This window comes from Elaeis guineensis, chromosome 11, assembly GCF_000442705.2.
Source record: "Elaeis guineensis isolate ETL-2024a chromosome 11, EG11, whole genome shotgun sequence".
Taxonomy (NCBI): domain Eukaryota; kingdom Viridiplantae; phylum Streptophyta; class Magnoliopsida; order Arecales; family Arecaceae; genus Elaeis; species Elaeis guineensis.
This window is the reverse complement of record NC_026003.2, coordinates 1579672-1651760: the sequence shown is the minus strand read 5'-3', so window position 1 is coordinate 1651760 and position 72089 is coordinate 1579672. Positions and strand designations below refer to the sequence as shown.

The 72089-nt window shown below is 36.6% G+C and overlaps 1 protein-coding gene across 5 annotated transcripts; it reads right to left on the bottom strand.

Annotated features, from left to right (window-relative positions):
* Positions 1-11697: 11697 nt before the first annotated feature.
* LOC105053738 (katanin p80 WD40 repeat-containing subunit B1 homolog KTN80.3) lies at positions 11698-53835 on the bottom strand. Of its 5 annotated transcripts, none has more exons than XM_010935006.3 (18): positions 53193-53835; positions 52759-52889; positions 52522-52639; positions 52188-52414; positions 51810-51912; positions 47869-47939; positions 40004-40078; positions 39785-39928; positions 39432-39660; positions 38649-39257; positions 37416-37472; positions 37217-37335; positions 31373-31498; positions 28505-28579; positions 28317-28429; positions 12783-12899; positions 12615-12683; positions 11698-12462 (listed from the first exon to the last, which is right to left on the bottom strand). In XM_010935006.3, exons 1-18 carry the CDS (start codon positions 53221-53223, stop codon positions 12399-12401), a joined length of 2478 nt encoding a protein of 825 aa, XP_010933308.2. In that variant the 5' UTR covers positions 53224-53835; the 3' UTR covers positions 11698-12398. The 5 variants fall into 5 exon arrangements, with proteins under 5 accessions (XP_010933308.2, XP_010933307.2, XP_010933310.2 ...); XM_010935005.3 differs by having other exon boundaries at positions 38649-39323; positions 53193-53834; XM_010935008.3 differs by lacking the exons at positions 39785-39928; positions 40004-40078 and having other exon boundaries at positions 38649-39323; positions 53193-53834.
* Between the last annotated feature and the right edge of the window lie 18254 nt (positions 53836-72089).

Sequence of the window (72089 nt, the reverse complement as noted above, 5' to 3'; positions counted from 1 at the left end):
TAATTTACATAAATATCCTTCAGAAACTTTTGTTTCTTCAGAGGTTTATAGCCAAGTCCAGCCTTATCATATATAGCTTTCTGATTTTCAAGGATCATATTTAGTTTGTTTGAACTTAAGGTGAACTTATCTACTATAGATTTCAGCTTGTTAATTTCATCCTTTAAGTTTTGATTTTCTTGACTCAAGGTGAGTTTTTCAATTGAAAGAATTTCAGCTTGTTTCACTAAGGACTGATTTTCCAATTTCAGTTCTTTGTTTTTCTTCCCTAGTTTCTTTAATTCATCAATTGAGTCATAGAATGCTTCATGCAATTCTTCAAATGTGAATTCACTAGTGGATTCAGAAGTTACCTCATTTTCATGTGCCATCAGGCACAGATTGGCTTGTTCTGTTGAGGTTTCCTCGTCGGAGCTTGAGTCATCACTCGCACTCCAAGTCGCCATCATTGCCTTCTTTTTGAACTTTTTGGGACCTTTCTTCAGTTGTGGACATTCGGATCTGAAATGTCCCGGCTTCTTGCACTCGTAGCATGTAAGGGGTTGATCTTTCTCTTTTTCTTTGCTTTGTTCCCCTTTTGTGAATTTCTTTCTCATCCCCTGTTTCCTTTTTCTTAGAAACTTCTTAAATTTTCGGGTGATGAGTGCCATCTCTTCATCCTGTTCTTCATCTTCAGATTCATCCGTTTCATAATCAGGCGAAGTTGTGGATTTGAGGGCAATGGTTCTTTTCTTTTTGACTTCATCCTCTTGATGTTGCTTCATGCTAAGTTCATGAGTCATCAAGGATCCAAGAAGCTCTTCTAGAGGTAGAGTGTTCAAGTCCTTTGCTTCTTGGATGGCAGTCACCTTGGCTTCCCAAGTTCTTGGCAGTGACCTGAGAATCTTCCTTACTAGTTCACTGTTAGTATAAGATTTGCCAAGACTCTTCAAACCATTAATTATATCAGTAAAATGAGTAAACATGGCAGTTATGGACTCATCATGCTCTATTTTGAACAATTCATATTTATGTACAAGCATGTTTATTTTAGACTCTTTTACTTGATTTGTTCCCTCATGGGTTACTTCTAACCTATCCCATATTTCTTTAGCAGATGCACAAGTAGAAATGCGATTGAATTCACTAGCATCTAGTGCACAATAAAGAACATTCATGGCTTTGGCATTTAATTGTGCCAATTTCTTGTCAACCTCATCCCATTCTTTCTCGGGTTTGGTTGACTCCTCACCATCTATAATCTTGGTGGGTGTGTGAGGACCATTCACTATGATACTCCACATATCATAGTCGAGTGCTTGTATGAAAATCTTCATCCGAGCTTTCCAATAGGTGTAATTAGACCCATTGAAAAGTGGAGGTCGGTTTGTTGATTGCCCCTCGGCTAGAGAAGTACCAACATGGGTTGCCATAGATCTTTGACTCTTTGATTGTTAGATCAAAGAAGGGCTAGAGCACCGGGCTCTGATACCACTTGTTGCCCAGCTATGCAACCCAAGAGGGGGGGTGAATTGGGTTTCTAAAAATTTAGACTTAATTTATAACTTATGATGAACAAGACAAAGATTTTAATTCAATATTAAATACCTAAAACAGAATGCAAGGATATAATAAAGAAATAAAGTGAAGCGATAAAGCACACCACAAACACAAGGATTTATAGTGGTTCGGTGCCAACCCTGCACCTACATCCACTCCCCAAGCTCCTACTTGGGAATTTCAATCCACTATGCTTGTATTCAACCTGAATACAAAACGTCGGAAACTCCGACACTAGCTATCCCAAGCTAGATCACTTATTTCCCGGGTACAAGTAAACCCAAAACACTCCGATTTCAGGTTCGGATCAACCTTTCCTTGTTTTGGAAATCTTCCAAAAACAAGAACAAAAACTTACAAGAGTAAGATAATTTAGAGCACAGATTAATACAATAACAGCTCCTTAAATGAGCGAATATAACAATAAAAACTTTACTCAAATGAAGAAACCCTTTTTGAATTTTCTCAAGGTGGATGAACGCTTGAATGAACACTTGAGAAGAGGATGATCGTTGATTGAAGATCTCTTGAAAGCTTTGAACGATCTCTAGATCAAAGTTGAAACAATAGGCGTGAAAGATCCTCTCTTTGAATGCTCTTGAATCTCTTTCACAATCTCTCGTGTGGATTTTGGATCCTCTTTTCTTTTTCTCTCAAATATCTCGTTGATCTCAGGCTTTTTCGTGCAGATTTCGGATCCTCTCTCTTCTGTTTGATCTCACGTTTGATCTGCTATTTAATCTGCAATTTCTTTCACCATTTGAAGCATTTTATTGCATTAGAAGCAAGAGAAAATAATTTAGGCAGATAAAGAGCCGTTAGAGGATTTTTAGGAAGCATAAAAGGCAATTAAAACGGGCAAAAAAATAGCCGTTGCTGACATTTTCCGTCGCAGGGTTGACTCATGAGTCGACTCATGCTTCAGGGGTCGACTCATGAGTCGACCTCTGTTGCAAAAACCAGAGAATGCGTTTCTGAAAATTCTTGGCTCAAATCAGCAGGGGTCGACTCATGAGTCGACTCATGCCTTGTGGGTCGACTCATGAGTCGACTCACAGGTCATGCCAAGCCAGAAAACTAGCGTGCCAAAGGGAATTTTTGCGTGCCAATCAGCTCATAGTGCCATGAGTTGACTCATGAGTCGACTCATGCACTTCAAACCTTCATAACTTCAAAAATATAAGTCCAAACACAATGAAATTTTCACCAATAGATTTCAAATCATTTGTTCTACCAAATGGTACTATCAAATCAGGATTTTAGTGAAAGTATGATTTTGTCCTTGAAGAGCATAAGGACTTTTTCATTTTAAAATTATTTGTATCCCTTCAATCTGCTTTGTAATCATCAAAATTAATCTAGGAGCAACACATAATTTTTTATTGGATGCTTCTCGAGATCTTTTATGAAAAATTTATTTAGACAACTAAATTTAAACCAATGTCAGCATAGGAACAACTTTCCTAATCTAGAGGATGTTATCCACGTGCAATACGGGGATTGTGATAATACTCCCACTGATCTTCTTACAAATACATGTTTCTCTCAAGGAAGATTTGATCACATCAAATAATTTGATCACGTCAAATTTATGTTCTTTATCTCCCACAAAAAATACTTCCTCTATGTCCTCTGTCAAAATACTTAAGTATCTTTGAGTAGGATCGGAGATTATAAGATGAAAGAGAGACTATATGTATTGGCTCAATATGAATAGGTTCTATGACTCATTGCTCTTAAAAGATTTTTTCTTTGAGCTCAATTTTCCTCCCAGTATCCTATCTTAGACAAACTATTTCTTCAAGAACATAGCATATCAGGCCACAATCACATTGTGATCCTCTAAAAAAAATATAGTATTTCTAAAACTTTTTAGGATACCTTGAAATGAGTCTCATAGATCAACCTCTAATTTGGTCCACATGTCAACACTTGATATAGGTCGAACATCCTAAACATGCCACATCTCATGCGGCGTGATAGGAAAGACTTAGAAGAAACTCTATTCATTAAGTGAAGCATATTTCTAAAGAAAATAAGAGAAGATCAGTGATGCTCATCATGGATCGAACTATATCAAATAGAGTCTAACTCTTCCTCACCGACACCCCATCGAGTTGAGGTGCACCAAGAAGAGTCCATTATGAGACTATGTCATTTCCTTGAGATAGATTAGAAACTCCCATTAAGGCATATACCTCTTCAATCTCATCGAAGAATCTTAAGGATCTTTTTAATTTGTTTCTTTATTTCATATCTAAATTTTTGAACTTTTCAAAACTTTCAGATTTATGTCTCACACATATATCCATAGTCACCAATATGAGTAATAAAGTAAAGAGAATTAACCCTAACCAACTCATCAAATGGGCTGCATGCATCAGAATATATTAGGATAAGTATATTAGTGGTCTTCACCCCATGTCCTACATTGGGTGATTTGGCCATCTATCTTTGGAGGCAGAATCCATAAATCGAAAACAACTTGAGAGTCGATGAGCCTAGGGGCTCATACCTTTCTAATTTATTTATTCTGTCCTCTCTAATATGGTCAAGCCTGAGATGCCACATATACTTTAGGTCTATCTCATATTTAGATCTCTTAGATCCTACGGCACTCACTATTTACTCATACCTTCTAAAAGTATGTCCCTTATCCTTTTCTCTAAGTTCTCCAGGTGTACAAGAATCCTTCTTCTTGAACTCTTCAAGATCCCATCGGTAGTCACCAACTCAACCAAGATGCAATCAATTTTATTCATGTGGTAGCTTACTATAAACTGTCCATATAAACTAATAAAAAATTACAGGATCAAATCCATTCATAATTCCTTATGTTTGGACATATTGAGCTTTTCAAGCTCATCCACGTCCTCAATCATTATCAGACAATGATCATGAACTAATTACTCTTTGGTCAATGTCGAACGGTTTGATGACTTAGGGATATCCTGGTTAGCTCAACTTCTCGAAACTTAAAACCATTTTAGGTTCCTGAGTCGGTCTTTATAACTTGATCGGTTAGTCAATTAGTTCTAAGTTTGTGAGGATTAAAAGTCAATTTTTAATTCTATCAGAAAGTAGAGATTCTAATTAAATATTTATACTTAATCTTACATTTGCTCTAAGAACTTTTAAAACAAATATGCTCCCATGAATTTTTCAGATTCCAACACTCCTTAGGTTGGGAAGCGAAAACCCCTTTGTGAGTTAAGATTTTTAGTGGATACTACGGTCCCACCAATTGCCACACTACCTCACGTGATAGATCTTGATGAATATGTCAACCAATGAGTTGACAACTCTTATCCAATGCTTCTCAAGCAAATTACAACAGATCTGATCTCTAAATCCTGAGATCTCTCCTGACAGATCTTAGCCTCACTCCTTATTTAAGTCAGACCCACCATTGAGCCTGAGTGAAGCTGTCATCGAATCCTCACCTGACAGATCTTCGGCCCAACCCCATCTCTACCCCATATATAGAGTGGTTGCTTCTCTCCTGATGCAACTGAATCATTGTATCCAGCCAAAAATAATCAACATCGAAAGGGCATGACACTCTACAATGATAAAAGATCTCTCGACTTAATATTATTGAGGTTTTAATTTAGGTCTCTTTAATCCTTTAATTGCTAATTAACATCTCATATAAATACACAATTACAATGGATCTAATCCTAAGTAGTCATAACTATTATCACTAATCCTAAGGGCATGGGCTAGCTTGAATCACCAAGCAACCACATCAAGACTAATCAACTAAATTGGTCAGAAAAGTATAAGATCGATGGGGATCCTCCGTTGCTTTTCTTAGATACCAATAAATTGGCTAGATCAGTGAATGGAATCAATTAAATAATCACCTCTCTTTAAACTATTTTTCTTAGACACCAATAGGTCAATCAATTTCGAATAAGTTAGCTTGTGTAACTCAAGCTTGAGCTACTGAGCCAAATCAGATCTTTGAGTTAATCGATCCAATATGAGGCTGTTAATTGATGTGACTAATTTACAACTATTGGGTTGATCTCGAGCACTCTTGACCTAATCCTAATCAGCTCTTGATCGGATTAGGTCAACCGCTCATCTCGATTGAGTCCTACCATGTATAAATTGATTATCCAAAAATAATCAAATTACTATCGAATTGAACTACGCAAGTCCAAATCTTCATATTTTATACTTAAGATTAAGATCTTAAATTTTTAATTTCAGATTCTTAATTAAGTGCATTATGAACATGAGGTAGTTTAGATATCAAAACTACTTTCATATTTAAATATTTAATTATGTATCTCATATATGAATCTAGGATTTTAAATTAAAAGGTCTCATCTCAAATTATCCTAGGATAACCATTCAACATAATCTCCATTATGTCAGGACAACCTTATGTCAGAATGATTTCGATTAACCCAACCAATTTAGATCTAATCTAAAATAGATTTTATTATTTATACATCTTATATATATTTAGATCTAATAACATGCATCTCATGTAATATCAAATCAGATTATGTATCACATGCATAACTACATCTACACATATCACATATGCATATCAATTATACATCTTATGTATAAACAAAATATAATATATCACATATATTTAAATTAGATCTAATCTAATTTACTAAATCTGATTTTTAGATCTAAAGATTTAATTTTCAGATCTACACATATCATATATGTATATACATCTCATGTATAATCTAGATCTAATACATCTCATGTATATTTAAATTAGATCAAATCTAATTTATTAGATCTAAAGATCTGATTTTCAAATCTTAATAATATGCATATGAAACAAATCTGGGCTTTGATACCACTTGAAGAAAGTTTGACTTTTGAGATATGCATACGAAGATCAGAATATATAAATTTTTAACTTTTAAAAATCATGAACGCAGTAGAAATTAAAACTGATCTAGTTTTAAAACTATTTTAAATCTAACATGCATAAAAATTATCGATCTAATCTACACATATCAAGAAAGTTCACATGCTAAAATTAAAATGTAAAAAAATAAAAATCAGATTTAGACCTTTACCTTTGCGTGGATAAATCTTCACCATGATCCGATGGTCGTGATAATCTAGTGAGATTCCTGCAGAGGCTGCATATGTGTCCAACCTTTATGGGTATCCACCAAGACTGATCTTATTAGGAGGACTCAATGTCACCAAGGTGCTAGCTCCCTTGCAAAGATTGCTTCCTGATTATCGAATCGGGTTGATCTTTTGATCCTCTTCTCAAGAGAATCAATCAGATCAATAGAAGGATAATGAAATCAGATCACATCTGATTTTTTTTTCACTTTTTCTTCTCAAGAGAAAATCAAAGATCAATTGAAAAAGATAAGAGATCTAATCTTTTTTTCTTCCATCTTGTCTAACTCTTTGACTAAATCTAAGAAAAGGTAGAGGAGAACTTTTGTCCATCTCATGGATCAATAGGAAGAGGCAAAAATCAGATCAAATCTGATTTTAATCATATTCAACTCTTGAACATGTATAGAGGAGAACCACCTATCTCATGGACTCAAATAAATCAGATCAAATCTGATTTTAATCATATCCAACTCTTGAACATGTATGGAGGACAAGATGATGGAGACATGTCCAACTCTTTGGACAAGAAAAGAAAGAGGGGAGATGTTCAACTCTTGAACATAAGATAAGGGAGAAAGAAAGAGATTTTACTTTCAACAATTAACCTTTGGTTGTAAGAAAGAAGAGAAACAACCCTCACATGCCAACCCAAAGAGCCATGACATCATCTCTCCTTTTTCCATGCTTGCTGCCTTGGGATGCATGACCTAGGCCGAGACTTGCAACCCAGGTTCTACTACCTTGGGACGCGCATCCCACGGCAGGATGCATGACCTAGGCTCCACCTCCTATAGATTTTTTAGTAGGTGTCCCTCTTATCCCTATTTAAAGGGAGTTAGTTAAGGTTTTAGTTGGAGTCTAAATCCAAGTGGAAGTTGGAATCCAATTTAGATTGGGTTAAGGCTAATCCCATTAGACTTATGAAATCCAATCTAAGTCAAATTAAAATCAGATCTAATCAAATTAAATCTGATTTAAATTGACTAAAACCCTATCCAAATCAAATATAGCTATAGATTGGGTCAAATCTAATCTAGATAGATTTGAGTCAAGTGTTCATTAGATCTAATCCTATTAGATTAATGAAACCTAATTTGAGTCAAACTCACTTCAAAACTAATCAAATTAAATATGATTTAATTTGATAGGATCCAATCCTAATATTTGATCAAATCAAATAATATACAATAATTATAATTTGGTCTTCCTATAACTTACTAACTCTTCGTAAGTCCTCAATGTAACTTTTATATTTTAGTCCAATCATCAATCAAATTGATAATTAAGATCACTTACGATTTATGATTTGAAATCGCGATTCGACAGTCTGATTAGTAAAGATCTCTTTATATGTGACCCCATAGGTTATATTCTGTCTGGTAGTGAGTAATATTTTGATCTCCATCAAAGTATTATTGAAACTCCTTTCAATGGATTGAAATAATTACAACTCTCCGATCGAGAATTATTGACCATCAAAATAATTCTCATTGATCCCACAATCCATCAGTGACGTCTAGCAGTATGTAGTGACAATCCAGTAGAACAGAAAGATGAACCTCTAGATGTAGTTATCGTATGATTCAGTTGCTCTATTATGAGTTTTGATAAGATCGAGGTCATGAAAAACTCGTCAAACCCCATCATTTGTCATATGTAAGATTTATTTAACTTGAGTTTATTTATGAAACTTGATGAAAAATTTTTTCATCATTCACACTATCCTGGCCAAAGTTTTTGGAACTCCATCTCATAAATCACATAGAACTACTCATTTCCTACTAAGATTGATAGATCCCATCTTAGTGTATATCCTATTCTACAATAAACTTACTGCAGCTAACATATACCTTAGGATTTTGTATGGCTAGAAGACCAAGTTATGGTGCAATCAAACTACAGCAACCTCATTGTAAACAGCTGAGACATCACAGATCTAAGAACCAGTCACACAATTACAGTATCGAGAATGTCACTGATGAGTGAGTAGACATCCAAGTCACTTTTTGTATTGGTTATATTCGGTATTTTTGTTCTCTAACAAATACCTGCACTCTCACTTCAGTGTCCCAACATTATAGACTCGAGACTCATCTATCCTAAGAGAAGTGATCCGTGCATCAATCTTATCGAATCATTCACCATCTCCATGATGATCCTTTGATCGAAAGCAATTTGAGAATTAACCATCAATGACACATACCTCAAATTCTCAACTCTTGAGAATATGTGTCATCATCTTATTAATTCTCTGAATGATTCATGAACACATACACTACATGAATAGAATTAACTATCCTAATTAATTAGATCAAGTATAAAATTATGTCCTAAAAAGAATTAATATGTCAGTCTGATTGGCTTTCAAGGCATACATCCAACATACTGGCATGGCCCATTTATTACCGTTACGGGCTAGGCCTGGCCCGTGAAGGCTAAATCTCTTTTTTTTAGTTTTTTTGGGTTATAACAACTATTTTTGAAAAAATAACCATTTTAACCCTTCCAACAACCATAAAATGGCTAATTTGAGGGATGTTTTGAAAAAAAATATATTAGATTTCTATAAATATTCTTTTTCTTTTTTATTTTCACCACACTAAATTAACTCTCCTCTCCTTCTCTACTACTACTTCTCTTCTAGCAATATTTAGCAAGTGTTCAATTAGTAATTAGCAAGTGTTCAAGTGCTATACAAGAGGAGGATTAGTCTATCTATTGAAGCCTTAGAGGTCTTTGTTGAGGTCCTGAGGAGGAGCACAAGAGGAGCTCACAAGTCTCTGCCTATTGCCTATCTTTTCTTAGTTTCTTTGTTTGGTAATTTTTTTTTATTTATATAACTCATATTTAGATATGGCATTTTATGATGAGAGTCATTTTGGCATTCCCTCGATTTCAGAGAGAGAAGAAACTACCATTCCTCTTCTCTCCAAAATCAATATTAAAGGTCAAAGCTCTGCCTCTTTTTTCTGTAAGAGGATTAGTGCCATATGAAATAACTTTAAAAGAGTTATGATAGATAGAGTTTTAATGCAAAACTTAAAAAATATGCTAAATTGTATAATTATGCTGTAGTGAGAGAACTGGTCATTTGAAAAGACATCAAAAGAGCCATATTATAAGTGATGCTCGTCTTCAAGGCACCCTTAATATACAAAGAGGTAGTCTTGTAGATAGTTTTATATATAATCATGAAAATCAAAGAAAAGTATTGATCAAATAGATAGTTAAGGATAAATTATCTTTTAGTTTATGTGAGTCTCTTAATTTTGAAGAGTGTGTTCAGTTAGCTCTACAACTCATTTACAAAAGAACTAGTAGATATACATTTAAAAGAGTAGCTATGACTAATTTTTTAGTAATGAAACAAAATTTGATCCAATCTCTCTCTCTATCCTAAATTCAAAAATATCATTAACCTCTGATATTTGGACAGCATATGTTAGTAGTTATTATTTTATTACTGTTACTGCTCATTATATTAATAATGATTGACTATTAAATAAATGTATTCTTGCATTTCATGCTTTTAATTTTTCACATTCTGGGCAATAAATTTCTAACGCTATTTATCAAATTACATGTACATATGATATTAATGATAAAATTATATTTATCACTTTTGATAATGCATCTAATAATAATTTTGCTGTTGGATTATTGAAAGACTTTTTACATCCCATTCTAAATAAAAATTTATTATATATTAGATATGCATGTCATATTTTAAATCTTTCTATTCAATCTGGTATGGATATGGCTCAAGATATTATTATAAAAATTAAAAATACAGTTTACAAGACTTCAAAAATTTAAGCACATGTGTATAGATCATGGTAAATATTTTAAAAAATTTAAACTTGATATAGTTACTCATTGAAACTCGATATATACAATAATACATGATGCATATCCATATAAAAATTTATTAAGTACATATATTAATGATCGTGGATTAGATTTTACATTAACTAAAAATGATTAGAATAAATATAAAATTTTAGAAAAATTTTTAGTTAGTTTTTATAATGTCACTGAAGTTCTTTCTGGTATTTATTATCTAACCTCTTGTTCATTTTTACAATAAGCATATTTTATTAGTAAAAAATTTGCACAACATAGATACGATGATATTTTAGAGCCTATTATTTATGAAATAAAATCTAAATAAAATGAGTATTAGGATAGGATATGTCCTATATATAACTTAGCTGTCGTATTTGATCCACATGTTAAATTAAGTGATGTTTTGATTTTACTTGATGCATATTATGAAAACATAAATCTAGATCCTGAACCCACTAAAACTGAAGTAAACCAATTTCTTCGTGATATTTATGCTTTAGATGATGATAAGATTCATGGATCTAGTGCTTTTCATTCACAAATCTCCATCTTTTCTTCAAATACTTCTCGTTCATCATCTATTTTTTTATTCATTGCACATAAAAGATATACACATGCTTCTTCAAATTCATCTTCATCTTTAAATAGCAAACTTAAATTTTATTCATGAAATGATCTTCAATCTACATATGATGAAAATCAAATAAAAAATTTTAATGTGTTAGCAGATGAAAAAGTATCAAAAATCAATATCCTATAATGTCCACCATTACACGTGATATCTTAACTGTACCGATGTCCACAGTGACATCAAAATCTGCTTTTAATGCTGACCAATGAATTTTAGATGAAAAAAAAAATAAGATGATCAGCAAAATAATTGAGATGCTACTCTATTTCAAAGATTGATTGGATACCGAGATGAAGCTTCAAGATAAAGATAGATATAATACAAGTTTTGACGACGACGACAACACAAACACTACTGACGATGCATGACGACCAGTAAGATTTTCAATTATTAATTTCTCATATTTATAATTTTTTTAATTTTATTTTTTGATTATTGATGTGAGCCATCTCAATTTCTTCTTTCTTCCTCATTATTTTTAAAAGTCAGACCTAGCTCCCTCCCTTATACTATTTTAATTAATATTAATAAACCGATAGGGATCCACGCCAAACTCTTCACCATTACAAAATAATTTTTTGTTTTTACAAAAAAATCTCACATATATTTTTACAAAAAAAATCTCAAAAAAAATTCTACACGGACCGGAATGGACCTGGACTGAGCCTGGACCGAACCGTGTCTGACCCACGGGCTGTGCCAATCTAGGCCCTTATGGGCGCCGGACCTTCTAGCCTTTATGGGCCATGCCGAGTCTACACCGCAAGTCATAAATCTTCAATCCAGTCTGATCCTTTCTAATGGGCCATGTCTGTCATGATCTGTTACTGTAACTAATGAATCATGCCAGGCACGATCTGTTTTTTGCCGGACCGTATAATGGACGGTCCAACGACCAAACACATGCTCTAACGCAAACAAATAGTTATAAACCTCTATACAACAAATGCTTTAAATATCAAATCGTAAGCCACTAGCAGGAAGCATTTTACAAGTTAGATCAAACAAATCCTTTCGTGGCTGTGATGTGCCCTTCCAAGGTTTGTCCTTCTAGCTGTGCTGCTACCATTAATAGGTAGGACATCCTCAACTTCCATGGCCTTCTGTTCTTGGATTCGTAGCTGAAGGTTGTCAGCTGACACATCGGGAAATGTACCCCTGTTGCAAGTAAAAGGCCTCGCAAATGGTGGTAATCTTTACAGTGTGGTGGTCGAGGGAGCAAAAGAATGTGCATCATATCCATCTATCTATCCACATATATACGTCAGTCAGAGCCCTTTAAGAGAAGGTTCAGCTCCTGTGCAGATCTTGCAATAGACCCTCCTCTCCTGTGGAAAGGAAGAAGAAAATCCTGTAATTTATTGACCATAAAATGTTCTAAACGGAAAGATTGATTTTCTGTAGGAATACATATTCTCAAGGCTGTGATTGAAAAAGAATCTCAACATCAGGAGTATTTACAGCAACAATGAATGCGCACCTTGTGAGAGAAGGGAGAATCCGTTTGACCTTTTCAAACTCAATAAAACATGTTTTGCACTTTTCCAGCCTGGCATGGAGCAAAAATTGGATCAGACACATGAATTAGCAGCAGATTAATTGCAACAAGTTAAAAAAAAAAAAAAAAAAAAATCAGTTTGAGAAGTACCTTTCCTCTACTTGAAGATCAACACCAACAGATGGAACAGCTGATAGAGCTGAGTGGATTACAGGACCGAAGATTTTGATAAGCTTTAGCAGCATCTCCAAAGAAATGCTTGTGTGTCTGAGAATTTAAGACGGTAAGCATGCAGGACATGTTTCATTTGAAATGGGCATGACTTGCCAAACCACATTACTACATTGAAATATGATCAACATAGCGATCAGTTTATACGAAGCTGAAATGGTAAAAAATAAAAAATAAAAGAGCAAATATGGAAGTTCAAGTAGCAGATATATGGCAAGCAGAAACAAGAAAAATGAAAATGGAAATAGGAAGAATATGTTGTTATCAAGGCTTGCCATCCCGGTGCTGAACCCATATTGGTACTGTTGACCAGTATATTTTTGGTAAGCTATGTTAAAATCTGCAATGTTGTAATTAGGAAATGCTTGACCAATATATTTTTGATAAGCTGTGCTTAGGAAGAAAATCTGTAATGATATAATTATGGAGTGGTTGACCAATATACTTGGTAAGCTATGTTTAGGAACAAAATCTGCAATGCTGTAATTGGAGAATAAAATCAGCAATTGCAATGTAAGCATTTATGTAATAACATCGATATAAAAAAAAAGTTGTAAGTCAGAAGAAAATCAAGATTTGAGGCCTATCACTCTTTCTCATATTATTCTCTCTACTCCCTTACTTTCTCTTTACTATCTCTTCGCATTTTTAACTTGATATCAGAGCATGGTTCTAATCTAAACTCTTGTCAAGACTGACCCCCGTGAGCATTCTTTTTTTTTCTTGATTGTTCCCATGATATTTGGGACATGTCAGAAGTTAGTACCAATGGTGATTCCAACCGCACAGTTGGTGAGGGCAGTTGAAGTAGGGCTGTAGCCCTTGATGACAACCCCTCTCTCCAAATCAGTCCTGTAAAGTTAGATGGGAACAATTACCTCATGTGGTTTAGATCTTGTTTGTTGTTTATCAAGGCCCAAGGTATGTGTGGGTTCCTTTCTGGGGAGAAAAAGAGACCTGCAGCTGATGACTCTTCTTTTGGCCAATGGAAATCTAAGAATTCCTTGATTATGTCTTGGCTTATCAATTCAATGCAGCCTCACATCGCTCATGGGTACTTTTAGATTCTGCATGGAAAACCTGAAATGCCGTTGCCCAAACATACAATTGGGTAATGATGTTGAAGTCTATGAACTAAGGAAAAAGATTCATGAGACTAGATAAGGAGAGATGACTGTGGCTCACTATTTTGCTGAACTTAGCATCCTATGGCAAAAATTGGATTTTTTTCAAGATTTTCAAGCTGATTGCCCTAATGATGCTACCAAATTTCAGAAAATGATTGATAAGGAGCGTATTTATGATTTCTTGGCTAGGCTCAATGTGGAGTATGACTAAATAAGAGTTTAGATACTTAGAAAAGATCTTTTTCTTTCATTGAGACAATCCTATGCTCTTGTACAGCAACAGGAGAGTAGAAGATCTGCCATGTTGAACACTACTATCCATGAAAGATTTGCAATGGTAGTAAATTCAAGTCAGAAGAAAATTAGGGGCAAAATTATAGTGACCAAGCAACTACTAATAAAGATAGGTTGAAATGTAATTATTGTGGACGAACAAGACATACTAAAGAGACTTGTTGGAAACTACATGGCCTTCCTGCTAGGGGACGTGGTGGTAAATGAGCTGGATTTGCTCGACCACAGGGTCATATACTTGAGATGAAAGAGAATATATATGAAGACTCAGACACTAATAATCTCACAAAGGAGTTGCAATTATTCAGACGTTTGATGGCTAAGCTTGATTCAAATATATCATCTTCTACTTCTAATTTTGCTCACATAGATGTAGGGTTCGATGAGCACAGCGGAAGTATAAATTTCAAAAAATTTTCATAATGAATTTCAAACTATCAAATCCTAATCCAAGACTTCCTTGATGATTAACAATCATATACACAAATATTCATAACTTTATGGAAGGTGTAGAAGAATACCCGTATTGCTAAATCCAAAATTTCGGCAAGAGTTTCTACTAGGCGCCCAAATATTCACCCTCCAATGGTGATCTGCACAGGAATTGGCTCAAAGATCGCTCCTTCTGAACCCGATCGTCGGACCCAAATTGTTCCGAACTTGATCGATTTGGTCGAACCACTTCCTGAGTCAGACTTGGACCACTTCTTGACTTTTAGGCAACTTGGCTAGACCTCTTAAGACCTTCTAGAGCCTTATCCTAAACCTATTTAGGCTTAGATTAGGCTAGCTAGGTTTGTCCTAAGAGAACTAGGGGTGTAAGAGAGAGGAGGAGAGAATTCTTGTCTTAACCAAGATAAGATGAGATATAGGAATTAAATGATCTCCTCTCGATGCCGTCCTCTATTTATAATTACTGAGAGGGCATGAGAAGCATCTCCCAATGATTTCCAACCACCTAAAAACAAAGACTTATCACACCAAAAGTTTTATTAGAAAAGAACTCTTGAAAATAAAACATCGGTCCACTCTTTCCCTCATGCACGCGCTCACGGAAAGGTACAGAAGACATTCAATTTTTAAATCATATAATCTCTGATTTTACCACGTGTAAAAGAAGGATTTTCAGAGTCTATCTAAATACAAATGGATGCCCAAAATTCATTTGAGATGAGCCTCCTTCTGCCTTAAAGCAGGACTCTTCTTATGTCCCTTCATGAGAAACAGAATTTCTACACGTGCATTGAGTTTCTCTCCTCTTTCACGTCCCATCATACCACTTCATGCACTAAAATATGTGCTAGACTGACAGAAGACTGGATAAGCTTTCATAAAAGCCAAGAACTCATTTAAGATGAACTCTATAGAATCCTCCACGCCAAGATAAGCTAATGCCTATCATATTGTGCGCCAAGTCTTGGATAAAGTCCAATCCCCTTTAGACTCTATCATTCTAATGCCCAAAGGGGCCATGTGGCACCCTCTAATGGCTGCTCACATCAGAGATTAATCCAAATTAATGCCCAATTAATTTGATTCATAAATTAAATCAGATTTGAACCGAATTCGATCCATAAGTAGGAGCTAGGGTTAGCCACATGTGCTAGCATGCTCACTGGCTAACCAATTGGATTAATTGGTCCAATCAATCTTGTCAAAACAACTTCTTGACTAATTTTTTTATGTGTGTGATCCATTGGGTTCCATATCTAGCCAGCAGTAGGTCTAAATGCATGTTGACCTGATTAGATTAGACTCCATCTAATCAGTTTAGATCAAACCCATGTCAACCTCAGTTGTCAAATTAGAACTCTTTCTAATTGACTCATAAATTAATCACTTTAATTCATGAAAACCTACAAGACATGATTGACATCTAGCAACATGTCATGCCTATCCAGAAGATATAGGATTTGGTGAAAATATCAAATATATCCTTTAGTGGCAAATTACCATGCAATTCAGTCTTTCGAACATCCTGCATCCTGAATATGTTTATGAGTATGGAATCATATCAAACTCAACACATATTCTTATTGATTCTCCATCAATCAATTATCAATCTAATGAAGGATTAGAATCCCTATCTAATCTTCATCTGCTTTGGCCAAAGTCTTCCAGAGTTATCTAGAGATGAGAATACATAGGATATCATTTCTTCTTACTAAGAGTGATCGATTCTTTATTGACCTACTCACAACCTTCATACACACTCCACCATATCCAGAATACCCCATTCATGACTTAATGCCATGATTGAGTATGAACCAAAATATGGATTCATGTGCATAAGGTTCCATAGTGATCTCAAATCTAAGGACCACTTGCACAACTCCTACTTAGAGAATCATCTTTTGATGTACATATAAGGCTCCATAAGATATTCTCTATCAGTGAGTCAATTAAGTGGACTTATTCCTCAATGAGCATCCTCATTCTTATATTAATATCCCCATACAAGTGGCTTATGAGATCAGCCATCCTCTCCATTAAGCATACATAGAATGTGCCAGTTTATCCAGAATATTGATCTCTGACTCAATATTCCCACGATCAAGAATATTTAAGATTAGGATTTTAGGATTTTAGCTCTCACAAGCATGATCCATTCATGTCTCCTAAAATCATTGTCCTAATCTTTGAGGTTCATCATAATCTTTAATATAAAAGATGCAACTGAAATGATGAATCACAATACCTCATTTTATTCATATCAAAATAAATGTTATTATATGAGTTGAAAGAATATACAGATAAGTTCCATCATACCACTATTATGATTGGCTTATAGGGTACTTATTCTTTCAATCTTCCACTTACACTAAAGTCAATCGTCTTTGTATTTTAAATCCATACAGTCAAGATGACGATCAAACAATTACTGTGGTAAAATCTTAGTGAATGGATCTGCTATATTGTTTTTAATTTCTACTCATTCTAATATAACATTTTGTCTTTCGACAATCTCTCGAATGAGATGGAAGCATCTGAAGATGTGCTTTGATCTATGATGAGACCTTGATTCCTTAGCTTGTATAACAGCACCAGTGTTGTTACAATACAGAGGTATTAGTCCTTTAATCACAGGAACAACTTCTAATTCCATGATGAACTTCTTCATCCAGATAGCTTTCTTAGCGGCTTCACTAGCAGCGATGTATTCTGTCTCAGTGGTTGAGTCAGCTACTGTCTGCTGCTTAGAACTCTTCCAACTCACTGCTCCTCCATTCAGGATAAATACATACCCTGAAATTAACTTGCTATCATCTGGATCAAATTGAAAACTAAAATCTATATAACTTTTTAATTTCAACTCTAATCCACCATATATTAGAAAAATATCTTTAGTTCTTCTCAGATATTTAAGAATATTTTTCACAGCTTTTCAATGGTCCTCTCATGGATCAGCCTGATACCTGCTGACTATATCTAACGCATAAGCCACATCAGACTTGGTACGTAGCATGGCATACATTATGGATCCCACTGCCGAAGCATAAGGGATGAAATTCATTTTCTCTTTCTTTTGGTGTCTTTGGACACATATTTTTAGAGAAATGTATGCCTTGACTTATGAGCAAATAACCTCTTTTACTTCCCTCCATGTTAAATCTCTTCAACACTAAGTCAATGTACCTAGATTGGGACAAACCTAACATCCTTTTAAATCTATCTCTATAGATCTTTATACCCAAGATATAGGATGCTTCACCCAACTTTTTTATGAAAAACTTATTAGATAGCCAAGTTTTGACTGACTGAAGTATTGGGATATCATTCTCAATCAATAGTATGTCATCGACATACAAAACTAAGAAGACTAAAGCACTTCCACTAGTCTTTTTATATACACATGGTTCATCCACATTTATAATGAAGTCAAACTCTTTGACTGTCATATCAAATTAAATATTCCAACTCCTCGATGCCTGCTTTAATCCATAAATGGATCCATATCAAAACCTTCTTGCTGAGTCATGTAGACCTCTTCCTCAAGATTGCCATTAAGGAAAGTGATCTTGACATCCATTTGTCAGATTTCATAATCATAGTATGCATCTATAGCAAGTAAAATCCGTATAGACTTCACTATAGCCATTGACGAAAAAATTTCATCATAATCAATCCCTTGCTTTTCTTTGAAATCTTTTGGCACTAACCTAACTTTGTAGGTTTCAACTTGACCATCTGCTTTGATCTTCTTTTTGAAGACCCACTTGCACCCTCTTGGAGTTATTTCCTCAGGTGCATCAACCAGTGTCCATACTTGATTGGAATACATTGAGTCTATTTCGGATTTCATAGCATCTAGCCACTTGTCAGAGTCCTTACTCATGATAGCTTTCAAATAAGTCAATGTATCATCATTCTGAATGATATTAGTCTCATTATCATTCCCTATAATGAAACCATATCTTAAAAGTACATTACGCAATCTATCTAATATTCAGAGAGGAGGTATATATTGTGGATGTACCTCATTACTAGGTACTTCTAGTTGAGAATCTTTCATAGGTAACTCTAGAACACTTTGTAGGTCTTGAATTTTCTTAAGTTCAATATTTCTCCCACTACCTCCTTGGATAAATTTTTTTTCCAAGAATATGGCATGCCTACTAATAATTATCTTTTGTTCAATAGGGTGGTAGAAATAATATCCTTTAGTTTTCTTAAGATATCCTACATATAAATATTTATCTGATCTTGCACATAGCTTATGTCCAAAAATATTTTTAATATAAGCAGGACAGCCCCATATCTTGAGATGTTTAAAACTAGAGTTCCTTCCATTCTATAATTAATATGGAGTGCTAAGAACAGACTTTGAAGGTATCTAATTGAGAATATATACGGCAATTTCTAAGGCAAATCTCCAAAAAGATATTGAAAGATCAGTACAGTACATCATAGACTGTACCATCTCCATAAGAATACAATTCCTCCTTTCTGCTATACTATTTAACTGTGGTGTATAAAGAGGTATCCATTCAGAAAAAAATTTGTATCCTTTAAGATGATCAAAAAATTCATTGGATAAATATTCACCACCTCGATTGAATCGAAGGACTTTAATACTTTTTTCAGTTTGTTTTTTGACCATCTTTTAATATTTCTTAAACTTATCAAAAGTCTCGGATTTGTGTTTCATGAGATACACATATCTATATCTTGATAAATCATCTGTAAAAGTTATAAAATAGGAATATCCACCTCCAACTAAAGTTGTCATGAGCCCACATACATCTGAATGTACTAAGGTCAATAACTCATTTGTCTTTTCTCCATGTCCAGAGAATGGAGACTTGGTCATTTTTCTCCTGAGACAAGACTCACAAGTACCATATGATTCATAATCATGGGGTTCAAAGAATTTCTCTTTGTATAACTTGGTTATTCTTGACTTACCTATATGACCAAAGCGACAATGTCAGAGATATGACATATTTATATCTTCTCTCTTCCTTTTCATGTTTCCATGAATATGAAAAAGATTTTCATTAAGTGATAGAATTAGAAGACCATTGTCAAAATATCCATTGCTAAAGAATTCATTTGCATGAAATATGGAGCAATCATTGCCCATAAATTTTATTTCATATCTATATTGTATCAAAAGAGGTACAGATATGATATTTCTCATAATCTTTGGTATGTAATAATATTCTTCTAATTCTAGAGTTCTTCTCGATGGTAGCTCCAATAGGTAAGTTCCCACAGCTTCAATAGAGATTGATTCTCCACTAGCACCGAAGAGTTTGAACTAATCTTTCTTCAGCCCTTTGATTTTTTGTAACCCCTGCAACGAATTGCAGATATGAGAACCACATGCGGTATCCAATACCTATGAATTACTTGCTGAAGAATTTAATAAAAATGTAGTATGTATCATATACATATCCTTGTGTGCCACACTTGCATTTTCTTTCATCTTTGCAAGAAAACTCTTGCAATTCTTCTTCCAATGTCTCGTCTTACCACAGTGATAACAGGTTATGTCTATTGGGACATTCTTTGCCTTCTTCTTGAACGTGCTTCTTTTAGAGTTCAACTTCTTTCCTTTCTTTGAACCCTTCCTGCTATATTTATTCTTGTCTACCATAAGAAGTGGACCTTTCTCTCTCTTTATATGACTTTCAGCTATTTTCAACATATTTAATAGCTCTGGCAGAGATATGTCTAGTTTATTCACGTGATAATTCACCACAAACTGAGAGGAGTCTAAGAGAGACTGGAGGATTAGATCTTGACTGAGTTTTGCACCCATGTTGAAATCTAATTGACCTAATCTGGTGATTAAGTCAATTATCTTTAGCACATAATTTTGTACTGGAGTACCCTCGGTCATCCGAGCTCGAAATAACTGCTTAGATAATTCATACCTAACAGTCCGACCCTGTTCTCTATATAGCTTTTTTAAATTAAGCAGTATGGAGGATGCATCCATATCCTCATGTTACCTCTGTAATTTATTGCTCATAAAGGCCAACATTATGCACTTGATAGTCATACTATCATTTTGCCACATCTTATATGTGACCTCCTCCTCTGAAGCATCTTCACTGATCGGACCAGGATCAGACGTGTCTAGAATATAGGACAACTTTTCTTACGTAAGTATTATGCGCAGGTTTCTCAACCAGTCCATGTACTTGGGATCAATCAGCTTATTTATATCAAGGATGCAACGTAGTGAGAGTGAAGAAGCCATAATGAAGAGTTTTAATCTACATGAATTAAGAACAATCATATAAGCAAACCACTCATGATGATATGTATAACTAGATGAGGTCTTTTATTCTAGTTATTACTCTCATTATTTTATCATATACTATAGCCCTCTCTATGGTAGATGAGAAACCCTAAACTGGTCTCGTAGTGGGGTTGAGATCCTTATTCCTCAAAGAAGTTTTGTGGATAGCACAACAAACTCCAATGAGTTCAAAAGTAGAAAAATCTACTCAATTGCATTCCCTTGCAACTATCAACATAATCTGTCTCTAAAACATTTATAGTCATATGGATAGCACAACAAACTATAATGTTTCAGTTAAGTTAGATCCTTCATTTCCATACAGCCATATTTAAAAATAATATTGTTCTTGTAGATAGCATAACAAAGCAACAAAAAATCAAATATGCCATAAGCATACTCAATGCATCAAGATATTATCACATCAGTCCTCATGATAAGCCTTATAGATAACACAACAAAATTACTATGATTCTTGAAATAATAATCATCTTAGCATGAAGAAAGGCATTAGCAGTGTTATAAATATTAAGCAAACCAAATTCAAGATTCGGATTAATCCAATTAACCAGAAAAGTGTTAAAATTGATGGAGATCCTCCCATTATTTTTTTTGGACACCAACAAGTTGACCAGATCAATCAACGGAAATAATTAGATAACCACTGCATTTGAAACACTCCTTAGACACCATCGATTAATCGATTCAAGAATTGGTTAGCTACTAGCTCCCAATACTACGACTTAATATGATTTTTATGAGCACTTTAATGATCTCATACACATCCTAATTCATGACACTAATAAAAAAAATATTAATGATTAAATAGCAACTGCTAAAATTAATCATCACATAACTATGGACATAGCATAAATCATAACATGCTTCAATAAGACATTATCAGCATACAAACATATGATAGAACCTAACAAGGTCGGCTATGATATCACTGTAGGGTTCGATGAGCACAACAGAAGTATGAATTTCAAAAATTTTTCATAATCAATTTCAAACTATCAAAACATAATCCAAGACCTCGTTGATGATTCACAATCATATACACAAATATTCATAACTTTATGGAAGGTGTAGAAAAATATTGCATCGCTAAATCCAAAATTTCGATAGAGCTTCCACTAGGCATCTAAGTATTCGCTCTCCAATGGTGATCCACACAGGAATTGACTCAAAGATCGCTCCTTCTGAATCCGATCGTCGGACCCAAGTTGACCCTGACTTGATTGGTTTGATCGAATCGCTTCCTGAACCTAACTTGGATCACTTCTTGACTTTTAGGCAACTTGGCTAGACCTCTTAAGACCTTCTAAAGTCTTGTCCTAAACCTATTTAGGCTTAGATTAGGCTAGATAGGTTTGTCTTAAAGAACTAGAGGTGTAAGAGAGAGAAGGAGAGGATTCTTATCTTAACCAAGATAAAATGGGATGTAGGAATTGAATAATCTCCTTTCGGTGCCACCCCCTATTTATAATTGCTGAGAGGGCGTGAGAAGCGTCCTTCGATGATTTCCAACTGCTTAAAGAAAAGGCTTATCATATCAAAAGTCTTATTAGATAAGAACTCTTGAAAATAAAACACCAATCCACTCTTTTCCTCGTGCGCACGTTCACAAAAAGGTGCAGAAGGCATCCCATTTTTAAATCAGATAATCTCTGATTTTACCACGTGTAAAAGAAGATTTTTCAGAGTTTATCTAATACAAATGGATACCCAAAATTCAGTTGAGATGAGCCTCCTTCTGCCTTAAAGCAGGACTCTTCTCACATCCCTTCGCGAGAAATAGAATTTCTGCGCGTGCACGTTGAGTTTCTCTCCTCTTCCACACCCCATCATACCACCTCATGCACTAAAATATGTACTAAAGTAATAGAAGACTGGATAAGCTTTCACAAAAGCCAAGAACTCATTTAAGATAGACTCTGTAGAATCCTCCACACCAAGATAAGCTAATACCTATCATATTGTGCGTCAAGCCTTGGATAGAGTCCAATCCCCTTTGGACTCTATCATTCCAACGCCCAAAAGGGCCATATGGCACCCTTTAATGGCTACCCACATCAGAGATTAATCCAAATTAATGCTCAATTAATTTGGTTCACAAATTAATCAAGTTCGAATCGAATTCGATCCATAAGTAGGAGCTAGGGTTAGCCACATATGCTAGCATGCTCATCGACTAACCAATTGGATTAATTGGTCAAATCAATCTTGTCAAAACAACTTTTTGATCAATTTTCTTATATGTGTGACCCGTTGGATTTCACATCTAGCCAACAGTAGGTCCAGATACATGTTGATCTGATTAAATTAGACTCCATCTAATCAATTTAGGTCAAATCCATATCAACCTGAGTTATCAAATTAGAACTCTTTCTAATTAAATCATGAATTAATCACTTTAATTCATGAAAATCTACAAGACATGATTGACGTCTAGCAACGTGTCATGCCTATCCGAAAGATATGAAATTTGATGAAAATACCAAATATATCCTTCAGTGACAAGTTACCGTGCAATTCAGTCCTTCAATCATCTTGCATCCCGAATATGTTTATAAGTATGAAATCATGTCAAACTCAATACATATTCTTATTAATTCTCCATCAATCAATGATAACTCTAATAAAGGATTAGAATTCTTATCTAATCTTCATCTGCTTTAGCCAAAATCTTTCGAAGTTATCTAAAGATGAGAATACATAGGATATGATCTTTTCTTACTAGGAGTGATCGATTCTTTGTTGACCTACTCATAATTTTCATACACACTCCACCATATCTAAAATATTCCATTCATGACTTAATGCCATGATTGAGTATGAACCAAAATATGGGTTCATGTGCATAAGATTCTATGGTGGTCTCAGATCTAAAGACCACTTGCACAACTCCTACTTAGAGAATCATTTTTTGACATGCATATAAGACTCCATAAGATATTCTCTATCGGTGGGTCAATTTAATGGACTTATTCCTTAATAAGCACCCACATCCTTATATTAGTGTCCCCACACAAGTGGTTGTGAAATCAACCATCCTCTCCATTGAGCATACATAGAATGTGCCAGTCTATCCAAAATATTGATCTCTGACTCAATGTTCCTATGCCAAAAATGTTTAAGATTAAGATTTTAGGTCTCACAGGCATAACCCATTCATGTCCCCTAAAATTATTGTCTTAATCTTTGAGGTTCATCATAATCTTTAATATAAAAGATGCAACTGAAATGATGAATCACAATGTCTCATTTTATTTATATCAAAATAAATGTTATTACATGAGTTGGAAGAATATACAGAAAAATCGCATCACACCACCACCATTGTGATTAGCTTATAGGGCACTTATTCTTTCAATAGATACATCAGCTAGTGCGTTTAATACTTCCATGTCTGGTAAGTCTAACCCTTAGATCATAGATTCTGGTGCGTCCAATCATATGACTGGCTCTTCATATAAGTTCTTATCATATTTTTCCTCTTTTAGTAGAGATAAAGTTCGTATAGCAGATGGTTCTTTTTCTTCTGTGTCAGAAAAAGGTTATATTCATTGCACTCCTACACTGGCCTTATCCTCTGTTCTTCATATTCCTAATTTTTCCACTAATCTTCTATCCATTAGTTCAATCACGAAATATTGAATTGTAAAGTCTCATTTTATCCTACCTATTGCATCTTTTAGGAATTGAAAATAGGAAGAACGATTGGCTATGGTAGGATTCAAGATGGCTTATATCTATTAGAAGATGGTCTTAATTTGTCAACCCATACAAGTTCTGCAAGCCAGATTTCCCACCTTATATCCTTGATGTCTGCTCAACAATAATTACTTCAATAAAACCAATGGTTGGGTCATCCATCTTTTAGAGTTATAGAGAAGTTATTTCCTGCTTTATTTCAGTCGTGCACTAAGAAAACTTTATTTTGTGATGCTTGTGAATTCGCCAAGCACAGTCGAACTTCTTATCCTTCTAGTAATAATAAAAGTACTGCACCATTTATAATTATTCATTCAGATGTTTGGGGTCCTAGTCAAGTTGTGTCATTATCTGGTTTCCGATGGTTTGTTACGTTTGCTGATTGCTATAGTCGTACTACTTGGATCTATTTGTTGCATAGCAAAAATGAGGTATTTTCTTATTTCAAGTTGTTTCATAAAATGGTATGTACCCAGTTTAATGTAAAAATTAAGATTTTGAAAAGTGATAATGGTACGGAATATACAAATAATTTTTTTCAAAATTATCTTGGTAACTATGGCATCATACATCAAACAAGTTGTGTCGATACACCAGCGCAGAATGATGTTGCAGAACGTAAGAACCAGCATTTGTTGGATATCGCTAGGTCATTTATGTTTACTATGAATGTTCCTAAAACCTATTGGAGAGATAGGGTTCTTACTGTAACTTATCTTATCAATCGGATACCATTACAAGTACTCGATATGAGAACTCCTTGTGAGCTCCTACAAAATACTTGTTCTTTTATTGTTCCTCCTAAAGTCTTTGGTTATGTTTGTTTTATTCATAATCATCAAAGAACCATAAACAAACCATGTGCCCTAAAATGTACATTCACTGGATACTCAGCAACTCCAAAAGGATATAAGTGCTATCACCCCCCCCCCAAACAAGAAAATATTATTTAGTATGGACGTCATTTTTCAAGAAACTGAAGCCTATTTTACTAAGTCATCTTTTCAGGGGAAGAATGTCACAGTGCAAGAGTCTCTTTCATCCTCATCATGGTAGGTTTCCTCACCTACTTTATCAAACAAAAGTGATAGGGAGATGGAGAAAGTTGTAAATGAGAGGGAGAAGGAACAAGAGAATGTGAATGGAGAGAAAAATAACAGTTGCAGGTATTCAAATCAAAATAAAAATGATCTGCAAACATACACTCACAGAAAATAGATAGATAAAGCCACTATACAAACCCTACCTAGTCAAGCACCATCTTTGGATTCAGTTCTACCACAATCTCCTCCTCCAAGTAAGTCATCTGTCTCATTTCTAAATTATCATTAACCAACCATTAATGATATTGATCTGCCTATTGCTATTAGGAAAGGAGTTCGAAATTATACTCAACATCCCATATCTAATTTTATTTCATATAACTCATTGTCTCCTTCCTATAAAACTTTTGTATTGTATTTGTCTTCTATGTCTACTCTCTAGGATTAGAAGGAAGCACTTGCTGATCCTAATTGGAAGCAAGCTATGAGGGAGGAGATGAAAGCATTGGCAAAAAATGAAACTTGGGAGCTTACTACTCTCCCATCAAGAAAAAGGACAGTTGGTTGTAAGTGAGTTTTCATTATCAAACAGAAGGCTGATGGGACTGTTAAGAGATTCAAGGCAAAACTTATCACAAAATGATTTACTCAGACATATGGAATAGATTATCAAAAGATATTCGCTTCTGTTGTGAAGATGAATTCAATTCGGGTTATTCTTTCTTGCGCAACAAATCTAGGATGAGATTTGCATCAATTGGATGTAAAAAATACATTCCTTCATGGAAACTTAGAGGAAGAAGTATATATAAAGATTCCTCCAGATTTTTCTTATTAGAAAACAGAAGGCAAGATATATAAGTTGAAAAAATCATTGTATGGTCTCAAACAATCTCCGCGAGCTTGGTTTGACAAATTTAGAAAAGCAATGATTATTTTTTAATATCATCAGAGTAATGTAGATCATACAATGTTCATCAAACATAATAATAGGAATATCATTATTCTCATTATATATGTTGATGATATAGTGGTGACAGGAAATGACTTTGGAGAAGTTATCAGATTGAAGACTAGTCTAGCTAAGGAGTTTGAAATAAAAAATTTAGGTAGGCTACGATAGTTTCTTGGTATTGAAGTTGCTCGATCAGACAACAGTATCTTTATTTCTCAAAGAAAATATATCTTGGACTTGCTTGAAGAGATGGGTATGTTGGATTGTAAGTCAACAAACACTCCTATGGATCCAAATCATCATCTAAAGAGTGGTGATAGAGAAATAATAGACAAAGAGAGGTATCAAAGATTAATTAGGAGATTAATTTATCTCTCTCATATTCATCCAGATATAGCCTATCCTGTTAGCGTGATAAGCCAGTTTATGCATGATCTCCACTCTACTCATCTAGATGCTGTTTTTCGCATCTTGAGATACTTGAAATTAGCACCTGAAAAAGGATTACTTTTTTCGAACCATGATCACTTGAAAATAGATGCTTTTACACATGCTGATTGAATTAGATCACTTGATGATAGGAGATCTACATCAGCATATTGTACCTTTATTGGAGAAAACTTAATCACTTGAAGAAGTAAAAAACATTCATTGGTGCCGAGATCTAGTGCTGAAGCAGAGTACAGAGCAATAGCACATGGAGTTTGTAACTTTTATGGATTAAAATGTTGATGCAAGACCTGGGAATGGAGAATGATGGACCTCTCCTTCTATACTGTGATAACAGGGTTGCTATCAATATTACTCATAATTCAGTTCATCAAGACAGAACAAAGCATATTAAGATAGATAGACACTTCATTAAAGAAAAGTTGAATGAGTGGCTACTTTGTACACATTATGTAAAATCAAAAAATCAGCTAGCTGATATTTTGCCTAAAGGTTTTAATTGTAAGGTATTTCATTCGATTAGTTGCAAGATAGGCACGAGAGATATCTATGCACCATCTTGAGAAGGAGTGTTGACTAATATATTTTTGATAAGCTATGTTTTAGAAAAAAATTTACAGTGTTGTAATTAGGAAATGTTTGACCAATCTATTTTTGGTAAGCTATGTTTAGAAAGAAAATATGTAATGTTATAATGAGGGAGTGATTGACCAATATATTTGGTAAGCTATATTTATGAAGAAAAACTGCAATGCTGTAATTAAGTAATAAAATTAGCAATTGCAATGTAAGTATTTATGTAATAATATTAATATAAATAGAGATATAGGTCAGAAGAAAATCAAGATTTGAGGCCTATCACTTTTTCTTATATTATTCTCTCTACTCCCTTACTTTTTCTCTGCCATCTCCTCTCATTTTTTAACTGATACCATGCTAGTAAATATCGAGACACCCCCTTACTAAGTCTCAGTCCAGTACCCTATGGCATTACCCGGTATATGGGGCAGGGTGGGGTGGGGTGGGGCGTGGTGTGTGGGGGTAGGGTATGCATCGGTAAGGCAGACCCTAGCTCTACAAAAAACGAAAAAAAAAAAAAGGGGGGGGGGGAAGTACCTATCAATTTTGCTCTCCAAAAGACCTGTGAGGAGTGGTAGGAGATATGTACAAAGATCCAACGTAATGGCATCAGACATTTCCATCAGAATGCTGACTAAATCAGCAGAGACCTGCAGTACGTGATATAATGTTAGCATGGACTCCTATTGAGCCAACAAAGCTGCAAACCTCCATAGAACACCTACAGCATGATCAGACATCTTCTCCATTGCATTAATGACACCTTTGACATCATTTCTGTCCCAAAGCTGACAAACTACCTGCAAGTTATACATAAGGTTGGGGTGACTGAAATTCTAGTGTGAATATGAAAAATAATACAGTCAGAGTGAAAGCAAAGAAGATAGTGCACCTCCATAAAGATAGTTACCAAGGCTTGTGCATTTTAAGTTTTCACAATGAATTAGCATTCCTATTTCAATGTTCTGAAACCATTAGCACAAGACATTTTCGCCATGTTGGGATAAATCACAGCAGTAATCCTCTAGAACAAATAAAACGGCAAAAAAGAGTATTATATATGATTTATGTAGAACAAGCTATCAATTGGGCATGGTAAAATGCAGGGCTTTATCTCCAGCACATTCTATGGAACTCTCATATTGAATATCTGAATCTATGCGAAAGATGAGTAATAGACCAATTAATTTTAGAGATCCTGTTTAAATTGTAAATATCAGTTACTACTATTGATAGGAAGCCAGTCAATATTCTGGCAGCTGGCATATAATTATCGTACATTTCCATATCAGGATATATGCACTGGAATGGATATTTCTACAGTATATTAGGCATCAAGAAAGCAATTTGACACTTGGAAATGATGCCTAGTCCCAACTAATTTGGAAATGATGACAGAAATGTGCAAAATAGCAAACCTAAGGGAAACGCCAAGACAATAAAGCTCGTAATGTCTAGATTTCAAAGATACAACAAAGAAGAATATGGCATGCGAGTGCCACAAAAGATGGAGAGTCGGCAATCAAGAAGGTATGACATACCTATCATATACGGATAAAGAAATGAAATATAGTAAACTGAAGTACAAGAAATATCCACGTAGCAGTCATTAATTTATTATTGCCAATAAATACATGACAGCATTAATGGTAATTATACTAGACGGTCTCAGGTACCAGGGTTGGATGCAAGCATCCAAGTGTCAGATAACAATAATCCCTAATACTTGGAATATGGGTCATACAATTGGTAAGTTTTGATACATTCTGATTGCTAAAGATGATGTGATCTTTGCCTCTGTCCTCTCTTCCTCTTGCTTCTCATGCCATGTCTATGATTTTTCTTCCTGTAGCATGTTGTGCTAACAAGGGTACTCCAGGGAAAACTAGTGGGCACAATAACTACATAAGCACATAACAATATAGCACTAATGCGTCTAAGGTGTAGAAGAGTGTACAAGCACCAAACAAAGAGAACATTATCCAAGATCCAAGTATGATATTAAAATGTGGGACATAATTCAGGGTAGTAAGCCACCAATGATTAATAAGATTTATGGGTTAGATGTCTAAATGAAAGTTGCATATACAGTTACAAGACTACTACCATCCTCCAAAGTTACAAGATGGTGCCATCACTATTCTTGCATCACTCAATTCTGTGTACTCAGCATTTCTGCATAAAAATAATAGCCTTCAAGTTCACTTGTCATCATCACTCAAGTACTCACCTGAATTATTAACAAGAAATATATGTTTCAGAGTTGTCTTTTTGACAATAATTGTTGACAGTTGACATAGAAAGGTATGAAAATTTCATGGAAAGATAAAATTACAACCACATGTAACAGACTAGTTTTGTTTCATTTAACTTTATTCAGAAAGTCAAGTCAATATTCATACATCTACATAGTTCATGAAATGGTTTTCCTACTTAGGTAACAAGTTTCTTATACAGATCCTCTTCTTTTAAATCAAAGACTATTTTAAATCTTAAAGAGCACAATAGGAAGCTGATTGCACATCCACCTAAAAACCTGAGTTCTTCCTGTCAGCAAAAAGATGGCAGCGACAGTTTTTCATACCATCAAAGACGTCAGTTACCATCTATTCAGGCAAACTATGTCAAGATTAAAGATATAATCTCGGCCAACAGTAATAAATACCCTGTCGACAGATTAACTATTACAAGGTACTTCCATTTCCAAAAACAGCTTCTAATGACATTTTAGGTTCGCACTTCAAAACCAAGTTGGAGGGATAAACCAACCTTGCTTCAAGAAAAGAGCAGGTTAAAACATACAGTGGAGAAGAAGACAATCACTTGCTATGTGATTCCAAAAGAGTTATTTGTTTAATCAATAACCTTTATTCTAATAAATCTCTCGACAATTGAACACTGAATACAAAACTAGTCTGTTATTTAGCTCCCTATAGATAACCTTTAAAAATTATACTCTATTTAAAAAATCATGTGATAGTAGTCTGAACACAGAAAAGTTCCATATAGATGAATATATTAATATCTCCATGTGCAAAGCTCAGCTCCCCATTACAGACAGAAAAATTAAATGATTTATAAATGTGAAGTTAAAAACATGGAAAAATTTTGTTGGCTATGCTTTTTTCTGTCACAAAAAAAAATTGATTATTTAGTTCTTTGTCGGATCTTATGTGAATCTAACATTTTAGATTTATAATATCTTCCATGGAAATGAATGTGATTTCATAAATCAAATCCAGAAACTAATATGATTCCAAGTATGGGGAAGCTAGAAGGATTCTTTCTTGGCTAAATAGATTGTATGGCATAATCAATAAGCTAGGTTCCCCTCCTACAATTGGACTGTAACAGTTTTCTGGGAGGCTTCTCTCTTGGCCAAAGTTGCCATGCTCAAAAATTAAGAAAGCTTCATGATATTAAGTTGATAGTCAATTCAAAAGCCCTCTCAGTGGAGATAATTGTATTCAATTTCTTGAAAGGCAACTCCAAATAGATGGGAAGAAGCTTGTTGGGCTGATTACACTATGGTTTTTGTTCTAAACATCTGCCAGAGAACTAAATTTTATAAACAGATTCAACATATAAATCACCTGTAATTTTGTTAACCGTGACTGTGCAGAGGTTAGGAATTGTTTGTGCCATTCCATCAAATCAGCAATAGCATCCTCATCACTAGCAGATAATGTTTCCTGTCGAGCTGATGAAAGGCATCCTCTCTGTTTATAACATTGGAACAAATGAGCAAATACTACACAAGAATACTGCAGCCAGCAAGTGCACTTTGACAATAATAACCAAATTATCTCGTAAGAAGAAGATTTTAAAGCACATTTAGCTACAAAATAGAAAAAAAAGGGATAAGCATTTGACTGTTATACAAAGAAGAATCAAAATTCCTCAAACAAGAAAATGCAAATTTTTCAATCCATATATTAAAATATTTGAGTGTACAAACAACATGAATTCCAAAGATGGATACATCCAGCAATATACAAAATCTAAAGCTTGAGATGTCCATGTGGATGCCTTCCAATTGCAGGAACAAGTTTATGTCGCCACATATTGCAATACAATATGTTGCAGGATGGCGGGGGCTGCGGAGAGCCTGGGTGGAGAGCGAGGAGGCATGGGATGAGATCCGACACCATTTGTGTAATGACACAATGGGAAGCTGACAGATCTCACTAAGGATCCCCATCTGTCATCTAGACTACATTCCAATCACATCATAATGGAAAGCAATTTATTATTGCAAGAATAGTTGAATAAACTGATAGAACAATAATAGCAAACAAGCCAGGAGGGAGCTTCATTGTGAAAGCTCCTTACTCAGTTTGATTAGCTAGGTAGTGGTGGTTGAGGACATGATCAGTAATCAGGAGAAAGCTTTCGTATTGCTTAGTTTGACCTGCTTCCTAGGATGGTCGAATTATGAACTTAAATGGTGTGACAGTCCTAAATATGGATTCTATGGTGCCAATATTGCTCCCTGTGAAGGTTCAAAGGAAAACTAGTTATGGGGTCCTATTAATGCATTGGTGATGAGAGGAAAATCACAAGAGAGAATTTGGTAGCACACAATCAAGATCCAAGTCCAGTGATAAGAGCAAGATGCAATGCTATTATTAGGAGTATAGTCACATTAGACAAGTATGTCTATAGCATGCATAGAAGAAACATGGTGGTTCTTTGGATGCAGAAATGGTATTAAAGCCAAAGGCATTGAAATCTTGGGCCACTCTCCAAGCGATAAAACCAAACACACTGGTTGCTCTTATGAAGAATAAAGCAACACATGGGCTGTCAGCGTGGAGTCATGGTATCATGGTAGCTACAACATAATAAGCAGACACTTGATGGGGCAAGACACTAGGTTAGAGCGCAAGCTGTCAATGGAGTGGTGCTGAGGTGAATTATGACAGAACCTTGAAAAAACACATGGTTCTTGGAAGAATCAACTCTTCTAAGAGCCTGCTGAAGCATCGCTCTTGGAAAGCGATATCACATGGCACTTGGAAGTTGGGCTAGAGCAATAACACATGGTGCACTCAAAAAGAACAATAAGGTGTGGGACTTGTGAGTAGTGGATCAAACTCGAGCGTCGAGCCACATGTGAAAGGAAGATTGCTGAAAATCATGTATGCAGATTAATCCCACATTGACTACATAAAGTAAGAAGGCATGATTGATAAACATAGTTGGGCTCAAAACCTAATGGCTTACAATTTTGTGTCAATTCCAACAATGAATATCAAGTCATTCTATGTTGGACTCTCCAACCTCCCTAACAACGGAAAAGTGCTCCTCTCATACTAAGGCATATTATGCTGATTCCATTAGGCATAACTTATTCTTGTAGGCAAGGGTGGGTGGCACCCAATGTTGCTTCAAGTGCAATAATAATTGAAAAAATATCTGTATGTAAAGAAAGGTGGGGGTCAAGATTACTAATTTTTAATTCTCTACATCACAATTTTTGTTAGGATTTGACGCCTCGAGATTCAGCCCACATTGAGCCCACAGCGAGGTTCGCGGCGAAAAACGGAGTCCAACGAGACCAAGATCACCTGAAACGGAGCTCGGATGGAGGAGATACGAGCTTTCGAAGATAGCACGAAAACCGAGGCGGCGGAGGACCGCCGGCGACCGGCGGCGGGCGGCAGCGGCGCGGCCGCAGGCGGCGGCGCGCGGGACGCGCGTCCCAGGCCCGCTGGCCCGCGTGGGACGCGGGACCCAGGCCCGGGCGGGACGCGGGACCCAGGCCCGCGCGGGACGCGCGTCCCAGGCCCAGGCCCGCGCGGGACGCGCGACCCAGGCCCAGGCCCGTGCGGGACGCGCGACCCAGCAGCCTGCTGGCCCATCCCCGGTCCACCGTGGACCGGGTGGTCCACGGCGCGGCCTGTGGACCGCGTGGACGTTTCCCACTCGATTCTCGCGGTCCACGGCCCTATTCCGTGGACCGGAGCGCGATCTAAGGGTCCAGAGAGCTCCCGGTGTTGATCGGACGGCTTGGGACGTGATTTAGCTTGATTAAGGATTCCTAATCACCCTCTAACCTATGTTTAAGGCTTTAAAAGGCCTGAGACACAGCAGAGAACGAGTGGTTTTGGTTTTCTCGCCGCCGTACGAACCGAGAGGAGAGAGAGAGAGGCGTGAGGCGCTGTGAGAGAAGGAGCAGGAGGCTCCTGGACAGCGGTCGCCAGGCTCTTCAGGGGTTCAGGGGGTCTCCAAGAGAGAGAGAGCTTTTGTGAGGGGAACTTCATGTGAGAGAGAATTGGGTGTACAAGGGTTGAGGGTGAGGTCTCCTCTTGTAAAATTTTCTTTTCATAGTGAAGTTTGCATGCCCCGTGGAGGCGAGCCCTTTTGTGGCTGATCCACGTATTTTGATTGTTTTTCTTCTGTTTTGTTTCTTCTTTCTTCCTGCTGCATCGCGTGGTACTGAAAGGGTCTTGGGAGGTGGTGTCCTGGCCAGACATCCACCCAACAAGTGGTATCAGAGCAAGGCGGTACAAGGACGCAGATTGCAGTGGTGGTGAGCAAGACTGAAGATGGAGAAAACAGGAACAATCAGGATGGAGATCAACAAGTTTGATGGTAAGAGCAATTTCTCCTTGTGGCAGGCAAGGGTGAAGGACGTGCTCATCCAACAGGGGTTGATCGAAGCTCTCTTGTGCGATGAGAAACCGACCACCATGGAGGTGCGGGATTGGAAACGGCTACAGATGCAGGCGGTGAGTACCATCCGTATGTACCTGGCGGATGAGGTGGTGATCCATATGCTGAGCGAGACTTCCCCGACGGTGCTGTGGTCGAAGCTCGAGGAGTTGTACATGGCGAAGTCTCTCACCAACACTCTTTTCCTCTGGAGGCAGTTTTACCAACTGCGGATGACTGAGGGACAGAGCGTGCAGGAGCATCTGAGCCACTTCCAGAAGATCCTCACCGACCTTCTCAGCGTTGGCGAGAATGTTGAGGAGAAGACCAGGGCACTGGTTTTGCTGGCGTCGCTTCCCCATTCGTACGAGTCCTTGGTGACTGCTCTTCTAGTGGGGAAGAGCACTATCAAGATGGACGAGGTCACCGCGGCGATACTCCAGAACGAGGTTCTCAAGAGGGAGAACCCAGCTTCGAGCTCAGGTGTCAATAGCTCAGCTTTGGTGGCTTCTGGAGGTGCAGGAGGCGGTAGACGGAGCGACAGGAGATCGCAACGAGGGCGGTCTAAGTCCAGGAGGGACTTGAGCAAAACCAGGTGTTACCGGTGTGAGGAGTTGGGGCATCTAGCCAGAGATTGCCCTCAACTGAAAAATCGGACGGTGGCTGCTGTAGCGACGGCCGGCAGTGATTCAGATGGAGATGTCCTGGAGATATCTGACGAGGTATCTACTTCTTCCCAGCAGTGGATATTAGATTCTGCATGCCCCTATCATGTGTGTTGCAGAGAGGAGCAGTTTGACTCCCTGGAGAACAGTGAGAGCACTGTATATCTGCCGGATGGATCGAGCTGTGCGATCAGAGGCATTGGGACGGTCAGCTGGAGGACACATGACGGTGTAGTGAGGAGATTGGGGGAGGTCCGATACATACCCAATTTCAGGCGGAATCTTATCTCACTTAGCAGACTGGATTCGAGAGGCTACAGGACGGTAGCTGGTGGAGGAATCCTGAGGGTGCTACGCGGCGATAGGATTGTGCTGGAGGGGAAGAAAGGGAGCAGAGGACATTATTACCTGGCAGGGAGCCCAGTGCGAGGTGGAGCATCGGGAGCCAGGTGGAGCCCAGAGCGAGGTGGAGCTCCAGGAGGCGGATCGGGCACGAGACAGGAGACTCGGGAGGACGAGAGGCGACGTCGCAAGGTAAGATTCCTATTGCCGCAGGATGATGCCCCGAGCAGGTCTCAGGTCAGGAGGAGCACAGCATACGACGGAGATGGGATCGAGCAGTCTGGCTCGACTCCCATGTTTGCCCATCCATGATCAGCAGGCGATTGCCCCAGGGCATGGGGGCGAGGAGATCCAGAAGCTCTCGGAGTTTGGAAGAGGCCGAATATCGAGTCGAGGTGGAGATTGTTAGGATTTGACGCCTCGAGATTCAGCCCACATTGAGCCCACAGCGAGGTTCGCGGCGAAAAACGGAGTCCAACGAGACCAAGATCACCTGAAACGGAGCTCGGATGGAGGAGATACGAGCTTTCGAAGATAGCACGAAAACCGAGGCGGCGGAGGACCGCCGGCGACCGGCGGCGGGCGGCAGCGGCGCGGCCGCAGGCGGCGGCGCGCGGGACGCGCGTCCCAGGCCCGCTGGCCCGCGTGGGACGCGGGACCCAGGCCCGGGCGGGACGCGGGACCCAGGCCCGCGCGGGACGCGCGTCCCAGGCCCAGGCCCGTGCGGGACGCGCGACCCAGCAGCCTGCTGGCCCATCCCCGGTCCACCGTGGACCGGGTGGTCCACGGCGCGGCCTGTGGACCGCGTGGACGTTTCCCACTCGATTCTCGCGGTCCACGGCCCTATTCCGTGGACCGGAGCGCGATCTAAGGGTCCAGAGAGCTCCCGGTGTTGATCGGACGGCTTGGGACGTGATTTAGCTTGATTAAGGATTCCTAATCACCCTCTAACCTATGTTTAAGGCTTTAAAAGGCCTGAGACACAGCAGAGAACGAGTGGTTTTGGTTTTCTCGCCGCCGTACGAACCGAGAGGAGAGAGAGAGAGGCGTGAGGCGCTGTGAGAGAAGGAGCAGGAGGCTCCTGGACAGCGGTCGCCAGGCTCTTCAGGGGTTCAGGGGGTCTCCAAGAGAGAGAGAGCTTTTGTGAGGGGAACTTCATGTGAGAGAGAATTGGGTGTACAAGGGTTGAGGGTGAGGTCTCCTCTTGTAAAATTTTCTTTTCATAGTGAAGTTTGCATGCCCCGTGGAGGCGAGCCCTTTTGTGGCTGATCCACGTATTTTGATTGTTTTTCTTCTGTTTTGTTTCTTCTTTCTTCCTGCTGCATCGCGTGGTACTGAAAGGGTCTTGGGAGGTGGTGTCCTGGCCAGACATCCACCCAACAATTTTGTTACTTAATTAAAGACCCTATAGTTTCTCTCTCTCTCTCTCTCTCTCTCTTCAAAAGATGCTTTTCTTTATATATATGTAGGTGCTAAAAAGTAATAAAAAACTGGGGTAGGTTAAAAGGATAAAAGCCAAGGCAACAACATACGACTGCAGGAACCTTGCAAAATAGGTGATTTACATAACCTCACAAAAGCCAAAAAGAAAAAGAATAAAAACTTTTAATGGACTTACAAAGCAAAGTAAAACTTGAACTAAGTTTTTGGATAATTTTAAGAACTTCCTTCTAGGTACATGGTGTCAAGTATTCAAAATATTATGTAGAGAAGCTGTTAAAAGAAGCACTATCACATTGTAAAAAAAACAAAACATGAGGATGAATGCCGTACCGAAGTAAAACTGATGCTAGAAGCAGACATGTTTTCCAAGGAATTACTGGATTTTGGACCTTCATAATTAGGAGACTGTTCCCTCCTTTCCCAACTCGCAACAAGCGATCGTCTTCTTCCTGTATAGTCTTTGGAATAAATAAATGTACGATGAAAAAAATATATTTTCAAGTTTTAATCAATAAGAATCCAAATTTACCTCCTTTCAGAACTTCCGTAGAGCTTGCATCCCTTTGTTTAATTACTCTAGGATCGTCTAATACAAAAAAAGAAAAATTATCTCTGATTCAACTATTTTGTGTTGCAGACACTACCAAATATGCAGCAAGAAATTTTGGTATAAATGTCAATTTGCTTTTCAAAATAACATAATCTTCTCGCATGCAATTGAAGGATGCAATATGAAAGGGTTTCTCTACCACCAGACAATAAGCATGTCATCCATGTACTGGCCCATACTGTGCAGGCCTAGACCAGCACACGGCAGGCAGCATGCCTGTGCACATGTGCCAGCACATGTCCATCTGGGCCAGTGAATGCCAAGCACTAGCACAGCACAGTACCAACCATTGGCATGAAAAACCTTGTCATAATATATTAATAAATCACTATAAAATTCCTCTCTGCAAAATATTAATAGGAGAAACAAACTCTTGAAATCAAAATACATGGTAAAGGGTACATCTTTTCAACCATTAAGAAAATCAATGCAAGTGATGGCATTATAAAGGTGGATACCATCATATAAGAGTAGCTAAAAGCAGAAAATACTAGAAAGTCTAGAATGGTAACATCATGCGCAAACAAACCATAGATGGTGTTGTGACTCGAGGTCGAGATTTCTGTCAAAGGAATGAGATCAAAGAAAAAACCATGACAATAGTTTCAGATGAAGAATTCCAGCACAGTTTATTTAAAAAAAATAGAAAAAGAAAAGAAAAGATCAGTCAATGGAATTCAACAGCCTGCTATTTCAGACACAAACCAAAGCCATCCTCCAAACAGATTTGACATTATAGTGTGTAAGTGAGCATGGAATCAAATAAAACAAAATTGACACCAACAACAAAAGCCACACTAAAGGATGACCTGTCAAAACCTCGGTATAGGCAAAGATTATTTGCCCCTAGTTGTAAGAAAGTCAACTTTTGGTGCATAATTAAAAAGGCACTTTCACGAGGATTTATGAGACAGATATCTAAAGATGAAAAAAAAATATAATCTATGAGAATCCTGACAAATAGCTAAGATAACAACATTTGCAACTCGATTTCATGGTCTCAAAACTAACAATAGAAGTACAAATAAAAATCGAAACCATGCATGGCAATGGGAGGACAGGCAACAAAGATTAATCAAGCAAGAATATGTCGAAAGTAGTACTTATAGTCAAATAACATATTTTCTTGGAATTCTGAGAATCTGAACTCACAAGTTTGAAATGAGTAACTAGGATTTGGCTCTGCTGATAGGTTTTCTCCAGATTTCCCAGCCCTGACTATTTGAACATCTTCTAGGTTCCTTTTGCCAGCAGATGTTTGATCAAAGCCATTGACAGCAGAAAGGAGATTGCAGTCTACAGTTTCAATTAATTCTATGCTCTTATTGCCCATGGATCCAGATTGGAATCTTATATTTGTTCCCTCTGAATCATCTCTTTTATTTGACAATTTTTGTAAATCAGTTGCCTGTGATTGAATGCTAAATGTCAGTGCTCTTCCAGTTCCAGTTTGCCTTCTAAAATCAGTACCGTAATCCAATCTTGAGCTAGTGCTTGGGATGATAACAGGTGCCACATTGCCAGTGTCTTTTCTAGGATCAGGAGCCAAATCCACTCTTGAGCTGGTTTTGGGCACAACAACAGGAATCACATCATTTGTTTCCTTTCTAGAGTCAGCAGCCAGATCTGCTCTTGAGCTAGTGCTGGGGACAATTACAGGTACCAGATCAGACTTGTTAAGGGTCTGAAGATTGGTTGTTCCATGGGACTTTGATGAACTTCTCTTTAACACTGTTGCATCCGGTGTTGTGGCTGAATTTGCTGCAGTCATTTTCAGAACTGAGCTTAATCCAGTTCTGTGGGGAGTACCAGGGACAGTTCCAGTAGCTACAAGCAAATTTATTTTAAAAGTAATAAAAGAAATATTGTTCCTAAAGCATCTAAATAAATTATAAAACAAAAGTAAACTAGAAGGACAAAAAACAGAGAACCTACAAGTTAAAGGTTTAGTCTCCTCAGCTATAGTTTGTGAATTTTGTGAAACAGATAACCTTCCAGTACTGGTCTTGATACTGTTTACTGAAGTTTGTGAAGCAGATGACCTTCCCATGGCGGTCTTGATACTGCTGATAGTTTTCAGGGACTGAATACTACCAGCATTGGATTCTGATCCTGAATGGCCATTTGATCTAGCAGCACTACTCCTTGCATATGGTTCAATGCGCTGTAATTCAAAATGTCAGTTATTACACATCATAAGTTACTTTTTAAGGTTAAAAATTTATTTTTCAGCATGATAAAGACTAGAACATGCATGAATTTTCATAAAGAAGAGACTCAGAGCATACCGAGATGTCAGCAACCCATACTCCAACACAACTTTGGTTATAAGAGCATCCAATAAGTTTGCCCTCATGGACATTCAGATCAGATAATCTAGACCATCCCCCATCCACTACATCATGACATCTTATAGGTTCCCATGATAAAACCTGGAAGTAAAATTAGTAACCCTATTTGAGAAAGAGTAAAATATTCTACCTACAAGCTTACTTAAGGGAACTCACTTTCAGGCTTTCATGCAATCCGCAAAATAGTGTTCTCCCATCAGGGTTAAAAGTCATGGAATGCACACTGCTGGTCTGCAATTGAAGTCATACTAATTAGAAACTACAATGTATAAAAGCAACAGGCTACAGTCCTGATAGCAGATACCATAATAACCATGGAATGCCGTACCGGACCGAACCGTCCGAAACATGACATACCGAACTGGACCGGCGGCCGGCCGATCTGGTTCGGGCCTATTTTTCGAAAAATCCATCCAAACCGCACCGAACCAGGCGGTTCGGCACAATTCGGAGCCATACCACCCAAAACTAGACAGTATGGCTCAGTTTGGCATGGTTCGGCGTCGAACCAAATGGCACCGATAGCACATGGAGGGTGGGGGGGTGTGGGTGTTGTGGTGGGACCTGAATTGTCAATTATTGGCAGCCGGGCTCCCTTTGCTCAGTGAAAGCCGAGAGGATCTCTCAGAACTCCTGAGAGATGCGTTCTTAGGCTTTCGATGATACAAAGGATCGAAAGCTTCCAAAAATTTTAGAAAAAAGATAAAAAATTCTGTCTAATTACAGCACTTCTTCGAAGAGACGATGATTTTCGACCAGGAGTAAGGTAATATATTATTCTTTTAGTAAATATTTTATTTTTTATGTTTTGGTGGCTAAAAATGGATAAGAACAAAGAAGTAAGAAAATAAGAGAAAATCATATCAAAATTTTGTGATTTTGGTATGATTTAATCATATGTGATAAATCTTTGGAAGATCTACACGATGACACTAAAATCGTTGATTTTTATTAATTATATTTTTTTAAATATATATATTTATATTTATTAATAAAAAAATTATTAAAAAAATAAATTCAAAAAAATATAAAATTAGAATCATGTTTAGAATGATTCAAGCTACTTGAATCTAACCTCAGATTTTTTTTGAAATTTTTGAAATTAAAAAAATATTTTTTAACTATTTAAATAATAAAAAATATGTAATCAAATAAAAAATATATAAAATTAGCACTATATTTTAGCTAATTCAGAAATATTATTTGAAGCATATAATATATTTTTTTTGAATTTATGAGTTTTAAAATTATTATTAAAAAATTCAAAATTTATATATAATATTTTTTTAATAATTATTAAACTATCGTGTTTTGTTATACTTGCAGAAATGAGTAAGAAAAAAGATCCATAAGAGGTCCAATAGCTGATGAAGAAGCACTTCGTTGATTCGAAAGCAGCGAAGGAGAGGGCAAAGCAGAAGAAGGCGGAAGTAGACCATCGAGCTGCAGAGCCACCTTCCTATCACTCTAGAGAGTCAGAGAAGGCTTCCACTCCAGATGATGAGGAGGTACAGATTGAGGCTATCATTTATTCGAGCATGGATGATCAATACCGACAGGAGGAGATGGCCATGTACAGAGAGCGATTTGGATCATCATACTACAAATTGAGGTCTAGATCAGCGATCGATGGGGGAGAATCCGAGTTCAAAAGGATTACCTCGGTCAGAGAACCCGTTGGTAAAGGAGACAGACACAATATTTCATCTTTGTCGAAAGCTTTTGGCAATAGGAGGTCCTCCAGAGATAATCCAGCAGAAGCCATCATCTATGATTTGGAACCACATGCTTTTCTCAGAAAGGATTCAAAGCAGCAGAGGATTGACAATGGTGAAAAAGGATAAGAAAAAAGATATGTGACGAGCTATTAGATCATGATTTTATTTCAGCCATATTCCAGCAAATACAGCAGGCAATCCTTAGTATCGATCTGTCATTTTAACCATAAAGACTGCCGACCAGGATGTAGATCCTCCAAGACCTAAGGACATCTATGGTCAGCTTCTTGATAGTAACAAGGAGGATATGCAAAGATCGATTGCTTCTTATAAGAATAAATGATCCACATACGAACTGACATTGATGTGTGATGATTGGACCGATCCTACTAGATGGAGCATCATCAATTTTTTGACATACTATAATGAAAAAATATTTTTTCATAAATCAATTGATGCTTTAGATAAGATGCACGATGCCGCATACATCCTTGGTCTGATGGAGGAGGTGATTGATTCCATGGGTGAGCAGTATATCGTGCAAGTCATTACAGATAATGAGCCATAATACAAAGCTGTCAGAGAGTTGCTGATGGAGCGGCGACCGCAGATATATTGGACCCCATATGCTGCAAATTGCATTGATCTTATGTTGATGGATATTGGGAAGATTCATAGGGTGCAGCAGGTAGTGGAGATTGCTCAGACTATTACTAGATTCATCTACAATCACATATGGATCCTCTCATTGATGTGGATGTATACTGGAGGGAAGATCTTAAGACCAGATGTCACACGATTTGCTACCAACTACATAGCACTTGATAGTCTTCTTTAGAAGAAATCAGCTTTATGTCAGATGTTTGTCAGTACCGAATGACAGAAGAGCAGATATGCGAGGGCTGGCACTGATGAAAGTCATATGAAGAACTTGGTGAGGAGTCAGTCATTCAAATAGTAGGCTGAGAAGATAATGAAGGCTATTAAGTCATTATACGAGGTGCTTCGCGTCATGGATAGTGAAAGATAACCCCAGATGGACTTCTTATATTCATGATGGAGAGGACAAAGAAACATATCAGTGAGAATGATCCAAAGCATGCTCAGAAATTCATTAACATCATTGAGCACCGCTAGGACTATCAGATGGATAGAGATTTGCATCTAGCTAGTTAGTATGGATTCAAAAATATTTTAAAATATTTTTTTCTTATACTTATAAAAGTGTACTTAATAAATTATGGAATTTAACTGCAGCTTACTATTTGAATCCGAGATTCCAATATATCATTCTTGGGATAGATATGGATAACGAACTTCTTGCTGCTCTCCGTGATGTGATATATAAGATGGTGTCCGATCCAGAAATCGCTTCTTTATGTCTGCAAGAGGTATGCTAGTTTAAAATAGATATGATTATTCAACTGAATTCAATCTGTAATCAACGATATATTTATAAATTTAAAAAATATATTTTTTACAGACGAAACAGTTTAAAGAGGGATCAGACAGCTTTGAAGTCCCATCAGCTGTCGTAAGCAAAAAAAAAAGATGAATTCAGATAAATTACATACCAATAATGAGCAGCATAGATTGACATCATATGTCTAATAATATCATGAAATTTGATATGTAATTTTGCTTTTGCAGCTAAATAATGGATTCATTTTGGAATGTCCGCAGAATATTTGAGAGGTGTGGCTGTCCGCATTCTTTCCGAGACGGTCTCTGCTAGTGGCTGTGAACGCAATTGGTCGACTTTCATCCTTATCCACAGCAAATAGAGAAATCTTGTATATGTTCACTATAATCTAAGATTAACGCTAAAATGCGTTCAGAAGGAAGTATAACTCAAGTGCATTGATCCGACACTAGACGATTGTCGTCCTCGTCAGTATAATCTAGTATCAGATCAATGTACTTCAGCTATACTTTCTTCTGAACGTATTTTAGCCTCAATCTCAGATTATAGTGAACATATATAAGATCATTGATGTACTTTTGTGTCAGACAGTTTCTCTATTTACTGTGGATAAGGACGAAAGTCGATCAATTACGCTCATAGCCACTAGCAGAGACCATCTGGAAAAGAATGCGGACAACCACGCCTCTCAAATATTTTACGAACATTTCAAAATGAATCCACCATTCAGCTGCAAAAGCAAAATTATATATTAAATTTCATGATATTATTAGGCATGTGATGTCAATCTATACTGCTCATTATTGATATGTATTTACTTGGATTCATCTTCTTTTTACTTACCATAGCTAATGGGACTCTAAAGCTGTCTGACCCCTGTCTAAACTGTTTCGTCTGTAAAAAATATATTTATTAAATTTATAAATGTGTCGTTGATTACAGATCGAAATCAATTGAATAATTATATCTGTTTTAAACTAGCATATCTCTTACAGATACAAAAATATGATTTCTGGATCGGACACCATCTTATATATCATATCACGGAGAGCAGCAAGAAGCTCGTTATCCATATTTATCCCAAAAATAGTATACTAGAATCTCAAATTCAAATAGTAAGCTGCAGATAAATTTCATAATTGATTAAATATACTTTTACAAATATAAAAAAAAAAATATTTTAAAGTATTTTTGAATCCGTGTTTACCAGCTAGATGCAAATCTCTACCCATCTGATAGTCCCAGCTGCGCTCAATGATGTTAATAAATTTTTGAACATGCTTTGGATCATTCTCACTGATCTGTTTTTTGTCCTCTCCATTATATAATATAAGAAGCCCGTCTGGGGGTATCTTTCATTATCTACGGTGCGAAGTACCTCGTATAATGGCTTAATAGCCTTCACTATCTTCTCAGCCTGCTGTCAGAATGACTGACTCGTCATTAAGTTCTCTATATGACTTCCATCAATGCCGGCCCTCGCATATCTGCTCTCCTGCCACTCGGCACTGACAAACATCTGACGTAAGGCTACTTTTTTTTGAAGAAGACTATCAAGTACTATGTAGTTGGTAGCAAATAATGTGACACCCGATCTCAAGATCTTTCCTTCAATATACGTCTACATCAATAAAAGGACCCATGTGTGATTGTAAATGAATCTAGTAATAGTTTGGACAATCTCCACTATCTACTGTACCCTACGAATCTTCTCAATATCCATTAATATAAGATCAATGCAATGTGCAGCACATGGGGTCCAATATATCTGCGATCCCACTCCATCAGCAACTCTCCGACAGTCTTATATTGTGGCCCATTATCTATGATGACTTGCACGACATACTGCTCACCCATTGAATCAACCACCTCCTCCATCAAACCAAAGATGTATACGGTGTCGTGCATCTTATCTGAAGCATCAATTGATTTGTAAAAAAATATTTTTCCATCACAGTATGTCAAAAATTTGATGACGCTCAGTCTAGTAAGACTGGTCCAACCATCACACATCACTATCAGTCCGTATATGGACAATTTATTCTTGTAAGAAGCAATCTATCTCTGCATATCCTCCTTGTTACTGTCAAGAAGCTGAACATAGATGTCCTTAAATCCTAAGAGATCTACACCCTGACCGGCAGCCTCTATGACTGAAATGACAGATCGATAGTAAGGATTGCCCACTGCATTTGCTGGAAACCATGATCCAATAGCTCGTCATATATCCTTCTTCTTATCCTTTTTCACCATAGTATCAATCCTCTTCTGCTTTGAATTCTTGCTGGAAAAAATATGTGGATCCAAATCATGTATAATGGCTCCTGTTGGAATATCTCTGGAGGATCTCCTTCTACTGCCAAAAGCTCCCAACAAAGATGAAATACTATGTCTGTTCCCTCTACCATCAGGCTCTCTGACTGAGGTAGTCCTTCTGAACTCGAATTCTCCTCCACTGATCATTGATCCAGACCCCAATTCATAGCATAATGATCCAAATCACTCTTTATATATGATCATCTCCTCCTATCGGTACTGATCATCCAAGCTCGCCTGAATGACAACCTCAATCTGTGCTTCCTCATCATCTAGAGCGGAAGCCTCCTCTGACTCTCTATAGTGATAGAAAGGTGGCTTTGCAGCTCGACAGTCCACCTCCACCCACTTCTACTTTGCCCTCTCCTTCGCTGCTTTCAAATAAGTGAAGTACTTCTTCATCAGCTGTCAGATCTTCTGTGGATATTTTCAATATATAGATACATCAGGATAACCATCAGCCAGATGCTGCTTCAACCTAATCACCCCTCCTCCCTTGAACTCTGTGTTACAGCATTTGTATTTCCAATGATGCCGAACTGAGAGCATCTCGCCATGATCCCAACCAATATCATGCTCTAGATCTTTCTTTTATGCATTTCTGCAAGTATAACAAAACACGACAGTTTAATAATTATTAAAAAAATATTATATATAAATTTTTTATTTTTTAATAATAATTTTAAAACTCATAAATTCAAAAAATATGTTATATGCTTCAAATAATATTTCTAAATTAGTAAAAATATTGTACTAATTTTATATATTTTTTATTGATTATATTTTTTTATTATTTAAATAATTAAAAAATATTTTTTTAATTTTAAAAATTTTAAAAAAAATCTAAGATTAGATTCAAGTAGCTTGAATCATTCTAAACACGATTCTGATTTTATAATTTTTTTGAATTTATTTTTTAATTTTTTATGAATAAATATATATATTTAAAAAAAATATAATTAATAAAAATCAACGATTTTAGTGTCATCATATAAATCTTTCAAAGATCTATCACATATGATCAAATCATACCAAAATCATAAAATTTTAGCATGATTTTTTCTTATTTTCTTACTTCTTTATTCTTGTCCTTTTTTAGCCATCAAAACATAAAAAATAAAATATTTACTAAAAGAATAATACATTATTTTACTCCCGATCGAAAATCATCGTCTCTTCGAAGAAGTACTGCAATTTAACAGATTTTTTTTTCTAATTTTTTTGAGAGCTTTCGATCCTTCATATTGTCGAAAGCTTAAGAATGCGTCTCTCAGGAGTTTCAAGAGATCCTCTCAGCTTTCACTGAGAAAAGGAAGCCCTCCATGTGCTGTCGATACGATTCGGTTCAACGTCGAACCGTGCCGAACCGAGCCATACCGCTCGATTTTGAACGATATGGCTCCGAACCATGCCAAACCCCTCGATTCGGTGTGATTCAGATAGATTTTTCGAAAAATAGGTCTGAACCGGATCGGCTGGCCATCGTTCCGATTTGGTACGCCTCATACCGAGCGGTCCAGCCCAATACGGCATTCCATGGTATGGGGTGTACTATATCGTATCGATTCGGCATTAGGACACAATACACAGGGCATACCAACATTCAATAAGTCGAACCTGCCTGCATACCAGACATACCAAAACAACAAGGTTGTACCGGTATGGGCCATAGAAAAACAAATTGGCCAAAAACAACAGACCAGGAATAGAATTACAACAAATAGGGAGGTAAGATGCTGCATCAAAGTAATAAGAATAAGATTGATATACTATTATAATATTATGTAATGATATAATAATCCTAATATGTAACTTTAATATTATTGCAAAATTCATATATTATTTATTTAATTATGTTATGTCATAATTTAAAATAAGTCAATGCTATAATAATATTATAGTATATAATTACTAGATCCATTACTTTTGTGTACAATATATTGACATTATTATAGCTACTTAATAATTCCATAATCCAGCAATACAATGACAATGTTATTAATATAACAAATTGAATAACAATATTTGAAAATAGAAATTTAATTATAAGATACTGCTATGATATTATTTGATAATTACTAATAACTATATTATATAGAATAAACAAAACATATATCATTGAAATTATGTAACAATGTAGTAGCACAATCTCACAATAATAGTGCAGAACTATAGTAATATGGTAATATATATTACGTCAATAATATGATAATATATAATAATAACATTATGAGAACTTTGTACTTTGATATACTATTTGTATATTGCTCATAAAATTAATATAATAATTAATTGCATATAAATAGTAGTATTATAATAAAGACAAACACATGAAGAAGACTATAATATGTAGAAAGCAGCTTGATGATGGACTTTAACTAATGGTAATTGCAAATTTTGACATACATAATTACAGAGCAGCTCTATGGTTACAAAATTGATGGGTGATGACAGTCAATATAATAATAAGAATAGAACACCAAAGAACAATAATCTTTACCACATATTTCAGTTAGAAATTTTCAAAAATGGATGCATTTAAAGATTTGCTATAAAAGTGATACCTCAGGTACTGATGACCCAATCATCTCAAAAGTTTCAAGGTCCCAAAATTTAACCGTCTTGTCAGCTGAACCTGTATAGTTTTTCCAAATAGATGATGAACAAAATTAGCAAAAAAACAAAAATAAGACCTAGTTTGTTAGATTGATGAATAAACTGTATACCTCTTATTAAAAACACTCTCAAGGGCCAACCAACTCAAAATTCAGTAGATGTGCATATGATAGACTTTCAATAGAAACAATACTTTATATGCAAGATTACAAGTATATAATGCCAATCAACATTCTTCGTGGCATGTTAACTGCACAATAATTGTGATTTCATAAGTCAAATCAGGCAATAACAAGTGGACATATCAAACTAAAAAACTAATCTAACTTAGAAATGAAGCTTAATGTTATTAACACTAAGAAATAAGTAAATAAAACACGTAACATCCAGCTCTCTCCCTTCCCCCTCCACTCTTCTCCTCCCTCATCCACTTCTCCCCTCTTCTCCTCTCTTCTAGTCCTCTCCCCCACTCCTCTCACTCCTCTTCTCATCTTCATGCTCACCCACCTTTCTCCCTTTCTCTCTCATCTATTCTCGCCACTCCATCTTCCTCCATTTCCCCTCTCCTCTCTTCCCCCCTTCCACCTTTGGCCCATTCTCTATCCTTCTCTCTTCACCAAATCCCCCTAATGCATATAATGACCAAGGTCCTCACCTAAAAAGGGCTAAAAAGGGTTATTAATTAGGATCTTTGGCATACCAAAGTATCCAAGACCTCCCCCCCAAAACACATCTATGGTGGGACTAAACATGCACTCACATAAGTCCTCACATACTCCTCTTGTTTAATCCTTGGTTTCCTTATCATGGAAACAGTTCAATCATAAACACCAAGATTGGCTCACGGTTAGCCCCAAAAGAGCCTATGCTACAATGTCCCCTGGCCACATAAGCCATAGACTAGGTTGGCTCTGATTTCATTTGTAATGATCTAAGACCTCATCCAAAAAGGGTTAACCATATGGCTATTAAATGTTAATATGGATCATTATCTTTACGTAAGTACCAAAGACCTCCCCAATGCACACCCATTGTAGGACTGAACACACCTTGCACAGGTCCTCATATCACCTCTCTTACCCTCCTACTTCGACCTCTCCCTCTTTCCCTCTCCCCTCTCCCTCTCCCTCTCCCCTTCTTTCTCTCTTCTCTCTTCTTGATTGAGTTTTTTGATGGCTGGAGATGAACACCCAAGGCAAGACATTGCAGCAAGTTCTTCCGCTTGTTTTGGGCACTGGGCCTTTTACTCTAGGAGATGAAGAGGCCTTAGTCGAAGTCTAGCCAACTGCTCCTTCCTCGAAAGTAGATAAGATAGACAATCCCTCGGACTCGGCCTCGCCAATGTTGGTGCAAACCCTAGTAACCATCAAGATGATAACTCTTCGCTCCTATCAGGCTCCTATGCTTGATGCCATTAGGAAGCAACTATTAGCTAACAAGATTAGCATGCAGCAAATTGGACCAATGGGCTTAGACTGTCAAGGTTATAGGACAACTAGATCATGGGACAAGCTCAAAGAGACTTCAAATTGTGAATTCTCAAATAGTTTGGAGACCTATAGTCTAACAAGGCTTGCGCCCTCTCCAATTCATTTTGGCCCACTATCTGAAATTGGACCTCCAAGAGTGCAAGCATCTCTATGCTCCTTTTGGAGGCTAAGCATCTAGGATGATGGAAACTTTGGACTCAGGTGCAGCTGAAACACTTAGTGAGAGGTGATGTGGGCTGCCACAATTGAAAAGTGAGACAAAAAAGTGAGGTCTGATGCTAGAGTATGGGTGCCTAGCTTTCCATAGTAATGCCAGTGATATTGTGGTACTAGAGACCAGGGAGAACAGCTGAGCGGTAAGTAGAGTTAAGAGGAAGTGGCGATGAAGCCAGATATACATCATACAGGGGAGGCAATTCCCCTACCCGACGGTGACTCCCACTGTGTAGTTTCATGATACAAGATTGTCAAAGATCGTCACCAAAATAAATAGACTAGTCTTATGATTGGCAAAGACATGTCCAAGTTGTTAATGGGTGTTCAGAGGTTGGTTTTTGATGTTCGGATTAGATATGTCTCCTGTCTTCTCCTTCTCTTTTTTATTTTATTTTGTTTTTAGCTTTCTTTTGTTTCTTTTTCTTGTTTGTTCTTATTTTTTTTTTATATATTTATCAACAAGAAGTGAGGTGGCTTGCCACCATTTGCTCTAAGATCACATAACAAAATACAACATCAAGTCATTATTACCAAATATAAACATTAACTCATTTTCTTAGAATGAGTGAATAATCCAGAGAAAAGTTTGCTATAGGAAAGGGGAAGTGCATCAATAGTATATCAATGTAGCAATAATGCTTATGAATGATGTTCAAATCATTAGATCTTCTAGTTCCATATAAAGAAGTATTTTAAGGGAATGGGGATATTAATATCCCAGCATTCCTCCAACATATTTGGGGTGTTAGACAGATTTGGGGTGTCTATACATTAAGCATCTATGCTTTCACGCATGCATGTATGTCTTTATCTATGCAATCACTCTCTATTTTGAAGCCCTTCCAAGTAACAGGGTGTTCAATCTAATGATTTCTGTAAACACCATCAATATGCAGTCTTTGCCTATACTCTTGCACATGTTTCCAGTTCCGCACTTCCCACCAAATCACATCATGGAAAAGGCACCAGGTTTTTAATGTCAAATACATGAAAAGCCAAGCTTCCATATCACTAGCTAGCAAGGTACAAGATCAGATGTTTTCCCACTAACTTCTACTATCGCCATATTTCCTGATGACCAAAGGCCTTTGCTAAGAACCATACAAGAAGAAGTTGAAAATACAATGTTGCAGTTGCTACCCCTCCCATCCCTTCTCAGCCCTACCCAAACAGCTTTTTCCAAATGTAATAATGTTTTTCATAGTCCCAGAATCTGAATAAATAGCTATCCCATTTCAATCAACTTTTCATGCATGGCGTAATCATATTTAACCAATAATTAGAACAATATTCTTCTCAATTGTATCTAACTTTTCCTTGGTCTTCAATTTTCAGAACCAGACCCAAACACTGCAGGTACTTAGTAAATGTATACTTTTCAACCCAACTACTACAAGTTCGTCAACATAAAAATTATATATTTTCTTATCTCACATTTTTCCATAAAAGCAATTCAACATGTGAACAGGCATGTACACATTGTGTTCTGTAGAATCACCAAATTCTAAGACATGGTGTTCTATAAAACTGAAAGAAATGAAATTTTTGTTACTTCTATGAAGAAAAAGAAAAATATGGATTTTCAGCTCTCACATGTCAATTTTAAATAAATAAAAATAATGTTTATTTGTCATCCCCTATTTTTGTATCTAATAAATCAACAAGGTGGGTATTTCTTAAACTTTGACAGGATTACTTGTGCATGTTCATCTAAGTTGGATCTAAAGTGGTGATTTTCTGTTTTTAAATTTGTAAATGAAATTGTCTTCAAACAAAATTTCATTTCAGATAGCCTCTTTAGCACACAACCAAACTCTTTTGGCATTTAGGTCTTTCAAAAAAGCCCACTGTGCTACAAGTGCCATTCTTCACATAATTTTTGAACTCATATCCTTAACGTCAGCAAGAGCATTGACTTCAAGCTATCTCATTGCCAACACAAAATGGCAAGTCAGTTAAATGTTCTATAAAGAATCAGGAATTCTCATCACATATAGAATGAGCTTTCTATGTGGTTTGGTTTACTTTTGAAATCTTCCCGATCACTGACTTATAAAAGCAAAGCTACTGAACTAGTTGGTGCTTCTTTCTATCATTTTAATGGTACTATGAACTTAAGACAAGAAAAAGAGCTTAAAAAAAGAAAAACAATGATTATATAAGAGTTGTATTATAAATCTAACCTGTTGCCAAAAGAAATTCATGAGGATGGAAATCTATGCACTGAATTTGACCCTCATGGCATTTAAAATCATGCAAGAGCTTCCCAGCTGTCAGATCCCAGAGCTGTTCAGACAGATTTTTCAGAAACAAAAAGCAATAGGTCAGATAAAAGCATATTAATAGATTTCTAATCATGCCATCAAGTGCTCATTGAACAAAAAAGTAGCATAATTAGTAAATATGACCAGCAAATTTTGCCAAATTGACATGGCAGTCACCCTAAAAAAGAAAAATGAAACAGATGTATGATAGCATACTGATGCCAATAAATCCTAAGCTTGGTTTTGCAACTTCCCAGTTAGGAGACACAGAACAAAATGTGAGGTCTGATGCAATACCTTCACAATATTATCTTCTCCACCTGAAACAAGCCATCGGCCATCTGGGGTGAATCTAATGGAATTGACCCCTCGGGTGTGCCCTTTGTACGTGTGGACGCAACCCTTCCTTCGGATATCCCATATCTTTAGGTTCGTATCCGACGATCCAGATGCAATGAATTCTCCAAATGGATGAAAATCAATAGATATACAATTGGACCTATGCCCAGTGAGAGTGCGAACAACTGCAGGCCGAAAAAACCAGCAATTATAAAGCAACACGCCAACTTCTTCTTTTGTATATCACAAATAACAATCTGTATATACTATGGAGATTATTTTTGGTTCATACCCTTTGCCTCTCCTAAATCCCACAGCTTTATTGTGCCACTGGCTGCTCCAGCAGCCAACAAAACCTCAGAAGAATCTAAACTCACAGACTCAACTGCACTTGTATGGCCCGACAGGCTCTGCAAATTATCAGCTTAGTCATTCAACACAACCAAAAAAAAACATATCCCCAGATAAGTAATAGATATAGTTGCCAACAAAGTAAGGAATCTGGTGCAAGAAATAAAGAGTACCCTACCAGTATGGTATTTGGTTTGCCAATAGCCCAGAGATTGACCTTGTGATCTTCTCCACCAGTGACAAGAACCCTCGAAGTCTTCCTCCCAATCTTGAGGCAATTCACATTGGAATCATGAGCCACAAACTCCTCTGGATTTAATCGAGTTAAGACTGCCTATATCGAACCTGAAAGTCCCAAATGACCGTAGCCCAGATACTTCTTGAATACTAATGACAAGTACCATAAATTAAAGACTCCTACCATAATGGAGAGATCATCTAATGCGCCATAACTAATTCAAAAACTTTTCTTGAGAATTGGTAAGTAAAGACAAATAGACCGATCAAAGGACCATAAATCTCAAACCCAAACGCAAAAAGGGGCTTTCCGATTGACTTCAAACAAACCCTTGCAGGAATTGAAGAAAAAAGTTGGAAGAAATAAGAGGATACGCAGCTTATAGGATCGCTTGCCCGTCATCATGAAGCTGGCAGAGAACAACAAAGCAAAAGAGCCTCCTATTCTTCTTCTCTCAACAGCAAGGTCCAAATTCGATCCCAAACTCCACCCATATCAACTCAGATCAAACTTCCTAAGTCCATGATGGATCTTAGGAAGCCAGACTTCGAACTCTCCTGCTCTCTCACTTCCCCGCCTCCATTGCGGCGCCGCTCCACCATCTGCTGTCCGTCAGCAGCTCCCGCCCACCTAAACTACCATCCAGAGCTAAAAAGATCGAATCTTTGGAGTGAAAAGCAGAGATTTTCGGACACTTCCGGAGCTATTCCTTTCTTCCCTTCTTCCCTCTAGAGATACGAGAGAGAAGAAAAGGAAGGGTTCCACTTCCAAATTGTACTCAATGGTGCAATGAAACAGATCGAGGGTAGTGAAGTTCTTTTTTTGGAAGTGGATTAAAAAGGCCGGAGACCTTTCCGCCTTCTCTGCTTTTTTTTAGAAGGAAAGATTCTTGTGTCCTAAAATTTGCCTCTCCTCCTCCTCCTCTTCCTCTTCTCTTTTCCGTTTGGTTTCCTTCCTTTCCCTCCTATATTTTTTGACGGAGGGTCGGAGCTTGTCGTCTTCTCCTAAAGAACGGCCCTCCGCTTTTGTCCAGGGTAGACCTTAAAAGAAACCTGGCGGTAGAACTTTCTCTCTGTATTTACGGTGTCAAAAGGCTAGGGGGCTCCAAGGACATCATACTTCGCAATCAGGTACTCAAATTCATTAGGTGGACCAAGTCCTCCGACGAGCTAGAATGAATTTAATCATTTTTCCCTCCCCTCGGTGTAATAGTAACATGCACAAACAATGGTTTCATCTAGTATGATGGAGCTGGTCTCCTCCTGTTTATAATTAAGAAAGAAGCTGGAGGATGCTTGAGGATTAAATTCCAAGTTAAAATTAATGGACCCGGGAAACGTTCACTTTGAATTTAATGGATTAACCAAAAAAATATTTTTTATTTTAAAGATGAGATGACATGGACCTTTCTCTTTTCTAAATTTATTTTAAAAAATTAAAAATACATCAAAATTAGTAAAGGCCATGAATTGTAATGGTGAAGGGGGAACTGGAATCAAGATCACTCTACAATGACTTTTGCAAATGAGTTAGTTGGCACCCTCCTCCTCTAGGCTTTCGCTTTTCGAAGAGGGAAAAATAAATAACATACAAATAACTAACATTTACTCCCTGAAATAATCTTGAAAAGTCAAGTTAATTCATCTAGCGATGAAAGGTCATGTGTACAAGTGATGGGAGCAATGATAAAGCAGCAACTAAAATAAACCATCCATGAAAATCAAAGTTAGAATGGAAACCTTTTACTCATATCAGGACACCACCACCCATGCACATGACCATGTAACCCCTAAATGAACAAGCATTAACCCTAATTTTTCATGATGTTTTACATGCATTCATATTAGTTTAGAATGTTTAAAGTTCTGAAAAACTAAAAACTATTTATGGGGGATTAGTGCTATTTAGCTTTGCTCGAACCAACATCTGGTGATCGCTATGCACATGGAATAGTTGTAATCACAAACAATGTTATGCATCCACATGCATCTTGCTATCAAGAAGCTAGAGATCTCGATGAATCATCATGATCCATACACCACACACAATATTGAGATGCTAATTCATGGAAGATGCTGGATGATAGTAAATGCAATATGTTGTGTGCCTTGAGGCTGCTTGCATCATAAAAAAATTGTAGTCTAAAGTCTAAACCATGGCACATCAACAACGCCCTTGTATTACCTTCTTATTATATTGTATGATCAAGAAGTTGGCAACACTGCTCCCACCGGTTGCCATTACATGAGCTCAAGAAAAAGAAACAGAGCGTGTCAAATAGCACATTCTTATCTTACCAAAAAAAGAAAAAAAGAGCACATTCTTACATCCTACTATTTCTTTTGAACAGGACCCTTCAACAAATGATGGAAGAGCAGCTGGGGTTGACGGTGCCTCCACGTTTGGATGCCTATTCTCTCACATCAGTGGAGCGATGCAGACAGCTCCATTCTCCATATCGTGCGTGACGTTCATCGTTGTCAACCAATGGCTCATTTGATTCGTAAAAAAAAAAAAATAATTTTTTAAAAAATAATTTTTTTAATTCATAAAAAATATTTTTTTTTAAAAATTATTTTTAAAAAATTATTTTTTTAAAATAAAATTTTGATATATTTGATTGACCATCAAAATATAATATATTGCAGAGTAGCTTATGTTTGGTTGTGTTTTTTTTTTTTTTAATTATATAAAAAATCTATTATACACTTAGTAGGCATGAAATAATACCTTTTTACTTCTAAACTTTACATAAATATTAATATTATATATATATATTAATAAAAATATAATATTAATATATTATAATATAATATTAAATTATAATAATTTATTATGTTCATATAATACAGATATATATTAATATTATAATAATATAATATTAATATTTTAATATAATAAATTTATTAATATAGATATAAATATAATATTATATTAATATTATATTAATATTAATATTAATATATTAATATAAATATTATATTAATTTTACTAAAATAATATTAAATATAATAGATATTATAATATTAGTATTCATATAAATATTATATTACATTCACATAAGTATTAAGATAATAATTAATATTATATTATATTATTATTCAGTATTTTATCCTAACCATCTATTGATATTTTATAAAATCTTAACCGTAGACTTAAAAGGATATTTTTGAAAAGAAAAAAACATCATCAATTCTCATCCCATGGAAAATGTCAAAATCTACCTTCCCCATGAATTACCACTTTTCATAAAATGCGGGGAGCATCTTTCTATGAAATAGATTTTTTTACTCTCTCTTCTCTTAAAAATCCAACCTAACAAGAGGCTCCCTCTCTATTTCATAAGAACTACCTCTTTGCTCTACTTTCCATAAACCAAATTTGTCCCGAGACTCCTAAAGATTATGTTATATTTGGCTCCAAATCTTATTTCCTTTTCCGTCTCCCGTGATATCAAGGAATTCTACACCGATTGAAACTCTATTTTTTGAGAAGGTTTTCTTCCTTTATAAAGAGGCCCCTGGCATCCTTTCTTGGTGAACAGAGGTAAGAGCGCGCGGAGAAATTTCTAGGGCTTCTTGTGCGGGATTTTTCCTTGCTTTCTCGTGTGCGCAGGCTTTGTTCTCGGGTCGACCTCTCACCTGTGAGTCGACCTCTCACCTGTGCCTCTTGTGCGCGGGATCTGTTCTCTGGCCTGTGTCTTCTCTTGTGCGCGTGCTTTGATCTCTGGCCGATCTCTCTTGCTTGTTCTTCGGTGCTGGCCTGTTCTCTGGCCGATCTCTCGGCTGTGCCTTGTGCGCGGGTTCTGTTCTCTGGCCGATCTCTCGGCTGTGCCTCGTGTGCAGGTGTTTTCTGGCTTCTTTCTGTTGGCCTTCGGGTGGTGATCGACCTGTCTTCTTCTTCTCGGTTTCACAGATACTTTGTGCTGCTACGGCTGGTAAGGAGGTATCATCTTGATTTTTTGCCGAGGGTTGAGGAAGGTATCTTCATCAGGTATTGTTTTTTATCTTGATCTATTGTCGAGGCTGAGATTGGTTGATCCTTTTGGATCTTGGTTGCCTTCTATTCGATATATTGTTGCCTTCTTGTGGGATTCGGAAAAAGGTATTTTATACCTTATATTGTACCTATTTTTCGGGACGGATTTATAGTGGAATTGCTCCTCCTCCCCGTGGATGTAGGCCTTTTGTGCCGAACCACGTAAATCTTGATTCTTTGTCTTTGTTTATTTATGCCTGTAATGTGTTTGGTGAATTGTCTCAAAGAAATTAGATATTAGATCACAAGCCCAGATCGATCCAATCCGGTGCGCGTTGCTCCAACAATTGGTATCAGAGCATCTGGATGGCTGGTGACAAGAAACCAAGTTTCTCAATGGCTAATGATCCGGTGTCTGTCTCACACTCCACCACTGTCAGGCATGAAGTGGCCGTCTTTGATGGCACGGGAGATTTTTCACTATGGAAGGTAAGGATGAAATATCTGTTAGTTAAAGAAGGTGTTGCAAAAGCCCTTAAGGGTATAGATTCAATTCCAGGAGATAATGAAGCAGTTAAAGAAGAGATTAACGAGAGAGCCCTAGGAACCTTGTTTTCAGGTTTAAGTGATAAAGTCCTTCGTAATGTTGTGGAACTAGACACAGCCAAAAGTGTATGGGAAAAACTAGACAGTTTATACATGGCAAAATCTCTGACCAATAGATTATATTTGAGAGGAAAATTATACACATTTCGTATGACAGAAGGAACTTCACTTAAAGATCACTTGGATGAGTATAATAAGCTCCTGCTAGATTTAGTAAATGTTGGTGTCGATGTAGATGAAGAAGATAAGGCTTTGATTCTAATTTACTCTTTGCCCAAGTCATTTGAGCATATTACCACTACCATGCTTTATGGAAGAGAAACAATAAGTCTTGAAGAAGTAGAAGCTACTTTGTTATCCAATAAACTTAGATTAAAAGTACAGCTTCAGCATCAGGCTCAGACTTCAGCTCAAGGTCTTGTTGTTAGAGGTAGAGATGAACAGAAAAAGAGTGGACAAGGTAGGAGTAAGTCCAAAAATAGATCAAAGTCTAGGCCTAAAAGATCAGGTATTTGTCACTACTGCAGAAAGCCAGGTCACTAGAAATCTGAGTGTAGACTTTTACAATCTAAAAGGGAAAAGGAACAAAAGGATAAATGAACAATCTCTGATACAGCATCAATTGCAGTTTCTTCAGGAAGTCATAGCAGTATATCAGATGATGCAGTATTCACAGCTGCCTGCAGTGTTAGTCATACTGACACTTGGATAGTGGACTCTGGAGCATCTTTCCACATGACACCTCACAAGGAATGGTTCTCTTCGTTTAGATCTTGTGAAGGTGGTACTGTTCTTCTTGGAGATGATGGTATCTGTAATATAGAAGGTATTGGAACAATTCAAATTAAATCAAATTCAAATACCATGGTGATATTGGATGATGTTAGATATGTTCCTAAATTAAAAAAGAACCTTCTCTCAATACATGCCTTTGACAGAGCAGGATATGAGGGCAGATGGGGTAGAGGATCTATTACTATCAATAAAGGGGTATTAACTTTATTAAAAGGTAAATTAAGTGGAACCCTTTATTACTTGGATGGCAGTACAGTTGTTGGTCAGGCATCAGCAGTACAATCTTCTCTTGAGCAGTTGACACACTTATGGCACCAGAGACTAGGACACATTTCAGACAGAGGTCTACAGGAGCTGAGCAGACGTGGTCTGCTGAGAGGTCAGAAGATTGGTGCACTTGGATTCTGTGAGCACTGCATATTTGGAAAACAACACAGAGTCAGCTTCACTACAGGCGTGCACAGGACAACTGGTATATTAGACTATATTCATTCTGACCTATGGGGACCTGCCCCAATTATATCCAAGGGTGGATCAAGATATATACTCACTTTTATTGATGATTACTCCCGAAAAGTCTGGATATACACCATTAAAAATAAGAGTGATGTATTTGAAACATTCAAATGGTAGAAGTCTATGGTCGAGAGGCAAACTGAAAGGAAGGTGAAAACTTTTCAGACTGATAATGGTTTAGAATTTTGTTCTACAGAATTTGATGACTTTTGCAAGACAGAAGGCATTCTCAGACATAGAACAACAGTGGGTACACCTCAATAGAATGGTGTGGCAGAACGCATGAACCGGACACTATTAGAGAGAGTCAGATCTATGCTATCTAGTTCAGGGTTAAGTAGAGATTTTTGGGCAGAGGCCGCTCACACAGCCTGCTATGTTATAAACCGATCTCCAGCATCAGCATTAAGTATGAAGACTCCCGAAGAGATGTGGACAGGAAGACCTGCAGACTATTCGAAACTCAGAATCTTTGGGTGCCCTGCTTATGCATATGTAAAAGATGGGAAGTTGAACCCTCGGGCTAAAAAGTGCATATTTATTGGATATGCATATGGGGTAAAGGGCTACAGATTATGGTGCACAGAACCTGGATCTCAAGGATTTTTAGTCAGCAGAGATGTGACATTCCATGAGACAGCCATTGATTCAAGGCAGCTACAGCCTAATTCTTCTCAAAGTGATCAGAATCGGGGTCAGCAGGATAGGAAGGTTGTAGACATTGATCAGACTGTTAAATCACAACAACAACAGACAGATGCACAGATTCAGACTCAGGAGGAGGTGACATTACAAGATCAGGATCAGATTGAGAGTATTGCCACTCACAGACCAAAGCGTCTGATCAGAGCACCTCAAAGGTATGGTTTTGAGGATTCTGCTTGTGCTGAGTTAGTCTATTATGCTCTGAGTGTTGCAGACACCATTGGTGATGAGCCGACCACATTTCAGGAGGCCATTAGTAGTTCACGAGCTGATGAATGGACCATGGCTATGGTTGAAGAACTTCAGTCTCTAGAAAAGAATCAGACTTGGGAGTTAATCAAATTACCAAAAGGTGAAAAGGCAATTGGCTGCAAATGGATCTTTAAAAGAAAAGAAGGAGCCACTCCCCAAGACTTAAAATATAAGGCCAGGTTGGTAGCAAAGGGATACAGTCAACGAGAGGGTATTGATTACAAGGAGGTATTTTCTCCTGTAGTCAAACACTCATCTATCCGGGTGTTACTTGCTTTTGTAGTTTCTCAAAATCTGGAGCTGGAACAACTAGATGTTAAGACAGCATTTCTTCACGGTGATTTAGAGGAACAGATCTATATGCAACAACCACCTGGTTTTGAGGTTCCAAATAAAGAAGATCATGTATGCCTACTCAAGAGATCATTATATGGTCTCAAGCAGTCTCCAAGACAGTGGTACCGCAAATTTGATAGATTTATGGTCGACCATGGATACAGTAGATCTCCATATGACAGTTGTGTGTATCACCAGCAGCTTTCAGATGGGTCCTTTTGTTATTTGTTATTATATGTAGATGATATGCTAATTGCAGCCAAAGACATGATAATCATCCAGAAACTGAAAGCCGAGCTCAGTACTGCATTTGATATGAAGGACCTTGGACCGGCAAAGAAGATACTTGGGATGGAGATTATTCGTGACAGACAGTCAGGTAGACTCTTCCTTACTCAGCATAGTTATATTGAAAAAGTCTTGGACAGATTTGGTATGTCTACAGTCAAGCCTGTCACTACCCCCTTTGCCAGTCATTTTAGACTTTCTGCCAGAGACTCTCCTCAGACTGAGGATGAGGAGAGATATATGTCTAGAGTGCCATATGCGAGCGCAGTTGGCAGCATCATGTACGCGATGGTCTGCACTCGACCTGATATTTCACAGGCAGTAAGCGTAGTGAGCAGATATATGGATAAACCTGGAAAGGCTCACTGGTCAGCTGTGAAATTGATACTTAGATATCTGAAAGGCACTTCTAAATTGGGATTGATATTTTCTACACAGAGTAATTGCATAGATACAGGATTTTGTGATTCAGATTATGCTTGTGACTTGGACAGGAGAAGATCTTTGACAGGATATGTGTTTACTCTTTTTGGATGTGCAGTCAGTTGGAAGGCTACTTTGCAGTCTACAGTTGCTTTATCTACCACTGAAGCAGAATATATGGCATTGACAGAGGCAGCAAAGGAAGCTATTTGGTTAAAAGGGTTAGTACAGGATTTGGGTCTCAAACAGGATTGTTTAGACATTCATTGTGACAGTCAGAGTGCTTTGCACCTTGCTAGAGACCACATGTATCATGAACGAACAAAACATGTAGATGTCAGATATCACTTCATCAGAGACCTAGTAGAGAAAGGTGATGTCAGACTTCAGAAAATATACACTGCCCATAATCCAGCTGACATGTTCACTAAATCAATCCCTGCAATTAAGTTCAGAAATTTCTTGAACTTGATTGGAATAAATATTTGGTAATGCCCTGCGGGGCTTGTGGTGAGGAGGAGGCTATAATTTTTTTTTCACATGATATAAAGGTACAATATTTGTCGCAAGGAGGAGGATTGTTATATTTGGCTCCAAATCTTATTTCCTTTTCCGTCTCCCGTGATATTAAGGAATTCTACACCGATTGAAACTCTATTTTTTGAGAAGGTTTTCTTCCTTTATAAAGAGGCCCCTGGCATCCTTTCTTGGTGAACAGAGGTAAGAGCGCGCGGAGAAATTTCTAGGGCTTCTTGTGCGGGATTTTTCCTTGCTTTCTCGTGTGCGCAGGCTTTGTTCTCGGGTCGACCTCTCACCTGTGCCTCTTGTGCGCGGGATCTGTTCTCTGGCCTGTGTCTTCTCTTGTGCGCGTGCTTTGATCTCTGGCCGATCTCTCTTGCTTGTTCTTCGGTGCTGGCCTGTTCTCTGGCCGATCTCTCGGCTGTGCCTTGTGCGCGGGTTCTGTTCTCTGGCCGATCTCTCGGCTGTGCCTCGTGTGCAGGTGTTTTCTGGCTTCTTTCTGTTGGCCTTCGGGTGGTGATCTACCTGTCTTCTTCTTCTCGATTTCACAGATACTTTGTGCTGCTACGGCTGGTAAGGAGGTATCATCTTGATTTTTTGCCGAGGGTTGAGGAATGTATCTTCATCAGGTATTGTTTTTTATCTTGATCTATTGCCAAGGCTGAGATTGGTTGATCCTTTTGGATCTTGGTTGCCTTCTATTCGATATATTGTTGCCTTCTTGTGGGATTCGGAAAAAGATATTTTATACCTTATATTGTACCTATTTTTCGAAACGAATTTATAGTGGAATTGCTCCTCCTCCCCGTGGATGTAGGCCTTTTATGCCGAACCACGTAAATCTTGATTCTTTGTCTTTGTTTATTTATGCCTGCAATGTGTTTGGTGAATTGTCTCAAAGAAATTAGATATTAGATCACAAGCCCAGATCGATCCAATCCGGTGCGCGTTGCTCCAACAGATTATGAATGCAATAAATAATAATAAAGAGAGTAAATTATAAAAAAAAAAATCTTGAGCTTTTTTGTTTATTATATTTATATCCAATAGTTTGCAAAGTCTATACTTACATCCAGTTGAATTAACGACATTAGTGAAATCATTTATCTCATATAAAAGATCAAAATTATCTTTGAGTACGACACATATATTTTTTTTGTATCCTTGGAAGAATGTTATGTCACTTTAAAATTATTTTGGTCATTTCCAATATTTTTATGATGTAGTATTTAGGCTCCATTGAATGTTAACGGTTTGAATAATATTTTGTTAAATTGTAAATCGAAGTGTTGGATAAAAATAAATCTTGAAGGGATCAGTATAGCTTTTTCAAACTATTGGGTGTAAGTACAATTTATCCTTAATCTCAAGAGAGGAGAAAAAAATTAGTCAAAAAATATCATTTAAGTTTCTTGATCTAATATAAATATCCAAAATCTTTTCAGTGAATAAAAAATATGGGATATGATACATATTCACACAAGTTCTCACACATTCCCTCCACTTAAATTTTAGTATTTTTTTCAGATCAAAAATATAAATCCATTTAAATCCAATCACAAGTACCATGAGCCTAATATAGATCTATACTATAGTTTCTCTAGTTCATATGAACCATAAGTCAGATCCGCTCTAATGCTATTTATAATAATTTAAAATTTTATTTAAAAAATTAATTAAAAAATATTATTTAATTTTTTTAATTTTATATAAAAATTTAAATTTTTTTAATAAATAATTAATATGAAATTAAATATATGTCAGTATGAGCTCTCGTCAAATTGGAAATGAAGAAGGTAGTGGTAAATCCGAGTTGGGTCCGGCCATGCGTTGGTGAGTCTCCATCAAGAGAACCCATGGAATCCTATCCCCTAAATCATCTCCTCCAACGTTTCCTCTCTTACCTCATTTTCACCTTTTATTAATTTTCAATTGATGGTGGAAGATGTACGGTGGTAGATAATCATTTCTTACACCTCTAATCACATACGTATTTGCTTTTATAAGTAGCGAAAAGGTGGAGGCCGGGGGCGTGGAGGGCTCTGTGCAGTTGATCGAGCGTGGTTGGTCGTGGGCGGGACCAAGGAGCGGTGATTGCTCCTCCACGTTAGATCTCATGAGAGAAAGGAAGAAAAATATCCCATCAATTGGAGCTCCTCCACGTTAGATCTCATGAGAGAAAGGAAGAACGTGTGGGGGCCCATTTAATGGTGCGTTGGAGAAACCCTCCTCCAGGCGAAAGCCTGCACGTGTTCCACGTTTGCCCGGCCTTTTTGTTCAATTGATGGAGTGAGATATGAATGTTTTCCCTGAGTAGTTATCACAAAATTTGAAGTTGCTGAGATGGATGGGATATTTTTTAAAAATATTATTTTTTTAATATTTATTTTTAAATTTATTATTTTTTTATTTTATTTTTGAAAATACAGTATTGAGCTGATTCGGCTCGAACGTGACGAAATCGCATGTTAAACATAAAGTTTCAATTGACGTGGCCTTCTAAGATAAAAAATTTAAAATTTAAATTTAATTTCAAATTTAAAACTAAAACTGCATGTTGAAGATGTGATTCCAGTGAAATCGCATCTTGATTTTTTTTTTTTGAATTTTTGTGGGGGAGGAATGTGACCCGGCAAATCTCGAAGCATATGCATGGTGGAGAGCCGCAATCGGGAATTGGTGAAATACAAGGAGTCGCGTGGGGTGTTATCCACCATGAGATTTGTGCTGTCCAATCGCACCTGGTGCATGCAATACGAAGGCCGAGCGGGAGCGAAGGCACGGGTGCGAGCTTCATCAGAGCTGAAGGAAAAGGAGGGAGGTGTTGGGAATTGTGTTCTAAAGCTAATCGTTTGACGATTGTGCTAATTATAAATATATATGAACTGATCATTAATAAAAGTTATTTGGCTTTTTCATAATAAGGTTACATCTAATAAACTCATGTATTGTGATGAAATCTTTAGGACCATTTTGATCGATAAAGAAGGATTTATCGTATGGTTCTTAAATTTGTTCGCGACGAAACGATATGCTATTACTAAGACGATAGCGATTATCAAGTATAGGTCATTGTGTGCCATGTACATTGGTTATCCTTATAACCAAGTAATATGAAAATACTGGTATGGCATACAAGTGAGATGTAGGAGTACATCTCATTGAACGTAACCAATTGTGGAGCATTCTGCTGTCAAGAGTAGCTCGCAAAGGATATGGGTATAAGCATCCCTCCGACCTGAGATTAGCACAATGACTTGCAAGCAATTCACTGTGCTTTGGTATTGGACTATCTGAATTTCTAATTTAGTAATGAATAAATTTTTGATACAGTCAAGTACTTATGTAGTCGGTGTGTGAGTCAAGATGAGATTGACCCCTCCGAATTTAGGAGTTAATGCATCATTGTATTTTAATTTAGTAAAATCTGGACTCAGATAATCCATATAATAGATTTGAAAGATTGAAATACAATATGGTTGACTATTTTAGAGTTGACAGTTAAATCTTAAAAAATCTTGAGCATTAGGGTCAAAGGGATGAATTATATGGTAATCATACACCAATAGGTTCTTGGATGATGCTTTGCATACATTCGGCCTATCCGGACATCGGATTCTATTGCAAGATGGTTACATCGATTAGTACAAGAAGTTATTCTTATGTTATCGACTTAGGCTTGAACCTATGGGGTCACATACATTATAAGTTTCTCTCTGATCAATTGGCTAATCGATGATTAAGAATCATTGAAGAATAAAATTATCAATGCAATTGATGATCAACCCAGTACAATAGTTGTAATAAATTCATTTGCTAAGGATTAGTGAATTACTGAAAAAATAATTAGCAATTAGATTGCTGATTAGCTTAATTTGATTGAGTATTAAAGTTTGGATCAAGTCTAACTGAATTGGATTCAATTAGATCGAATCTGAATAAGTTATGGGATGACGTAATCGCTAAGGGAGAATTAGCTCTGATTTGATCAGAACTTGGGTTCAATTTATTTCTAATTAGATTAAGAGTTTGGGTACCTAATTAGATTAGGTTAACTCATCTTAATTTGATCTAGACTAATTGGGTTTGGATGAAACCTAATTTAGAACCAAATAAACAAAACCCTAGAGTCCAAACTAGTTGGACTTCTCCCATCCGCCACCTTCTTTTCTCCATGCCACTTCTCATCATACAAAATGAGTTTGTTTATGAAAAAAACTCTAGCAAGAGCCCCTTGTTGTTGCCCACCATGGATAAGAAAGAGTTGGTTTTAATTTGAATTCAAAAGGGTTTGAATTCAAAACCCTAATCCCTGTCCTATTCAAACCACCTGCCAGCCACCTTATGAAGGACTCTTTTTGTGAGACAAAAGGAGAGTGCTTCCAATGACTTTTCCATGCCCCACACCACTTATTTGGCCCTTCTTAGGATGGAATGGATGTGGATAAAGACTAGTTGAGTTAGAATTCAAAAGGGTTTTGAATTTAAATCCAAACAAGTCCTAATCCTATTCAAAATCTCTCTTGTTCGGCAATCATAAAAATGCCCTATTTTTGTGTGCCGATCAGATCCAAAAATTTTACCATGAGATACCTGAGAGAGAGGGGGCTGAACACAGGTTTTGGGGCATGAGGATCTGGGGTGGGCAGCCAAGGTGTTGGTGTGTGATTTTAGAGAAGACCGTCTCCTCTTGGGTGAGAGTTCTGGCCCTTACCTTTAGGATTTCTAGGAGATAGAAATCAGATCAGAGAAAAGATGTTTTCTTTGATTTTCTTCCATCACTTACATCCTCCGTTAGTCCATCTTTGACATCAGAAGGGTCCGAGTTGATCGAAGAAGGAGAATTAGATCAGCAGTCCTGAAGTCTTCTGTGCGGTTAGCACTCCCATGAAGGCTGATCAGTCTGAGAGCTTCGTGTGGACTTTTCGTAGAGACCGAACATCCTGTGCGGCTATACGACATCGAGCAAGATCTCATATCCATATGATCAACAGTGATATTCATCGATCTATGCAAAGATAATAAGTTTTGAACTCATTAGATCAAGATCTAATGGTTAGATCTGATCGGACATCGATGTGATCGATGTAAGTTACCATTAATGTTAGATTTTAATTACATATTTAATCATATTATTGATCCTAGTATGATAGCTTAGATTAGATCTCTTGCATATAATTTAGATTAAATTATTTAATCTATCATGTTTTACTAAAAAATTTAAAATTGCATGCATAGAACTATCCATTTTTTCTTCAATTGGTATCAGAGCCATAGGTCGCATAACATGATTTTTTATGCTCTTTAGATCTGATTTTCATGATTTAGATTAGATCTAAATATCTTTTATATTTAGATCTAAATATATAATATTTTAGATTCAAATGTAATTATCAAAAGATTGCACAATCTGCCATGAGGTTGTCCTACAGTAGGGTTTACCCCTACAGTGAAAAGGTTATCCTAGCATTGTGCTGATCTTTTGATTTGATAATTTTTTATTTAGATTATATCTAAATATTTATGTTTATCTGATAATTGATCAATTACCTAATATATTAGATGAAAACTTACTTTTCTGCAAGGTCCTAGATCTTGAAATCCTAGAATTTTTATTGTATATGATGCAAATTATATGAAAAGTAAAATCTCTAATCTATAAGATTAAAATTATTTTAATCATGAGAAATAAAATTTAGAATCATAAAAAATTTAAAAATAATCTAAAATTTATTTATGATTGATTTTATTTCAAATTATGTGAAATTTTTCAGATCTGAAATCCTGAAACTTGCTAGCACGCAATCTGAGCCGACTCAATTTTGAACTGAGCCGACTTAGTCCCCTGGGTTAGTCAGCTCAATGTTGATTGAGCAGATCCAGTTGCTCTAGTTTGAATAGTAATAGTTACTATTCACTTATAGTTAGTCGATCAAGTATTAGACTTAGTCGATCCACCGTACCGAGCCGGCTCTATCCAGAGATAAGCCGACCCAGTTTCAGAACTAAAATTTTTTTGCATAAAAAAGTTATGAAATATTTATAAAATTAAAATTATTTCAAATCTAAATCTAAACTTATGTTGATTATAAACTTAATTGAGAATTAAGTTGAACCAATTAGATCCAGAATTATGAATTAAAGATCTAATGATATTCATACAAAACATAGGATAGTGGGTTTATGGGCTAGCTTGATTAGATCTTCTTAATTGGGTTAGACTTAAGATTAAATAGACTAAATAGAGAAATTAGATTAAATCAAAAATTTTTTAAAACTAATATAATAGTTGTAGTTGGTCAAAGTTCATATCTTTGATTAGACTAAGATGGACCTTAATCTTTAGCTCTACGGTCGAACCCAAGTCTATAAGTTCGTTGAATTGAAGTATAATTAATCAATTGATATCTAAAATAAGTTTGATAGTTTTGATCGATGGTCATTAATTAAGAGCTACTCATATAGATTGAGTTTATAGTGAGTTAATGACCTATCCCTCCCACCGATCTCACTTACCTGACCAACAGGATGAATTATGTTTTAATCAGATCGCTTAATGATTAGGCATTGACTCATACTAACTAGAAAATCAGTATGACTGATTTAGGTGCTCCTAGTATGACTTGTTTGTAGTCATTTTCATGACTTGATGAAGTTAGTGGGAGGATTTTCGACTTGTCAGTTGGACCAACTTGTATCTAGTCTTTTTTGATCTGAGTTGATGAAGTTAGTGGGAGGATCATGATTAACCGATCAGTCTCTTCTATTTTTTTAAAATATTTAATCAAAATTTTTAAATTATTAGATCCATAAAATGAGCTAGTTATGAGGATAACTAAATCATAGCCTCCCATTAAGTTGGGTGATAATGTGTCCATTAGTTGGATATTCATTGAAGGCACCATACGCTTGATGCTCATCTGTTATTGGAATTATCATTCATAATATGATGATTCAGTCGAGTCTCTCTGATGGATGGTCAGATTGATCGAGCTATACTCGAGCCTAATTATACATTAGTTAGAATCATTAGTAGATTCATGTTAATGGTTGGACCTAATCGAAACTTTCAGTGGAGGCCCTTAGCCTACTAAAATAAAATCTAGGGCAAAACCAATTATTAGAAGTTATTTAGCAAAATAATTGGTTGAAAATCTATCTATAGATGCATATGAGTTGGCCAAGGCATACTCAGTTCCGTATGCAGTCTATGTGGATTTTAGTACCCGTTAAAAAATTAAGATAATTCATCGAAGTGGAGGTAGAGACTATCAGTTCATATAAAATAGTGAAAAAATTTTTAGACTAAAGTCTAAATTTTTAAGCTTAATGAATTCATATACATAGAGGCCTTGTATTTTTCTTTCAATTATGGCTAATAGTATTTTGCTTCACTCACTGTTGGGCAGTGACAAGCTTATAGGATCCAACCTTGATAGTTGGTATCGAAAGTTATAATTAATTTTAGAGCATGAATGGATTTTGTATATCATTATAGATCCAGCACCTGATGTTTTCGTGCCCAATGCACGTGACGTGATCAAAGATATTTATTAGAAGTGGCTAAATGATCAAACCATGATGCGGTATATTATGAGGATAGCAATGAACAATGAATTTAGTTGTAAATTTGAAGATGCTCAGTCGAAGAAAATTCTTTAAATGTTGATGGAGTCCTTTGGCACTTTTAAGGATGTGTCTTCAGCGGAGTGTCGGTCCTTAGAGAAAAGAATGAGAAAGAAAGTGCAAGTGAGTCATGCTTTGGCTGTGGAGCCCAAACTGACAAAGGAGTCTAAGGTTAATCCGAGTCTGGCAGAGTCCCTTGATCCGAACAGACTAATGAAGAGAAATCAATAAATAGTTACTGAACAAGGTACTTATATGATAATATCTTGTAATTTTTCTATCTGTGATACTACTATCTGGGTATTGAATACCAAGTGTCCAAATCTGTAATTTATTGCAAGGATTTCAGATTAATAGAAAGCTAAGAAACAGCTAGAGATTTTTGAACTTGGAGATGGAAATATGCTCCAATCCTAGATTTAAGAAATGTCGAGCTTATTTTCAATTTAAATAATATCATTTCAGTGATTATCACTATTGTCTATATTTTTTATGAATATAATTTTTATAGGCTTTTTGGTCAAGGATAGATTTACATTATCAATATAAAATAATTTTTAAGATATCATTATGAATGATATCAAAATCATGTATGGACAATTAAGAAATGGCATTTATAAATGGTCATAGTCTGTTAGTATAATGTATGTAATAAACAAACATTCTAGAGTAGATAATGTTACAGATACCTATCTTTAGCATTATAGACTCGATCATATAAATAAGAATAGGATGAATAGGAGGTAATCCTCAAAGTTAATAATTGTGGATCATTGTCGATCTGTGAGTCCTATCTCCTTGGTAAGATAATCAAGTCATCTTTTATTGAAAAAAATAAACGAGCCAGTGATGTTCTAAATCTAGTACATATTGATGTATTGGACCTATGAACATGAGTATTATAAATCTAAATTGTTTGAAATATTCAAATAATTTCGTAATGAGGTAGACAAACAAATTGAGAAGAGTATTAAAATTTTTTGATTAGATCGAAGGAGAGAATACTATTTTAATGAGTTTCTTGATATATCTAGAAGAGGATGTGATTCTTTCTCAATGGAATCAAATCTTATTGGATATGGTTTGGTCCATGATGAGATTTGTAAATATGTTAGTTTTTATTTGGATTTATACTCTTGAGACTACTTGTGATGTTCTGAACAAGGTTTCGAGCAAATCAGTCGCAAAGATACCATATGAGATATGGACTGACATAGGTCGATACTCTCTTACCTTAGGGTTTGGAGGTGTCCGGCTTATATCAAGCATTTATAGATCGATAAGCTTGAACCCCGATCTGATAAGTGTTACTTAGTAGGATATCTCAAGAAAACTAAGGAATATTATTTCTATCTTCTTAAAGAACAAAAGTTGTTCAGTATTCTTTTTAAAAAAAGATTCTTTAGTGAAAGAACTGATGCTACTTAAGTTAAACTTATGAAGTTTGATAGGTAGAAAAATCGATACAATTCAGTGAACCCATAGAATCAAATTTGATTAGATCAAATCTGAAGCTCATTATAGAGGCACCATTAAGGAGATCCGATAAAATACTGCGTCAACCGGACAGATGCTTCAGTTTCTAGATCTGGGATGTGATTCTATTAAACGCGATGAGAACAATGATATGATCATTTACATGGATGCAATGTAGAAGTCTGACTTCGATAAGTGGCTTAGAGTCATGATTTCGAAATGAAGTCCATAAAGATCAACAATATATAGACATTAGTTGATTCACTTAAAGGGGTAAGATCCATAGGATGTAAGTGGATCTTTAAAAAGATCAAAGGGCACAGACAGAAAGTAGAGGCCTAAAAAGTCCATCTGATTGTCAAAAAGATATCGTCAACATTATAGTATTGACTATGACGAGATATTTTTTTCTATAGCAATGCTTAATATCTCGAAGTTAAAACATGTGTTATGATAAGTAATTGGAACATATAGCTTCGTTGAGAATGAAGAAGAACCTTGCATATACAAATGGGTTAATAGTTCTGTGAATGTATTTCTTATTTTGTATGTAGATGAAATTCTCTTAATTGAGAATGACATCTCTTATATTATAGAGAAAAAGATTTTGCTGTCATCATTGTTCACCATGAAAGACTTGAGAAAGACATCCTACATCTTAGGAATGAAGATCTATGGCAATAGATCTTAGAGGCTGCTTAGGTTATCCCAATCTATGTACATTGATATCGTACTGAAGCAGTTCAGCATGAAAAATTTCATTAAGGCTATCTCTCAATAGGCCATGAAATTTCTCTTTTGAAGAGAAATTATTTTACTTCTCCTCAAGAGAGAGAGAGTGTATAATAGAATTTATTCTATTATGTATGCCATGACATATACAAAATCGGATATGGTATACTCACTAGGGATAGTAAGTAGATACTAGTTTGATCCGGATGAGAACCATTGAAAGGTAATCCTTAAGTATTTGAAAAATACTAAGGATAAGTGGTTCAATTATAGAAAATCTGACTTAAAATATATGGAGTTTATAGACTTCGATTTTCAGTAAGATCATGATGATGGCAAGTGCATGTCAAAAAATAGTTATACCCTAAATGATGAAGCAATCTGCTAGAAAAGTTTCAAGCAGAACACTATAGCCAATTTTTTTTGTGAGGCAGAATGCATCACAGCATTCGATGCTGTGAAGGAAGCTATGTAATTGCGAAAGATCATTGGTGAGCTCGGAGTGGAGCTGTGTAGTTGCGAAAGATCATTGGTGAGCTCGGAGTGGCACCCTTTATTGATGATTGTGCTATACTATACAGCACTAGAGCCATAGCTCAAGCCAAGGAATCGAAGTTCTATCAGCTTACCGAGTACATCTGCATTGCTACCTCCTTATCCAGAAAATTATAGATCGAGGTGACATTGATCTTTAAAAAATTGATGGAAAGGAGAACCTGACAAACCTATTTACTGAAGCCTCGATATCAAAAAATTCGATGATTATAAATCGAAGATAGCTATATGATACTATACCGATTGGCTTTAGTTCAAGTGAGAGTTGTTAGAAATTATATCGTAAAGCCAATTATTTGATAATTATGCAAATTATAAATATGTATAAACTAATCATTAATAAAAGTTATTTGACTTTTTCATCATAAGGTTATATCTTCTAATGAACTCCTGTGTTGTGATGAAATCCTTAGGACCATTTTTGATCAATAAAGGAGAATTTATTGCATAGTTCTTAAATTTAT

Bases quoted from the DNA above. Each gene is read 5' to 3' on its own strand.
- LOC105053738 (XM_010935005.3), bottom strand. From the start codon at position 53,223: ATGATGACGGGCAAGCGATCCTATAAGCTGC. The intron at 51,913-52,187 runs GTATTGCATCAG...CTGTCTGAACAG, and splicing joins GAGAAGATAATATTGTGAAG to CTCTGGGATCTGACAGCTGG. The intron at 37,336-37,415 runs GTAAATTTGGAT...AAGACTATACAG, and splicing joins TACGGAAGTTCTGAAAGGAG to GAAGAAGACGATCGCTTGTT.